This window comes from Nicotiana sylvestris, chromosome 6 (assembly GCF_000393655.2).
Source record: "Nicotiana sylvestris chromosome 6, ASM39365v2, whole genome shotgun sequence".
NCBI lineage: Eukaryota > Viridiplantae > Streptophyta > Magnoliopsida > Solanales > Solanaceae > Nicotiana > Nicotiana sylvestris.
The window spans coordinates 9,588,217-9,660,305 of NC_091062.1; the positions used below are offsets into that span (position 1 = coordinate 9,588,217).

At 37.4% G+C, this 72,089-nt stretch overlaps 3 protein-coding genes across 17 annotated transcripts; 1 reads left to right on the forward strand and 2 right to left on the reverse strand.

Moving 5' to 3' along the window:
- Window positions 1-27,365: 27,365 nt before the first annotated feature.
- Window positions 27,366-35,366, forward strand: LOC104249591 (histidine-containing phosphotransfer protein 4-like). 13 transcript variants are annotated; one of them, XM_009806040.2, is made up of 8 exons: window positions 27,443-27,476; window positions 27,861-27,920; window positions 33,110-33,376; window positions 33,825-33,952; window positions 34,029-34,097; window positions 34,583-34,654; window positions 34,733-34,805; window positions 35,079-35,366. In XM_009806040.2, exons 3-8 carry the CDS (start codon window positions 33,320-33,322, stop codon window positions 35,151-35,153), a joined length of 474 nt encoding a protein of 157 aa, XP_009804342.1. In that variant the 5' UTR covers window positions 27,443-27,476; window positions 27,861-27,920; window positions 33,110-33,319; the 3' UTR covers window positions 35,154-35,366. The 13 variants fall into 13 exon arrangements, 11 of the variants coding, with proteins under 11 accessions (XP_009804344.1, XP_070006139.1, XP_009804343.1 ...); XM_070150040.1 differs by lacking the exon at window positions 27,443-27,476 and adding an exon at window positions 27,483-27,617; XM_070150041.1 differs by lacking the exon at window positions 27,443-27,476 and adding an exon at window positions 32,737-32,921 and having other exon boundaries at window positions 27,898-27,920.
- Window positions 35,367-36,304: 938 nt separating this feature from the next.
- LOC104249590 (uncharacterized protein C3F10.06c) lies at window positions 36,305-45,565 on the reverse strand. 2 transcript variants are annotated; one of them, XM_070150132.1, is made up of 7 exons: window positions 45,184-45,565; window positions 40,089-40,246; window positions 38,877-39,567; window positions 37,937-38,037; window positions 37,687-37,795; window positions 37,179-37,238; window positions 36,305-36,985 (listed from the first exon to the last, which is right to left on the reverse strand). In XM_070150132.1, exons 1-7 carry the CDS (start codon window positions 45,464-45,466, stop codon window positions 36,816-36,818), a joined length of 1,572 nt encoding a protein of 523 aa, XP_070006233.1. In that variant the 5' UTR covers window positions 45,467-45,565; the 3' UTR covers window positions 36,305-36,815. The 2 variants fall into 2 exon arrangements, with proteins under 2 accessions (XP_070006233.1, XP_070006234.1); XM_070150133.1 differs by having other exon boundaries at window positions 40,089-40,241; window positions 45,184-45,490.
- Window positions 45,566-48,153: 2,588 nt separating this feature from the next.
- Window positions 48,154-53,336, reverse strand: LOC104223781 (senescence/dehydration-associated protein At4g35985, chloroplastic-like). Of its 2 annotated transcripts, XM_009775281.2 has the most exons (5): window positions 52,702-53,336; window positions 51,554-51,669; window positions 49,768-49,934; window positions 49,599-49,683; window positions 48,154-48,488 (listed from the first exon to the last, which is right to left on the reverse strand). In XM_009775281.2, the coding sequence occupies exons 1-5, from the start codon at window positions 53,269-53,271 to the stop codon at window positions 48,332-48,334; spliced, it is 1,095 nt and encodes a 364-aa protein (XP_009773583.1). In that variant the 5' UTR covers window positions 53,272-53,336; the 3' UTR covers window positions 48,154-48,331. The 2 variants fall into 2 exon arrangements, with proteins under 2 accessions (XP_009773583.1, XP_009773582.1); XM_009775280.2 differs by lacking the exon at window positions 49,599-49,683 and having other exon boundaries at window positions 52,702-53,335.
- Between the last annotated feature and the right edge of the window lie 18,753 nt (window positions 53,337-72,089).

The following is a 72,089-nucleotide window of genomic DNA, read 5'->3' on the forward strand; positions in this document are numbered from 1 at the left end:
GATAGAAGATAGCTAGTGTGTAATCAGTGGAATAATCGTAGAAAAGAATTGAAAACTTGACAAGAAATGTCAAGGTTAGAAGAAACCATGAAAAAAACAAGAAAGAAAAAAAGTAGCAACCATGAAAAGGTAGGGCAAGAGAACAAGTGAACATGACAATTTGGAATACCTCGTCTAAACACTCCTTAACATCTTTGATTATGGTTAAGAAAATTCTAACCACTTCGATACATCCAAAGTGAGTAATTATCTTGAAATTGGGCCATCTTTCTCGAGAGAGGCCGAGGCCGGCCGCCTTCTCTCGTTTCAGTGATCTTCTACTTTTAGTCGACTGCTCTATAAATTAGCTCAATAACCTCATAGTCAATTAGTTACCGACAAGGACGAGGTGGCGCGACGGAGACTTCGAAACGACAAAGAGGGCAAGAATTACAAATAGAGAGCCATTTGGTAATGCAATTTGCATGAAAAATATGGCCACAAGGTACTTGTTTGCCATTATCAACACCTTTTTGAAATCCTTCCATGCATACTATACAAAGGCCAACTTCATAATTTATAACCATAGGAAATTCTTGAACTTGAATCTCGTCCTCGTCGGAAGGCGTCGAATACCGCGGCGGCTCAGCCATGCTGTCCGGAATTCCCACCACCGTTAAAGCCAAATCGAGATCAAAATCTTTATCCATATTGGAAAATTTATGTGATTTCTGATTCTATAACTAGTTGAATATATATAGATGCAATAAACCAACCATCATATATACTACACTCTTTTGGGTTGGTAGGACAACCACCTTAGTGTCATGAATTTGGTTTTCTAGTTTTATAAACAATACGAATGGGGAGCATTATATTGGCATAGCTGGTAAAATTGTTATCATCTGATTAGGAGGTCACGGGTTCGAGCCGTAGAAATAGCCTCTTACAGAAATACAAGGTCAGATTGTATGCATTAGATCCTTATGGTCCGGCCCTTTCCTGGACCCCGCGCATAGCTGTGACTAGGAGGTCACTGATTCGAGCGGTGGAAATAACCTCTTGGAGAAATGCAGAGTAAGATTGCGTAAAAAAAAACTTTATGGTCTGACCCTTCCCCGAATCCCGCGCATAATGAATGCTTAGTGCACCGGATTATCTTTTTAGTTTTATAAACAATATATGTCCGCAAAAGAGAGTGTATAATTACGTAAAGAGAATAGAGACAGTGTCAGTTGACCAAGAAATTTGGTTAAACAAACAAATATAAAAAATATGTTAAGGTTAAGTTCATCTACGCACGTAAGGAAAGAAAAAGTCATTGTGTTCATATCTATAGATCTTGATATTGTAAATCTATTGCTCCCTCCGGTTTCATTTTATAGTACGTATTTGGCTGAAATACGAACTTTAAGAAAGAAAGAAAGATTTTATCATATTATCAGAGCACGTCACTAAGAGATTGTTTGTTATGTGGATAAGTTATATCGGGATTATAATTAGTGTGTTACTCCCTCTGCTTCATTTTATATTACATATTTGAATTGAGCTCTAAATTAAGAAATAAATACTTTGGTAGATATCAAAATTAACGTTAACTAAAATTTGTGATCTTAAATATTGTTAGCAAAAACGTAAAAGAAAGAACACAAGATTTAACGTAGTTCGGATCAAAATAATCATACGTCCACTAGAGAATAGTTGCCTTTTTATTATTAACAAAGGAAGGGGAGATTTTTCAATTACACTTAAGAGAACTTCTCTCTTAACTCTTTACTCACTATAATGTATTGTATTATTTTGGGATGGTTTCGACAAATGAAGGAGTGCATCTATTTATAGAGGTAAAGACCTCCTCTTGATGTCATTGGTGACATAACACTAGCTACCTCCTCTTGATGTCATGGGTGACATCAAAGGAGGAAGCTTCCTCCTAGCATCCACACCAACTATTTCCACCAACTCTTCCAATTGGCATGCCATTGTTGACTAAACATAAACCAACATTTTCAATCTCCACCTTGGTTTGCGTTTCGAGCGTGTGAACAACTCTGGCCAAAACTTCTAAGCTTACTGGGCAACCCCGTTGTAAGAAACAAGAAGAATCAAACCATTGTTGAACATACCACCTCCACCTAGCAACTGTTCTCTTCGGAGTTGCATCAGTTGATGCACACCCCCGCCAAGTCCTTGCAGTGTGCAAACTTAGCGAGCGGGACTATCTTGGTCAACATGTCTGCAGCATTATCGTCTGTGATAACCTTCACGACCTTGATAGTTCCCTCTTCAACAACATCTCGAATAAAATGAAATCTGACATCAATGTGTTTAGTGCGCTCATGAAATCTCTGATTTTTCATTAGATGAATAGCACTCTGACTATCACATCTAAGAGTTGATTCCAGCTGAACCAAACTCAATTCCGCTACTAAACTTTTCAACCAGATAGCTTCCTTTACCGCCTCCGCTGCTGCCATGTATTCTGCTTCTGTCGTAGACAAAGCGACAATCGACTGCAAAGTCGACTTCCAACTGACGGCACTGCCAACGAGGGTAAAGATGTATCCAGTTGTGGACCTTCTTCTGTCAAGATCTCCTGCATAGTCAGAATCCACATAACCGAGAATTGAAATACCTGTACCACTTTTTCGAAAGGTAAGACCAACACCAGAAGCTCCTTTGAGATATCTCAATATCCACTTGACAGCTTCCCAATGCCTCTTTCCTGGGTTGGACATGTATCTACTTACCACACTTACAGATTGAGCAATATCTGGACGTGTGCATACCATAGCATACATAATACTACCAACTGCACTGGCATAAGGAATCTTTGACATATGCTCCACCTCATCCTCGGACTGAGGCATTTGTGACTCTGAAAGTTTAAAATGAGGAGCTAATGGTGTACTTACAGGCTTGCACGTTTGCATATTGAATCTCTCGAGAACCCTTTCAATATACCTCTTCTGAGAAAGATGTACAACATCGTCTTCTCTTGAAATCTCCATACCAAGGATTTTCTTTGCAGCTCCTAAATCCTTCATGTCAAATTCCTTACTCAATAGTTTCTTCAAAGCATTTATCTCTGTAATGTTGTTAGCAGCAATAAGCATATCATCAACATACAACAGTAAATAAATCATTGAGTTACCAGACATCTTCTTGTGATACACACAACTATCAAATGCACTCCTTGAGAATTCATGTGTAGTCATGAATGCATCAAACCTCTTGTACCACTGTCTAGGGGATTGCTTCAAACCATACAAAGACTTCTTTAGTTGGCATACGTGATCTTCTTTTCCCTCAGCTAGGAAACCTTCAGGCTGATCCATATAGATTGTCTCTTCTAGATCACCGTGTAAGAAAGCAGTTTTGACATCAAGCTGTTGAAGCTCCAAGTCAAATTGGGCAACCAATGCTAGTAGCACGCGAATTGAGCTATGCTTCACGACTGGAGAGAAAATCTCATTGTAGTCAATTCCCTCCTTCTGACTGAATCCTTTTGCAACCAATCTCGCCTTGAACCTAGCATTTTCCACTTCTGGGATTTCTTCTTTCTTTCGGTAGACCCACTTGCATCCAACTGTCCTCTTCCCCTTTTGTCTTTTCACTAAGACCCATGTCTGATTCTAGTGAAGAGACTACATCTCTTCAGTCATGTCTAACCTCCATTGAACAGCATCCTTGCAAGAAGTTGCTTCAATATACGAGGAGGGCTCCAGATCCTTAATCTCTTCTCGTGCAGTTACGAACGCATATGCAATCAAGTTTTCTTCATCTATAAGGCGTTCCGGTTCTCGCGTATGCCTCTTCTCCCTCCCCTTCGCAATTGTGTATGGTTTATTGACAGCAAGTTCTTTAAGGTCTACATCTTCTGACTCATCTTTAACCTGAATCTCTTGATCCTTTTCCTTGGCAAGCTCCACCAGAAGCTCCACCTGCTCGTCGTTCTTGTTTCCTAAAAACTCCACAGAAACTTTACGGGGATCAAGTATAGAGGATTCATCGAAGGTGACATCTCTACTAACTATAAATTTGAGCAAAGACAAACACCAAAGTTTGTACCATTTTACTCCATTCACATACCCTACGAATATGGCCTTCTTAGCCCTTGGTTCAAGCTTTCCTTCATTAACGTGATAATAAGATGGACACCCAAATACTCGTAAGTATGAATAGTTAGAGGGTTCACCTAACCATACCTCATTCGAAGTCTTAAAGCTAATTGCCGATACTGGAGATCGATTGACAATATGGGCAGCGGTGTGAACTGCTTCAGCCCAAAATACTTTGGACATTTTGGCTTGTAGGAGTATGCAACGACCCTTTTAAAGAAGAGTTCTATTCATTCTCTCGGCAATTCCATTCTGTTGTGGGGTATGCCTGACAGTCCTATGTCTTGAGATCTCATGAACCTTGCAGAATTCATTAAACTCTTCATTGCAAAACTCCAAGCCATTGTTTGTGCGAAGATACTTGATTTTTCGCTCCATTTGATTTTCAACCAAAATCTTCCACTCTTTAAATGCTTCAAAAGCATCACTTTTTGCCTTCAAAAAATGCACCCAAACCTTTCATGAGAAATCATCAATAAAAGTGAGAAGATACCTCTTTCTACCCTTCGTTGGAAGTTTAGAGGGACCCCATAAATCTGAATGGATGTAGTCTAGCACTCCTCTTGTCTTGTATTTGCCAGTGCTGAAGTTGACCTTTTTCTGCTTCCCTAGAACGCAGTGCTCACAGAAGTCAAGTGTGCTGATTTTCTCACCTTCCAAAAGGTTACGATTGCTCAACATCTCCAGCCCACGTGCGCTCATATGACCCAGTCTCATGTGCCATAGTCTTGCCTTGTCATCATTAGATAACTGCACTATAGATGCATTTGCAGAGCCAACAATGGTGCTTCCGGCCAATGTGTAAAGGCCATTCTCCGGCTTGCTTTTCAGCATGACTAAAGAACCTTTAGTCACCTTCATAGTTCCTGCTTCGCTCATGTACCTGTAGCCTTGTTCATCCAGAGTACCCATAGAGATCAAATTCTTCTTCAGATTAGGAACATGACGGACTTGTGTAATAGTCCTTACGACTCCATCATGGCAGCGAACCCGAACTGAGCCAATGCCAACTATTGCACAAGTTGCATTATTGCCCATTACTACGGTTCCTCCACTTTTCTCATAGTTGCTAAACCAGTCTTTTCGGAACGTCATATGCAGAGTACAAGCAGAGTCTAACACCCATTTGTTTCCATAACTACTATTATTACACGATGTTGTTAGTACATAATCATTATCAAAATCATGTACTTGTTCAAGTGTAGATGCACTCGCCTTTTCCTTGGACTTTGACATTGGGCAATCTCGTTCAAAGTGCCCCTTCTTGCCACAACCCTAACACTATGTATTCTTCTTGTTCATACGAGACTTTGATCTGTGCTTTGATTTGCTCTTTCCCTATTGGCTAGTCCGACTCTCACAAAGAGCCCACTTGCCTGGTCATCTCGGTCTCCTTCAATGTGCCTTCGCACATCACTAGAGTTAAGTGCCTGCCACACTTACTCAAGCTTGATAGGTTCCTTGCTATACATCATTGAATTCTCAATATCACGATATCCTGAAGTCAATGAAAATAGCAAAGCACATGCAAGCGTCTCCTCCTCCTTTTTAATTCCTTCAATCTGTAACTCCATGACAAGTTTATTGAACGTATCTAAATGATCTTGTAACGAAGTACCTGACCCCTTCTTAAATGTGTCAAGACGTCATTGTAACAACATCCTTGTTGTCACTGATCGGTCTTAGTATAGCCCTTCTAGCTTTTCCCATAACTGTTTGGTCGTCTCTTCGGTACCCGTACTCACTTCACAAAGCACGTTAGGTGCAAGGGATAGATGGATTACACTCAATGCATCCCCTTCAATCTTCTCCTTGTCGGGAGCTGATATATCCTTAGGATACTTTCCGTTAATAGCATGGATTGAACCCTCCCTTCGCAGTAACGCCATCATCTGGATCTTCCAGATATTGAAGTTGTTGTGTCCACTGAATCTATCGATTTCAAACTTCATGGAACTCATCTTTGCTTGTTCTTCCTCCTTGGATCATTAAAGAATCATGTCGCTCTAATACCAATTGTTAGAGGAAACGTAAAAGAAAGAACACAAGATTTAATGTGGTTCGGATCAAAATAATCCTACGTCCACCAGAGAACAGTTGCCTTTTTATTATTAACAAAGGAAGGGGAAATTTCCCAATTACACTTAAGAGAATTTCTCTCTTAACTCTCTACTCACTATAATATATTGTATTATTTTTGGGATGGTTTCTACAAATGAAGGAGTGCATCTATTTATAGAGGTAAAGACCTTCTCTTGATATCATTGGTGACATCAAACTACCTCCTCTTGATGTCATGGGTGACATCAAAGGAGGAAGCTTCCTCCTAGCATCTACACCAACTCTTTCCACCAACTCTTCCACTTGGCATGCCATTGTTGACTAAACATAAACCAACATGTTCAAATATGACATGATATATGGTCATATATAATATGAGTATTATAATACATGGATTAAATAAAAATGAGATTATTCCGTGGATGATATACTTCTATATATATATTTGATTCATTAGATTAAAAATGGAATTTACGAGGTATAATATAATACATGCACTAGATAAACTTGGATATACTTTTATTTTCAGTGTCAAGGGACTTTGAGATAAGGGATCGCAGAAGTACACCTTTTTTATTTTGTTGTTATATTACGTAGTTAGTAATTTCGAGCAAGTTATCCAACATGGCATGTGGTATAAATACCCGAACGAAAAATTCGATCAAATGCGGAATAACATAATCTCATATTTTATCTTAGAATTATTGTCCCTTATTCTTGTAACCAAATTAAGGCGACATGTGGGCCGAACCCGGGCATAAGTGAGCCAGTCCTAAGTGGGTCGGTTCTAATTTAAATGGGCTTCGCAATCCCGGGCTTAGTGGTCCTTTTTGTAGGAATTGGCCCGAAATAGGGCCCACGAACTAATGGTGTCGGGCTAAGTGGGTCGATCCCGAGCTTAAGTGGGCCTAAGTGGTCCCAATGATTTTTTTTAAAAAAAATTTATAGAAGTTAGAGAAAAAAAAATGGTAATAAAAATATCTAAGGCAATTAATTATATTATAGAATTGTGACCTAAATTTTTCAATTCAAATTTAAAGACAAAAATATTGTAAAGAGATATATCTAATGTCTCTCTCTCTCTGACGTCCTTATCACCGGACCTCCGACGACCACCGAACTAGGTAAAACCCCCACACCACCTCACCCCCTGTCTTTTTTTCCTCTCTCTCTCTCCTGCTTTCTTCTTCTTCCCTGTTACTTCCCTTCCTTTCTTGTCTTCTTGCCCCCACCCCTTTTACTTCCCAAATCTGCCCCTACCCCCCTTATATTCTCGTTTTCTTCTTCTCCTTTTTTTGTACATTTTATATAGTCGATGCTACAATAGTGGTAGTGCTAACAGTCCCTTTTTGGTTTTTGGGTCGTGGTATTTTCTGTGTTTTCAGGGAAATTCTCGAAGTATTGGAGACAAGTTGGGCGCACGAGCACTAGCAAAGGAGAGCAACCTGGGCGAGTGTCAGCAAAGGGCGGTAGGAAGTGGTGCTTGAGTGTACAACTACATCGAGTACAGCAAATCAACCACAAGTTTTTGTTCTCGGGAGTTGGTACCTCCCATTTTACTGTTTCCCTTTTGGTGTTAGCTAAATTGATGTTACTTTAGTTCGCAATAGTTCAATCTTTCAACTAGTGTACTAGTAGTCACTTGTTTCCTTCTAGTTTGATTCGTTGTCCGTTGTGCACTAGCGAGTCTTATTTAGATTGTCGTAGGTGTAGTGGATGTAGTTTGGGATGATATAATAAGGGCATGTCCTCGGGTGGGGCAGAGTGTGGGGCCGGGGTCAGGGGGTGGGATGGGTGGCAGGGGAGGTAGAGGGGGCAAGGGAGCCTATAGGTTGAGAATCGGGTCATGGAACATAGGTTCACTAACGAGTAAGTCCATTGAGTTGGCGAAAATCCTTCAGAAGAGGAATATTAATATAGTGTGTGTCCAGGAGACTAGGTGGGTCGGATCGAGGGCGAAAAACGTGGATGGGTATAAGTTGTGGTACTCTGGAGTCCTGAGGGGTAAGAATGGAGTGGGTATCCTAGTAGATAGCCATCTTAGAGAGTCGGTGGTAGAGGTCAGGCGAGGGAATGATAGACTAATGACTATTAAGTTGGTGGTGGGTGAGGGTACTTTAAATGTCGTTAGCGCGTACGCGCCGCAAGCAGGCTTGGATGAGGAGATTAAAAGGCACTTTTGGGAGGGGTTAGATGAGATCGTTCGTAGTATTCCTCCTTCCGAGAGGTTATTCATAGGAGGAGATTTCAATGGTCATATTGGGTAATGTGAAGGTGGGTACACTGAGGTGCATGGCAGCTTTGGTTTCGGGGAGCGGAATGGAGGGGGCATTTTGCTGTTGGACTTTGCCAAGGCATTCGATCTAGTGATTGCAAACTCAAGTTTTACGAAGCGGGAGGAGCATTTGGTTACTTACCAAAGTTTGGTGGCGAAGACTCAGATTGACTATCTCCTTCTCAGGAGATGCGACAGAAGGTTGTGCGAGGACTGCAAGGTTATCCCAGGTGAGACCCTCGCAACACAGCATAGGCTTTTGGTGATGGACATTTGTATTATGATAAGGAGGAAGAAGAGGTCAGTACGAGGATGCTCGAGGATTAGGTGGGGCGCCTTATCTCAGGATAAATCTCAGGAGTTGGAAGGAAGGTTATCGGCAATGGGAGCTTGGAGAAGTAGTGGGGACGCAAACACTATGTGGTCGATGACGGCGGACTATATAAGGAAGTCGGCAAGAGAGGAGTTAGGGATATCTACGGGCCGCACCGGTAGCCACGAAGGAGACTGGTGGTGGAATGCAGTTGTCCAAGGTAAAGTGGAAGCAAAGAAAGCGGCTTACCTGCGGTTAGTAGGGAGCACTGGCGAGGAGGAGAAGAGAGCGAACAGTGAGAGGTATAAGGTAGCTAGGAAGGAGGCGAAGATGGCAGTAACGGAGGCTAATACGACAGCTTTTGCTCATCTATATGAGGAACTAAGGAACAAAGGCGGGGAGAAGAAGTTATTCTGAACCGCTAAGGTGAGAGAGAGGACAGATCGGGATCTGGACCAAGTGAGGTGCATAAAAGATGATGACGGTAAAGTTTTGATGGGAGATGACCAGATTAAGAGGAGGTGGTAGACCTACTTTCATAAACTTCTAAGTGAAGAAGGGGATCAGGATATTGTACTAGGGTAATTGAGGAATGCCGATAGTCCCCATGAATTATGTAATTGTATGGATATTAAGATCGATGAGGTCATGGAGGTAATGCAATGAGAAGGGGTAGAGCTACCGGGCTAGACGAAATTCCGGTTGAACTTTGGAGGTGTGTGGGTAGAGCAGGCTTGGAATGGCTTACTGGATTGTTTAATGCTATATTCAAGACTAATAGGATGCCTGAAGAGTGGAGGTAGAGTGGAGTACAATGGTTCCGTTGTATAAGAACAAAGGTGATGTCCAGAGCTATAACAACGATAGGGGTATCAAATTATTGAGTCATACCATGAAAGTTTGGGAGAGAGTGGTAGAAATGAGAGTGCGAAGGACGGTGTCTATTTCAGACATCCAGTTTGGGTTCATGCCGGAGCGATCTACCACAGAAGCTATCCACCTTATTAGAAGGATGGTGGAACAATACAGGGATAGGATGAAGGATCTCCACATGGTGTTTATTGATCTAGAGAAAGCGTACGACAGGGTTCCTATGGAGGTCTTATGGAGCTACTTAGAGGATAAAGGGGTCCCGGTTGCCTACATTAGGGTGATTAAAGACATGTATACTGGAGCTAAGACTCGGGTTAGGACAGTAGAAGGCGACTCCGAGCATTTTCCAGTTGTTACGGGGTTGCACCAAGGGTCTGCGCTCATCCCAATCCTATTTTCCCTGGTGATGGATGCACTAACTCATCATATTCAAAGGGAGGTGCCATGGTGCATGCTATTTGCTGATGACATTATTCTAATTGACGAGACACGAGGCGGCGTCAATGAGAGGCTAGAGGTTTGGAGACATGCTCTTTAGTCTAAAGGTTTCAAGTTGAGCAAGACGAAGACGGAATACCTCGAGTGCAAATTTGGGGTTGAGCCGACGGAAGCGGGAGTGGAAGTGAGGCTTGACTCTCAAGTCATTCCCAAGAGGGGTAGTTTCAAGTACCTTGGATCAGTTATTCAGGGGATCGAGGAGATCGACGAGGATGTCACACACCGTATAGGGGTGGGGTGGATAAAGTTGAGGTTAGCGTCGGGAGTCCTGTGTGACAAGAAAGTTCCAACATTACTAAAAGGTAAGTCTTATAGAGCAGTGGTTAGGCCTGCCATGTTGTATCAGACTGAGTGTTGGCCGGTTAAAAACTCACACATCCAGAAGATGAAAGTAGCAGAGATGAGGATGTTGAGGTGGATGCGCGGGCATACAAGGATGGATAAGATTAAGAATGGAAGATATTCGAGAGAAGGTAGGCGTGGCCCCCATAGAGGACAAGATGCAGAAAGCAAGACTCAGATGGTTCGGGCACATTCAGAGGAGGAGCATTGATGCACCGGTGAGGAGGAGTGAGCGACTGGTTGTGGTGGGCACAAGGAGAGGTAGAGGGCGACCTAATAAGTATTGGGGAGAGGTGATCAGACAGGACATGGCGCGACTTAGGATTACTGAGGACATGGCCCTTGATAGGGAATTATGGAGGTCGAGCATTAAGGTTGTAGGTTAGGGGAAATTTGTGAATATTTCTACAGAACAATAGAGTGAGACTAGCCAGTTAGGAGTTAGTCTGAGGATGCTACTGGTCGTCTACTGATGTAGGGCTTTATCTGCTGGTTTTTACTATACCATCCATCTATTTCGTATTTCGTATTCCGTATTGCGTATCTCTTATATTGCTGTTATTTTATTATGAGTCTATTGATGGTACTAATATATCATCTCTTGTTGCTTTCTTGAGCCGATGGGCTCCTGGAAACAGCCTCTCTGCACCTCGGGGTAGGGCTAAGGTCTGCGTACATATTACCTTCCCTAGACCCCACTTATGGGATTATACTGGGGCCGTTGTTGTTGTATTCAAAGCAATGTGTTATAATGTCATTATAACATTAAAAAATTATAGCAATGTCTTTCTTAGTCTTTCTCCCCCCTATAGAATGAGCACAACAAGGTGTTAATACCACCATTGAGAAGAAAAAGAAACTAATCAAGATGTGTCAAAATACAAGTTACATACTCCTTCCGTTCCAATTTATGTGAACCTGTTTGACTGGGCACGGAGTTTAAGAAAAAAATGAAGACTTTTGGAATTTGTGGTCCTAAACAAGTCAAAAAGGGGCCCAGAGTATTTGTATGGCTATAAAAGCTTCTCAATAAAGGTAAAATTGTAAGTTTAAGCTAAATTCTTTCCAAATTTAGAAAGGGGTCATTCTTTTTGGAACGGACCAAAAAGGAAATAGGTTCACATAAACTGGAATAGAGGGAGTAATACATAATAATTTTTTTTCACACAATTACATGGTATCTCTTACAAACTTCATAAATCCATTAAGGTCCGGAGGAATTTTCGTTGGTGGTGGCGGAAAAGAGCTTGGTCATCACCGCTTCCAGGCGAAGCAAAATCTTCCTCAAGTTCCGCTAGCATTTCTTCGTATGCTTCGTCTACCTCTGGTTGTGATTCAGCAAGTCCAAAATTTCTTTTTTTCCGAACGGATCCAATCTCTAAAAAGTACTGATTTTTCCAAGCTCTCCCTCATAGACGTTCTATAATCACCAAGTTGAAGTCTTGCTTGACTGAAAGTGCTCTCTGATGCCACTGTTGAAGCTTGAATAGTTAAAATATCTTGGGTCATCCTTGAAAGAATCGGAAAGTATTTTTTTTTGTCCTTCCACCATTCCACAATATTAAAGGAGCCGTCGGGATTCACTTCCTCAATTCCTTATGACAAATAAACTTCAAGCTCATTTAGTTGTGAAAAATCACTAGTAGTAGAACCTTGAGAACCCCTGAACCCGCCCAAGCACTAAGTACTCTTGCTCCTGCAGTTCTTTTAGATGATTGAGAATCAGAAAAAGAAGAAGGAGTTGGAACATTTGGTCTACTCTGATCTAATGCAACTTGATAAGCATTATAAATACTTTGAGCATTTATTTTAATTGAAGTTATCGCTTCCGGAAGTTTAGACAACTCCTCTTCTTCAAGTGTTAAACCATTATAAACAGTTTTATACCAAAATTGAGGACCTTCTAATTTCATAGTAGGATTTAACAAGGCAACAACACCATAAATAGGGGGAATAGGGAAAAAAATATTTTTTAAATTTTTTTCTCATAGAATCAATAGCACATTGATATATTTCCCCACCCTCTGAAAAATTAGCAAACAAATTTGCAAGTTCTGCAATATAAACTAAACAGTTAGAAATAGTAGGATAATATTGCCCAAAAAAATCATTTGTAGCAATATGAAATTTTTCTAAAAAATCTACAAGCATTTTAACATTAGCTAAATTTGCATTTGTAAGGTGCTTATCATCATCACTTAAATGAGTATTAAACGTTGAGTTTATGGGGTTTCTATATTCATATGCAACAACTAAGCTTTCATACATGTAATTCATCGAATCTTTTAAAATATTTTCTAAGTGTACTTCAACGGTTTGAATAAAAAAGACAGTTAAGAGCCATTTTAACCTTTTCAATTTCAATGTTTAAAATTCTCCTATCATCACCACAATTAAATGGTAAATGTTAAATTCATCTAACATGAAAAATATTACTAAATGCAGGACTTAGTATAGTGGTAAGCAAAGCTACAACATTTGTGTTACTAGTAGTATTATCCATTGAAACTGACATAATTTTATCAATAATGGAAAAATATCTACAAATATCTGTAACTATGTCAGTAATAAAGTGTCATGTGTAACATGAATTAATTATTCTATAAGCAATAATGCATTTTTGCATTATCCAATCCTCATCAATCCAATGGCTGGTAACAATAAGATAATCACAGTCATTACCATTTCTACCAATATCAGTTGTAATAGCAACACGACAATTTATATGAGTAAATAAATCGCAAATATTGTTCATATTCATGTTTATATTTATAAATATCGCTCTTTACGGTTGTGCGAGGAAAACCTTTATGTAGGATTCCAAATTTTTCTAATATAATGCACAAAGTGAGGGTTAGAAGGAAAACTGTAGGGTAAGTACATAATAGTAACAATTTGGCAATTCTTTCCGATCTATTTTTGAATCATAATATAAAATACGACCGGTAACAGTGTTAATCTCCTGTTGAAATTGATTTGGCCCGGTACTAGGGTCAGCCTGACTAGGAGTAGGTACACTTGTCCCTTCGGCCAAGGCTTTCATACGAAAATATTTGGCTTTACCTTGAGGGTGTATTAATATGTGTCTAGTCAAAGTCCCCCTTCCCCCCTTCCGACCTCCAAAATATTTAAAAGCTAACTCCTTGCCACAAGTTTTACACTTAGCCTTATTTTTTTCAATTTGTTGAGTAAAAAATGGCCAAACAATAGATGTTTTTGTCAGTGTGGTACGTTATCTAAAAAAGGGTAGGGGTAGTAACAGGAGGGTCAGACAGAGCATCATTTGGATTATCATAAGTTGGGTTAACTTCAAGAGCAGGACTAGTGGGTGTATCGTCATCTAGTTGTGTTTCATCAAAATCTATTTGCTCCTCATCATTTTCATCAATAGTTGGATTAGAATAAAGAGCATTCATTAATTCATGGTCTAATTGTTCACTAGCTCCAACATTATGGAAAAATTTACTATCAATAAATTGTAATAAACTATTATCACTATCAAGAATAGCATATGTGGGATGGGTATTGAGTTTGGGTCGGGGAGCCGAGGGAAGTGGAGGAGGAACAAATTGGCCACTAGATTAGCCAATCTTGGATTTTTTCTTATTTTTACCAAAAAGTTTTTTTAAGGAAGTCATCTTAATTAATCAAATAATAAAAAATAAATAAAAAACAAATAAAACTATAATATTAAAAATTAAGAGTTGGAATGAGTTTACCGAATTGACGAACAACTTGTTGAAAATTGATTATCGTTGAAGATTTGAAGACTTCAATTCGCCAACTTCACAATTTTTTCATAAATTGTAACAATAAAGTAAGCAATAGTAGCAATTATAGAAGAAAATTAGAGAGAGATTGATGATTTTGTGAGAAAAATGAAAGAATGATGGATATTTATAGTTGAAAATAAGGAAAAGATTAATTATAAAAAGTTTGGGGTTAAAACAATGTTGGGGGGGGGGGGGGGAGGAGTTAAATTGGCTATTTTACAAATAGCCAACGGCTATTTTGGCAGCCCAAACGGCTACTTTTTAAATGCCCAAACGGGCAAATTTTTTTTTTTTAAATCTGAACGTTGGGACCGTTTAGGCCCGCTAAGGACCAGTCCGGTCCCGGTCTTGCGGTCCCAAAGTGAAGGACCGGCCCAGAAGACCGGCCCACCTCCACGGTCACGGGCTTAATCGGTTAAGGACCGTTTAGGCCCAAAAGCCCACATGGTCGCGGTCCCGAGCCGGTCCTGGGCCTGGACCGGCCCACATGCCACCCTTAAACCAAATAAAAAAAGAAGTTTAAAATTAAAGAGCTTCAAATTATAAAAATATATTATTATTTTTTGGAAAAATTAAAAAAAAATTGCTACATATGTACAATGAAACAAAAAGAGAGAGCAATATTTTTATTTTCTTGTCGCACTTTTGACCAAGTTTTCACAAGTGCGATAGTATCACTTGGGCCTTTTTATTTGGGGGAGGGGGAAGAAACAATAAGTCAAGGACTGATTCAAAATTAGGTGAACATGTCTAAAGAATTCGACAATTTGGCCATGTCACGATACTATTTCTATAAGGTTTTAAGTTTTATACGTAGGTAGACTATGGAATTTTTATAATGTGAGGTCACCGTTAGATATAGCAAGTAATTTATTTTATTTTTGAGATTATAAATCTCATATTTTAAGAAAATTTACCCCAAAAAATTATTTATGCTTACAGTATATATTAAATAATTGCCAAATTTGATAACTCATTCTTGATTCTACTAAGTCTCAATCTAATCCACCTCATGCTTGTTGTCTCTTTGGATTTTACATACTGATATATTATTAACTTTTCAAGGTATCAAAAAAAGAAATTAAAATGAAAAACGATATAGTATATTCTTTAAAATAAGAAACCCATATATTGTACTCTGTGAAGACTTTTTCAAGTTACCACTAAATTATTAATTATTAATTTGGCTTCCAATTGCGAAGACTTTTTCAAGTTACTATTCTTTCCATTCAGTCTTACTACTTGTTCATTTATCAAAAATATATTTTCATTTTTACTTGTCCATTTTAGCAAATCAAGAGAAAGACAATCTTTTGTTTCTGTTTTACCTTTATCATTAACTGCTCATTCATAAATCATTTCTCATGACTTTTTGGAATGCCATCATTATAAGGGGAATAGGGGTTATATGGTAAAATATATACTATAATTATTATTGTAATGGTCAAAATCTGACCGCCTCGGTCAAGCTGACTAACGTCCCGCCTAGGCGGCAAGGCAGCAAAAGACGACATGGTCTACTCCACATTCGGCACTCTCGATACCCGTCGAGTCAGAAGGAACAATGTCTAGAGGACGACCAAGGCATGCTTGGTGTGAGAAAGTGTCGGACCAAGTAAATTGCAAAGGTTCCTTGACTATATATATAGTGGAAAACCCTTCGATTAAGGGGGGCTGCTCTCCATCCTCTCTCCCAAGCTCTCTCCTTGTAATCTTCACTATAAAGAATAAGAAAGAAGTAATCTCCAGAGAAAAGACATGTACAACTGCCTCTCCCATTGATTCATGGGAGCCCCAATGAAGAATTTCAATAAGATTGATTGTATCTGTTCATCTCATATATTATTCTTTCGATTAGTTCATTGATCTGGAATTTATTATGTCTAACTAAGATTTACCCCTTCACTTTCTTTGATTGATTTATTCAAAAAGATCCCAATATCTTTTGAGTCAAACAATTTGGCGCCGTCTGTGGGGATTTCTTAGTGAAATTTCCTAGTCTCTTCCAGATCAAAGACAAGAAACACGATTACCCACCGAAAAGAGCGCTAAGTCAAAACCCAACCCACGCAGGACAAAGGCGCAACATAGAAGGAGAAAGAGAGTCGAATAAAGTCACCGAATTTAGAAATCCTCGCCCCATCAACCGTCGAAATGCCAAACAAAATGAGCAACATTACAAACTTGTTCTTGTTCACCGGTCCATCTGATGGGGGTAAGGAAAGTATCATTTTAACTCACCTTCTGCTCATTGATCAAGCAGGAACACAAATACCGGGCGGGCGAGTGAGCAAAGGAACATCTCAATTAAAGAATGAGAAACTACTACAAGACAACCGAAATATTGCCCGCCGATGACATCTTCAGGCCGGAAAGCCGGAATCAGGCAAAGAAACTCCAATATGGGCACAACATGAACATAAGCAAAATAGAAGCATTTCATACTCTCCGACATTATGCCCGCTGATGCAAACAATATCAAGCAAACGGGGACTCCCCCGGAGGATGCCCAACTCTCCAAAAACTGGGACTAACGACGGGTTACTATTTTGATAAGTTCGAAATAACACCCTTTAAGGCCAAGGGCCTTCGCCAAAAAGAAGAAGTTCGACCTCGATCGAACGACGGCGGGTTACTATTTTGATAAGTATGAAATAACACCTTTTAAGGCCAAGGGCCTTCGCCAAAAAGAAGAAGTTCGACCTCGATCGAACGACGATGGGTTACTATTTGGGTAAGTTCGAAATAACACCTTTTAAGGCCAAGGGCCTTCGCCAAAAAGAAGAAGTTTGACCTCGATCGAATGACGACGGGTTACTATTTCGATAAGTTCGAAATAACACCCTTTAATGCCAAGAGCCTTCGCCAAAAAGAAGAAGTTCGACCTCGATCGAACGATGACAGGTTACTATTTCGATAAGTTTGAAATAACACATTTTAAGGCCAAGGGCCTTCGCCAAAAAGAAGAAGTTTGACCTCGATCGAACGACGACGGGTTACTATTACGATAAGTTTGAAATAATACCCTTTAAGGCTAAGGGCCTTCGCCAAAAAGAAGAAGTTTGACCTCGATCGAACGATGACAGGTTACTATTTCGATAAGTTCGAAATAACACCTTTTAAGGCCAAGGGCCTTCGCCAAAAAGAAGAAGTTTGACCTCGATCGAACAACGACTGGCTACTATTTCGATAAGTTCGAAATAACACCCTTTAAGGCCAAGGGCCTTCGCCAAAAAGAAGAAGTTCGACCTCGATCGAACGACGACGGGTTACTATTTCGATAATTTTGAAGTAACACCCTTTAATGCCAAGGGCCTTCGCCAAAATGAAGAAGTTCGACCTCTATCGAATGACAACGGGTTACTATTTCGATAAGTTCGAAATAACACCCTTTAAGGCCAAGGGCCTTCACCAAAAAGAAGAAGTTCGACCTCGATCGAATGATGGCGGGTTACTATTTTGATAAGTTTCAAATAACACCTTTTAAGGCCAAGGGCCTTCACCAAAAAGAATAAGTTTGACCTCAATCGAATGACGACGGGTTTATATTTCAATAAGTTCTAAATAACACTCTTTAAGGCCAAGGGCCTTCGCCAAAAAGAGAAGTTCGACCTCGATCAAATGATGATGGGCTACTATTTCGATAAGTTCGAAATAACACCCTTTAAGGCCAAGGGCCTTCGCCAAAAAGAAGAAGTTCAACCTCGATCGAACGACGACAGGTTACTATTTCGATAAGTTCGAAATAACAAATCTTTAATGCCAAGGGCCTTCGCCAAAAAGAAGAGTTCGACCTCGATCGAACAACGACGGGTTACTATTTTGATAAGTTCGAAATAACACCCTTTAAGGCCAAGGGCCTTCGCCAAAAAGAAGAGTTTGACCTCGATCAAACAATGACGGGTTACTATTTCGATAAGTTCGAAATAACACCCCTTAAGGCCAAGGTCCTTCGCCAAAAAGAAGAAGTTCGACCTTGATCAAACGACGACGGGTTACTATTTCGATAAGTTCGAAATTACACCCTTTAAGGCCAAGGGCCTCTGCCAAAAAGAGAAGTTTGACCTCGATCAAACGACGACGGGTTACTATTTCGATAAGGCTAAATACATAAACGACCCCTCCAAGTTGTCCACAATGGCAGTTGAACACCTCAACTGAGACTATTTCCAGTTAAACACTTCAAGTGGCTATTAAGTAAGTCAAGTAAACACCTGAGTACATCCGGCCATATGCGTGAGTTGCACTTGCCGATGACATGGAAAATGAACCAATAAAAAATGGTACGTGTAATTTTGCCATAAAAAATTGACACATGTAATTAACAAAAAAAATATATTTAAAAAAGAAAAACACTTCTTCTCCTAAACCAGCGTTCCTCCTTCCCCTAACTCTCCTTCCAAGCTTTCTCAAACCCTTCCCCTTACTCGTTGAACCAATGACCACCATTTCATCTGCAAAAAATTGGGCAAAGAAAAATTTAGATTGAACCTTGAAGGTTCTAATAACTAAAAATAAGAACACTGGATTTCATAAGAATCCAAAGTTAAGTGCATTCATCATCTTTTTCCCCCTTCCAAGTTCCAAATACTTATGCCTCCCTCCGTATTAATTTTCGACAATTCCAATCGGAAAAAAAGGTAGTAGGTCAGATCTGGAGCGAGAGTGAAGGCTGGCGGTCTTCACCATTTTTTGGCCTAGTCAACGACGAAGGTTTTCCGGCAGGTTTGTTTGTTCTATGCTTCTGGCATCTTGCTGGTCTTGGGCTAGTGGCGATTATAGTTTGAAAAGGTTGCAGAAAAAAATAGGGAGCAGGGTCACCAACTGGCCGGCCCATGGGATTTTCGGCAGCAGCATCGTCTGACCAGTGAAAAGGGCAACGGGGGCGGCTGCCATGTCTTTGTTTTATTCTTGATTTTCATCTATGGTCTGGTAATGTTTGCTAATTTTTTATCATAGAGTGACGGGGTCTGGCATTGGTGCTTTGGGTTTTCTTGTTTTTCATCTATGGTGAAAATATTTTTGAAGAAGGGGAAGTATAGATGAAGGTATGTGGGTCCACAAAAATAAAGGTTATTTTTTAAACTGAAAAGAAAAAGAAAAGAACACAATTCATGTCCTCACGCGCTCAATTTGTAGTGAGACACAATTGATTCGCCATGTCAGCGCAAAGTGTTTACTTGATATACTTTATAAGTACTTGAAGTGTTCAACTGGAAATAGTCTTAGTTGAGGTGTTCAACTGACCGTTGTGTACAACTTAGAGGGTTTTTTTTATGTATTTCGCCTTTCGATAAGTTTGAAATAACACCCTTTAAGGTCAGGGGACTTCGCCAAAAAGAAGAGTTCGACCTTGATCGAATGATGATGAATTACTATTTTGATAAGTTCGAAATAACACCCCTTAAGGCCAAAGGCCTTCGCCAAAAAGAAGAAGTTCGACCTCGATCGAACGATGACTGTTACTATTTCGATAAGTTCGAAATAACACCCTTTAAGGCCAAGGGCCTCCGCCAAAAATAGAAGTTCGACTTCGATCGAACAATGATGGGATACTATTTCGATAAGTTCAAAATAACACCCTTAAATGCTAAGCGCCTTCACCTAAAAGAAGAAGTTCGACCTTAATCAAATAACAACGGGTTGAAATTTCGACAAAAGTTCGAAATCACACCCCCGAGGCCATGAGCCATCGCCAAAGATAAAAGTTCAAAATATATGTAAGGCCAAGGGCCGTCGGTAAACAAAAAGGGAAGGAAAGACCGGGACTCACCACTCGGGAATCTACCCGCACCAAAATCACGAAAAGCGAAAACAAAGATAAAGTACAAGGCAAATAACAACGAAAAATTCTTCTTTATACAAAGTCACTGCGCTAACGGTCGCAGATTACACATGGCCCAAGCCAACATCAAAGAAAAAAAAGAAAAGAGGGGAAAAGAAGAAAAGAAGAAAGGAACAACGACAACCGGCGATGAATATAAAAAAAACACAGAAAACAGACTAAGACAGCATTCTTTCACTCGGCGTCATCACCGCCACCGTCATCGCCATCATCTCCAGGAAGCTCTCCCTCATCATCCTCTCCCTCTTCGGCCTCCGGAGTCGCAGAGTCATAACCACAGTTGACACGAGCCTCTTACGCCTTTGCTCGTGCTCCTTCATATGCGGCCTCAGTAACATTGCCCCCCTCCCACAGGCTCTTGTATATATCCCGCTAAGCTTCAGCATGAACCCAAAGCTCGTGTAAGCGGCGGGGAACAGCAACGGAGGAAGATTTAATTTGAGCCAACAGTCGCTCCTTTTCAGCCTCAAGAGCGGCGACCCGATCTCCTAAGGTCGAAACTTCCCGGTCGATCTCACCAATGTGCTCCTCAAGCCTCACCTCCATTAGCGTTGTCATCACTCTCTCCAACTCCTGCTCGACTGAAGGACGCAGATAGTGTTCTCCAAGGCCGTCGCCCTTGATGAAGCCGCAAACCAGGCACTCTCGATACTCCCCAACCCGACGACCATTCTCTCCAACTCGGCCATCTTTCCCATCCACTCTGCACTCATCGCCTCTACCTTGATAAGATTCTGGTCCATCTCGGCTTGCATTGACCTCAGTCTCCTGCAGATAGTCACATTCTGCGGCCACCCCCTTTCTTACCTCGAGCTCTTCATCCTTCGCGCGAAGCTGCTCTTTGAGCACACTGTTCCTGCTAATGGCCTCCATCAACTACTGGTCTCTCTTCTCCAATTCCTCGCCGAGGGAACGAGCACCAAGATTCTCCCTCAGTCACTCGTGAATCTCATGGCACTTGTTGCGGTAGCGTCAATACTTTTCCAACATCTTCAAGAAAAACTTGGCCCGAATGTCGGCCCTGCGCATACTCTCCACTTCCACCATGTACGTCTGAAAAATGAGAAGATGGGTTAAAGTCATATCTACAAAAAAAGCGAGAGAAGTATAAAAGAAAAAGTGCGACATACTCTCAAGCCCATAGCAGCCACCTCATTCATTAAATCGATATCAGGAACGTTCTGGAGAGCCTCGTTCTCGGCGGTGGAGCACAAAATGTCGAACTGTGGCACTAGATCCTTCGTGTCCCTCAAGAGATTAACATCCGAAGAAATCTCAAGAATACGGGTCGGGCCTCCCGCATGAACCACCGAGTGGGTAATATCTTCCTCAAACATCCTAACATCATCAGGATCGAGGTCCGACTCAGATTCATAATCGTCGACGACAATTCCCTTTCCTCTTTCAGCAACTAAGGAGGAAGCACGACCAGGAACGGAGGACGAGGGTACGTCCGAAACCACAAAGGCAGCCTCATAAAACTGTCCCCCCATCACAGCAGGTTGCTGATCAATGACAGTGGCAGGAATCTCCGTCGATGGGGCAGATACGACGGCTGTCTCCATCTCTATGGGCGGAGTGGTATCAATCCCCACCCCAGATCCTGTCGGGGAAGAGTCGTCCAGGTGTATTACAGTTGGAGGGGTTGCCTCGTCCACTCGCCGCCTCTTTGATGGCCCTTCTTCTTCCTCAGCACGAGGAGATTCACCTGTCAAACGAGCGACACGAGTCGGGACCTCAGTCTGAGAAGTGGCCTCTGCAAGAATAACCACAGCTGCCGACTCGACTGAAGCAGCCCTCGATGAAGGCCGAGTGGTAGGTACTGCAATAGGGCGAACAGATGATGTCGTCTGATGAAAATCCAATTGAGGAGCCCTTGCTCTCCACACTCCCTGGCATCGACAAAAAGCACATAAGAAACTAAGTAAAAAGAGAGGAAAAATAGCACAAAGAAACGACATCTCACCTGTAAGGGGCCTGCGTTCAAATTTTAAATATAAAAGGCCATGTGCGAACCCCCGCCGATGGGGAAGAATGGCGCTCACCCACTCGCGAATACCTTCGACAGATAGAGGAGGCAATTTCTTGGCTGTGAAGGTATAACAGGGCTTAGTACTCTAACAAAAAGTGGTCGGATATATGTACGACTAAATACATAAGAAACTTACGTGCAAAGTTCCACTTCTCAAGAAACCCCGTCAGATCCGCCACAATGTGCTCGGTCCGCACATATAAATAATTCTCGTAGAAACAACGGTTGGCTCTATCGTCCATTTTCACCACCAGACTCTTCGACCCCCGAGGACGCATGTGAAGCATCGTGTCGCGGATAAGCTGAGGGGCGAAGATATTGAGCATGTGATCCAAAGTGATCTCGCGGCTGGCGAGTTTCGCAAACTTGAGCAACATAAGGAACATCTTGTACAGGTACGACGAAAATTGGGTGGGGCATAACTCATAAAAACGGTAGAAATCTACCACTAGGAGAGGGAGAGGAAGTGTGTATACAATAAGAAAGGGGTAGGCATAAAGCACGCAGTACCCAGGACGGTCAAAATGAACTATGTCGTTCCCTATTGCCGGTCGCATGTCAGCATAACCGGGGAGCCCCCACCTAGCTTTCAACTCTGCAATGTCTTCTTCTTTCATAATAGAAGGGACAGGTTCCGGCTCCACCCCGGTGCGACCGCTGAAATCGTTCAATTCTCTCCCAGGACGAGGCAAGATCTCAACTACTAATGGAAATTCTTCATCTTCCACCACTTCCACTCCTCCCGTGGTCAGAGCAACATTCTATGGCGCCAGAATTGTGACAGGGAGATCAGTGCGAGAAGAATCACCGACCATTTCGCCAAGATGGTGTGGCAAAAAGACAATGGAAAGGAAGGATGAAAATTTTCAGTTAAATGGGGGCGAATGAAAATTCGGAGTATCAGGAAGAAAGTATATTCACAAAATTCTTTCAAACACAAAGTAGAGAAGTGTATCAGTCGAATGATCCTCCTATTTATAAGAGACATAAATCCCCCCAAGCATGAAATCCAAGAGTCACCAATCGAATTTGATAGGGCACGAACGTTTTAGTTCCCTAGTAACGTGTGGCATAATGGCAGCAACCACGAAAAGACGTTTTAATACCAAACGACGTTTCGGTTCCGAAACAGCCGCAATGATCTAAGGATATCGAAAGAATGTCGCCATCTCATTTGAAACCTAAATAGCATAACTGAGGAACGAGAAGTCAGATTTCTCTCAAATTCATAGCAATCATGATCCGTCTGTCTGGACCGACAGGGGACGACCCCGACAAACGGAGGGACTAACTATATTGGTCAAAATCTGACCGTCTCGGTCAAGCTGACTAACGTCCCGCCCAGGCGGCAAGGCAGCAAAAGATGACATGGTCTACTCCACATCCGACACTCTCGATACCCGTCGAATCAAAAGCAACAATGTCTAGAGGATGACCAAGGCATGCTTGGTGTGAGAAAGCGTCGGACCAAGTAAATTGCAAAGGTTCTTTGACTATATATATAGTGGAAAAACCTTCGATTAAGGGGGGCTACTCTCCATCCTCTCTCCTAAGCTCTCTCCTTGTAATCTTCACTATGAAGAAGAAGAAGAAAGAAGTAATCTCCAGGAGAAAAAACATGTACAACTGTCTCTCCCATTGATTCATTGGAGCCCCAATGAAGAATTTCAATAAGATTGATTGTCTCTATTCATCTCATATATTATTCTTTTGATTAGCTCATTGATCTAGAATTTATTATGTCTAACTAAGATTTACCCCTTCACTTTCTTTGATTAATTTATTCAAAAAGATTCCAATATCTTTTAGTCAAACAATTATGAGGCGTATAAAGTCAAAAGTGAACAATTGAAAGTGAACTGAGGGAGTAATTATCAATTTGTATGTCCAATTAATCACGTGGAATACAAGTAGCTATATATTTTTAAAACTAGCGAAAATTAATTTAATCCTATTTGGAACAATATATGCAAGTTGATCTATTCGGCAATAATTTGATTCGAATTTCAACAACAATTATATATAAAGAAAAAGAAATTAATTTGACTCTGTATACATGATTGTGGTATTTAGAGCTGAAGGTCATTAGTCCTCATAAAAAGGAGGAAAAAAGTGCAAAGAAACAATGTAGAAGAAACTTCATATTTGGCTCATTTGATTTAAGAAACCTAAATTAAGATGTGAATCAAATAAACATATCAATTAACAACATCAAGGTGGAGTTATGAGTTATGACTCCTCTTTTAAAAAACCAAAGAGGTTAATGCGATACTATTTGTGAGAATAATCTTAAATAGGTTATATGCCGTGTAAAATTCCTAAAAAAAATAACAAAAAAGAAGAAGAATAAAGCACAGTCAAGCCTCTTTATAACAATATCGTTAGTTTCCATATTTTTTGGCTTTTATGTGAATGGTTGTTATACACATATAACATCATTCATCATTCAAATATCTTTTGGCTGTTATAGATAAAAATTATCCAAAAATTAACCTTTTATTTCTTTTTAGTGTTACATAAAAGATAAAAAGATAATTTTAATTTAAAATCTCAAAATATAAGCATGTTCACTAATTGATTATTAAAAAAGTAACTACATTATTAATAAATTCATAAATAAATGAACAAAAATTTAAACTCTAATGCACACATTTTTAAGCTATAAGCTACTAAAAAATAAAAAATTTAAATATTGATAGAAAAAGTCTAAAAAAGATATGTTCGGATCATTAAATCTATACCTTATCAAATGGAAAAGGTTGTATGTACAGATCTTTAAATATTAGACATTATGCATGAAAGATCCTTTTGTGTAATGGAATAAAAATATACAAGCATATATTTTAATGGACTTAAATGAAAATTTTAATTATGAAAGTATATACTAATGTAATATATTTTTATTATAAGTTGTGCATTAAAGTTTAATATTTGGTCAAATTAATGTGGATATATTTTAAACGGTAATGCTAAAAAGTGGCTATCTCGTGTCATTTCCACTAATTTTCCCTCTCCAGAAGTATGGGCTTTTTCTTTTATAGAGCACGAATGTGAGGGAGAAATTTAAAAATAGCCAAATTTACAACTGATCGTTCAAAAATAGCACAGTTTCAAAAATAATAAAAATTTAGCCACTTTTCATGTAAAGATAAATCTGAACGAAAACACTGTTCAAACTCCGGAAAATACGCCAGTATATTATACTTGAGTTCCAGCATAAGTATGCTTGAACTCCAGCATATTATACTGGAGTTCCAAGATAAGTATGCTGGAACTCCAGCATAATATGATGGAGTTCCAGCATAAGTACACTAGAACTCCAGCATAATATACTGGAGTTCCAGCAAGTATAATTGTCCAGTATAATATACTGGAGTTTGGAGCACCGGTGCTCCAGTCTCCAGTATATTATACTGGAGTCAACAAAGTATACCGGTCCAGCATAATATGCTGGAGTTCATACACAGGTGCACCGAACTCCAGTATATTATGCTGGACCGGTCTCTGTTGCAGCAAAATAGTGGCTATTTTTCATTGACTTCGTAAACTCTGGCTATTTTTGAATGACCAGTCCGAAAACTGGCTATACCGTACTATTTTTACTGAATAATTGTTTAAAACCCAAACCCAAATATTCAGGAAGCAGCCCAAGGAGTTAACATTAAGGGTGGAAACGACACCAAGTTGCCATATTTAAGCATATTATTTAAAATATAATCACAATATCTAATGTATTTAAAGATTAATCAATTTCGCTCAAACTTCAGGGCACAACGTTCTAGAATTTAAACCTCAAAGCTCAAACTTTAGGATATCGTGTACCAAAGTTCGAAAATTGTGTCCAAAAGTTGAAATCTTATGTCCTGAACTTTAAAGAAGAATTAGCCCAAATAACCGTCCACCCTATCACTTAACTAAAAATAGCCAGTGAATGTATAATATATGCATAATATATGTATTAAAATTTGTATAATTAATGTATAATCTATGTATATGGCTAAGAAAAGTAAATAATTAATATGGCTGGCTATTTGTGTAAAAACCCTAATTTTAAAAGTAGTTCAGAAATTCAGGACAGTTAGTTCTGAATTTTAAATTAGCAGCTCAAAAATTAAGGATACTAAGCAGGGGCGGACCCACGTCGAAGCTAGTGGGTTCAACTGAATCCGCTTTGCGAAAAAAATACTGTTTATATGTATAAATTATATTGAAAAAAGACAAGTTTCTATTATATTATTGCACATGAACCCACTTGACAAATAGGAATGCTGTGAAGCAATGGTCTAATGTGTTCAAACAGTTCAAGAAGTTCCGAGATCGAGTTCGTGCTGGCTCGATTGTCCTCTTTTTGAAAAAAAAAAAGTTATCCTAAGGCACTCTGTGAAGTTTGATTTCTTTTTGTTTGAGCAAATACAAAAATAAGCCCACGTATTTAGATTACTAATCCGATAATATGATATATATTTCATAAGAGTTTGTTGATTTTGTCCTGTGGCAGAATTTGTTGACACACATTTGTCATGTTTAGAATATTTTGACTTCGTTTATATTTAATTAGTTTTTGCTATATTAAAATTATTTGATTACCATACAACTTTCTTCCTTCTAGTACACTTTGTTAGTTTTGTTTACATTATAGTTCTCTTTTCTTTTTGGTTACTTTATTAGTTTATAATTTATATGTGTAGAATTTGCTTTATTTTTCTAAGAAATTGTTAGATTTTGTTGAAGTATGTTAGAGTTTAACAAATTTAAAGAAAAAATAATTTAAGAGCATATGCTTGAAAGTAAAATTTATCAAAATGTACTTGTTTTGTTAAAATTTAAATTTAATAATTGATATTTCTCTTTTCTTAAACGATGACATCAACATTAATATCTCTTTTTCCAAGTGCTTAAAAAAGAAGAGAAAAAGCTTAAAAATGATGCACGGTATCGACTTTACTATGGTTGTATCATGACTTTACAATAGTTTTTGACCCTGCTTATGAAAATTTTGGGTCCGTCATTGAAACTAAGTCCTGAAGTTTAGGTAAATTAGCTAATCTTTAAATATATTATAAATATATTTTAAATAATGGGTTTAAAAGTGGATATTGCTGCACTTCGCCCCATTAAGGCCTAGACATGGGCCTTCTCTCTCTCATAGTTACGGGTGGCATTTTGAGCCCAAGCCCAACTAACCCGCCCAACTAGCCCAGCAAATAATCGATTGCGCTGAAACAATTTTATTATGGGTCATTCTGGGCTAAACCCATTTCTAGTTTTCAGTTCTAGCCTGAAGAGTTAACGTTAAGGCCGAGACTCGGAACTATTATCTCTCAAAATGGCCAAGATTCAGGTACTGCTCTCCTGCCATGTCAGGTAAAGAGCATATTGCAATTATAGTTATAATCCTATTTCCTTTATCATAGTTAGATTATTTAATGAAGTTAAGTCATTACTCATTACTACTTCTATTTCGGCAATTATGCGTTTTGCTGTCACCTTTCAAACCAAGTTAAGGTACCTAGGAGAAGAGAAGAGAAGCCTGTAATTAGAGGAGGCTGGATAGTAAACTTAATGTTGCTATAACTTTAAGTTGATTTTGGTGATTTTATAATTTTTTTACCTCTGATTTTTTCCAATTGTTGTTTGTCAAGAAATTGAGATAGTCATTTTGGTAGTTAAATGTTTGAAATCTCACTTTTGTTTAAGAAGCTAAGGGATATTGGTAATCTTTCTAACAACTATAGGCTGCCTTGACAGGGAAGTATGGAGGTCTAGTAGGTAGTCCAGAGTGTCTCTTCCTATACCAGCAGTATCAGTGTTAGTCTCATATTCTATTATTGGTAGATTTCTACTACTGCATGTTGTTCCTTTCACTTTGTTTTTTTTATTATCTTATTGTTGTTACTACTTGCTACTACTCTATCAGAAACAACCTCTCTACTTCTAGCTAGGGGTAAGGTTTAAGTACACAATACCCTTCCCAAACCCCACTTGTGGGATTACACTATTTTATTTTATTTTGTTATTGTTGTATAGGTTTCCTTATTATATGAGAAATGAATACGTGAATTGTAGCAGAATAATATGATTAAGAGAGTGTTTGGATTGACTTTTAAGCTGGTCAATTCAGCTTTTAAGCTTTTTTAGCTTTTTTTAATATTTGGCAAAGACAAAATGTGCTTAAAATAAATTAAAAATTGCTTAAAACAAGTCAAAAGTAATAAGCTGGACAACCCCAACTTATTGTTTTTCGGCTTAAAAGCTATTTCTGCTGAAAAATCACTTTTTTAAGCCAATCCAAACGGGCTCTAAGAACAGTTGATGTTCAATATTGGCAAAAAAGGTGGCATGAGGAGGTGGCATGAAGACAAAGATCCAGAGCCTTGTGGTTGAAGAAAGGGGATAAAAATACTAAGTTTTTTTTCACGGAACTGCAAATGCACACACGAGATACAACCACATTGAGGAACTGATAGTAGAAGGGATATTGGTGCAGAATCCTGAAGTTATCAAGAAAGAGATTGTCACTTTCTATCAAAATCTATATTCTGAAGAAGAGGAATGGAGACCCCAAGGTAATTTTAGAAATTGTCTAGGATTACTACTGAGGACAATCAAATGCTTCAAATTCCTTTTAGTGTTCAGGAGATATGGGAAAGTGTTAAGGCATGTGCCGGGGATAAAGCACCTGGCGCTGATGGGTATTCAATGGCCTTCTTCATACATTGCTAAGAAGTGGTGAATAAGGAAGTGGTAGTTGCTGTTCAGAACTTCTATTACCAGGGTATCTTCGAGAAAAGTTTTAATGCCACTTTTGTGGGTTTAATTCCTAAGAAGGTTGCAGCCAAGGAACTGAAAGACTTCAGACCTATTAGCTTGGTAGGCAGCATCTACAAAATCGTCTCCAAGTTGTTGACGGAGAGACTCAAGAAGGTGGTGAACAAGTTGGTGGATGTTCAGCAGATGGCATTAAAGGTAGACAGATAATGGATGTCATTCTAATTGCTAATGAATGTGTGATGCAAGGATACTAAGCAAGGAGCCTGGTATTTATGCAAGCTGGATATTGAGAAGGCCTATGATCATTTGAATTGGAACTTTTTGCTAGACTTTAAGAAAGATGGGGTTTGGTGGAAGATGGGTCAATTGGATCAAATTCTGCATTAGTACAGTGAGATTCTCAATTTTGATTAATGGTTCACCAGTTGGTTTCTTTTCTTCTTAGAGGGGCTTGAGACGGTGTGATCCCCTTTCTCCCTTTTTATTCATCATTGCCATGGAAGGTTTGAATGACATATTAAAGACAGCTCAGATAAACAATTGGATAAGAGGCTTCAGGGTAAGTTCCAGGGCAGGTAGTCAACTAGAGATCTCCCATCTACAATAAGCGGATGGCGCTCTGTATTTTGTAAAGCTGATAGAGGTCACCTTCAGATGTTGAGGGTCATTTTTATCCTGTTTGAAGCCATTTCTGGCTTACACATTAATTGGGATAAAAATTTTGTTTATCCTGAGGTAATGGAGCTCCAAAACTTGGCTGGAATTCTTGGTGGTAAAATAGGCAACCTGCGACTGTGTATTTGGGAATGCCTTTGGGGGCCAAAAGCAAGTCAAAGGGATATGGAATGGGGTCTTAGAGAAATGCGAGAAGAAGCTAGCTAATTGGAAGAGTCAATACTTGTCCATGGGAGGAAGACTGGTCCTGATAAACTCAGTTCTTGATGCTATGCCCACATATATGATGTCTCTATTCCCAGTACCAGCGAGTGTGGTAAACAGTGTTTTGGAAAGCGTTAAGCGCAAAAAAGCGATGAGGCCTCGCCTCACCGAAGCGAGAAGCAACGCGCGCGCTTTTTTCATGTGAAGCGCAATTTAACACATACATTAAAAAAAATAGGCATAGATAAATGGCTAAGAATTCATTAAAAATAACATATTAAGCAAATGTTTCAATTCTTGAATCAAGAAGCAAATAATAGATACTAAAACTAGATAGTGAATAATCCTCAAAAGTAATAACATATTAAGCAAATGCAAAACAAAAACACAAAAGAGAGCATAAACCAGAAAACAGAGCATAGTTTTAGGGCACAAAAATAGAGCAATAAACCAGAAAATAGAGCATAGTTTTAGGGCACAAAATCAGCGCTTAGAAAGTGAAAAAAATAGGAAGAAGAAGAAGTCGTTGGAGCAGCAGTCGTTGGAGCAGCAGAAGAACGTATGTTTATTTGTTAACAGATGGTTTATTAGCCAAAAATTTTAAAAAAAAAACCTAGCAGATGCCTTCACGTCGCTTAAGCACACTTTTTTGCACTTTTTCCATCGAGGCGCTTCTCGGTTAAAGCGTGCGCTTTTTAAATGTGAGTCGCTTTTGGGGCAGAAAAGCGATAGCCCAGCGCCTCGCGTTGCTTCAGCGCTTAAAGCGAGAAGCGAGCACTTTTAATAACACTGGTGGTAAATAGAATAGATGCTTTGAGAAGAAATTTCTTATAGGAAGGCAATAATGACAAGAAGAAAATTCACTTGGTTAGATGGACCTCACTCACAGTTAACAAGAAGGAAGGGGGATTGGGAATCAAGAACTTGAAGATCCAGAATCAAAGTTTGTTGATAAAGTGGTATGGAGATTTGCTTCAGAAGAACAATCTTTATGGAAGGAGGTAGTCAGAGAAAAGTATGGCATGGAAGGAAAATGGATAAGCAAGCTTGTGAGAAATCCATACGAGGTCAGTTGTGGAAGTCTATTAGAAATTTGTGGCCTAAGATCATTAACAAGTCAAACTTCAGAATTGGTAATGGTTTGAAGGTATCTTTCTGGGAGGATAATTGGTTAGGTCAAGGATCACTAAAACAACCCTTTCCTGATATTTATTTACTGAACCAACAACAGGAAGCAACAGTAGCAGAGGTTTGGACAAATCAAGGATGGACTCTGACCTTCAGAAGACTATTAAATGATTGGGAGATTAATAAATTAATAGAATTCTATAAGAATTTGGAACGATTCAAAGTGACCTCTACTGCAGAAGACAGGGTCACATGGCAAGGGAATAGCAAAGGGAAGTTCTCAGTTAAAGCAGCATATAAGGAGTTCAACATCTCAAACAATCAGATTGGCTGCTGGCCATGGAAATTGATTTGGAAGGTTAAAATTCCTTATAAAGTAGCATGCTTTACATTGTTGTTGGCAAAGGAGGCAGTACTAACTCCGGATAATTTGATCAAAAGAGGATTCCAGCTATGTTCTAGATGTTACTTACGTGGAGAGGAGGCAGAGACAATCAATCATCTCTTTTTGCACTATAGAGTGACTTTACAATTACGGAGGATATTCATCAATTTGAGGGGAATACTGTGGGTTATGCCAAGAAGAATACCTGAAGTTTTAACATGTGGGAACAGAGAAGGCAACCTATCCAGTAATAAAGAGAGGAAGATTGTCCCAGCTTGCATCTGGTGGACAATTTGGGAAGAAAGAAATCAAAGATGCTTTGAAGATAGATACAGTAACATTCAAAAGATGAAAATGAAATGTTTAGTTCTTTTTTACTTTTGGTGTAAAGGAGAATATTTAGAATATCATGAATTTATTTTTGATGTTTTAGAATCCTTATGAGAAGACAAAGGATTAGGAGCGTCTTTTCTTATTAGGCCTCCTTGTAATTATGGGTGATTTCACAACTTTTGTTTAGTCTTTTATTTATATATAAATATGTTACCTTTTCAAAAAAAAAAGGAGGGTTTTTTTTCCTAAATTAGTAGTGTGCGAGCTAGCGTGTCCTCACCTCGACTATTCTGCTGGATACTTGTTGCCTCCCACTAGCACAATTAGTTTGCAACAAAATAAGAAAAGATAGTTGATGAAAGTGCATCGAATATAGTTTACGGCATCGCTAAGGGAGAATGTACCGAACTTTGTTCCATATATGTAAGCATGCCTTTAACAAATCTCAGAGAAGATCCAATATATGACAATATTTTCAGTACCCCTATAAGACTTTCTACTGCTTAGTTCTTGGCGATAATGTAATATTCGCTGCTTGGATGTAAAAGTTGGGTTCCGATTTAGTTGATCGTTCTTATATGGTGAGCATTTTACTGGTACTTCGATTTACTTCAGCATTGGTTTTATTACATTTGAGTTGGATATTTCTTGGTTGGGTTCGATTTTTGTCTCTTTACATCTCTCACTTTTCTGGATTAAGTGGCAGTATCATAAAGTAAAGAATCATAGATAGAAAGATTTTAAAGTGAAGCCTTATAATGAGGTTATACAAGTTCTGGGCTTATCAATCTCTGCACTGTTAAAGGCAAACCACATAGAACTGCAGTGTATATGAAGTCGTTTGAGCATATCATACCTCTCAATTCACCACCTCATTTATGCTACACTTCGACTTTATTTAGTTATAAAGAGATGTTGATTCTGATTAATTTCTCTTCATTGGGTTATAGAATAATTTCTAACTTATATTTTTTGAATGCGAGTGCAAATTCTATTTAGTGAAAAATGTTTAGTTGTCATTTTGACTGAAGACTATCTATAGGTAGTATCCATAAGATGAAACTCTGCTTCTAAAGCTATCAAAATGGTCGAATTTGTGATTTCAATGCATAGTTTAATGTTGTCTAGGGATGCATTAGGAAACTTTGGATATAAGCATTCAGCAAAATATGGAACAAAAAATCCGGAGACGAAAGAAGTTCTCCAAAGGTCGAAAAGATATTTTGTAGAAAGGGAAGACTTTCACTGTTATCTTATTTAATAACCTCGAGCTTGATGGCCTTGGATTTTTCGGAAAACTTGGTGCGTGCAAGGTTCGTGCATTCAATGAATTTTACTAATTTAAAGAAAATCAATTGGAGAATCCTAAACCAATTTCATTATAAGGATTTCTGGACCTCTCTCTTATTTATTTCATGCGATTACAAGAGTAGATACGGTAAATCTACCTAGATTATATAGAAGTAATGAAGTGATAATTTCATGATGTTTTGACAAGCAGATGGCTGCAGTTTTGGTTGCAAATGTGGCAACTGCATGACTTGCTCAAACATCTGCGTCGTTTTTCATTTATTGTACAACTGTCATGTATATCATCCCATTGGATCATCAACCCTATATAAACGTACTCGTGTTCAAGGCTTTGTTGCACCGAGTTTCTTGCTCTTCACATCCTCTCTGCTAGCTTTGAAGAAACTCGATACTACCGAGGATGGCAAGTGATTTTGCTCGATACATTGCCAATTTGAGGCAGTCACTTTTCGACGAGGTCTGATTCAGATCCTATTCCCTACTTTCTCTTTTTGATCAGGTTTTTTCCTTTTTATTTCTTTTATCCATCATTCATCTTCAGGGTGGCAATGATAGCAGGGTAAACTGGTACCTTGATGGAAATCTACTACTCTTGATGCGATAAAAGAAAAATTGACTAATTTTGCGAAAAAATTTAATAGGCAAAGGACTATGATTCTTAGCTTAAAAGCGATAAATGAAGGACAAAGTGCCAGATTCTAGCGCCCAAAATTTGATTTTCTTGCAATTTTCTTGACGCCCCATCATGATGATACATTCTCGATAACAAGTTTGATGTATGCAAAGTTGGAATTGCTGAGGGATGCTTATACATGTCCTTTTTCTTGAACCGCTACTTATAGAATGAGCTTTCTACTCAAAATGAAAAGACACGTGATGGAAATGAACTGCTTGTTTGTATACAGAAACTCCTTGATCGGCAATTTCTTCAACTGGAGCGTTTGGAATCCAACAATGAGGGCTATCTTGAGGATGTTTGTGCTGACTATTTCAAGGATGCAGCTAAGTTTGTTGGCTTAATAGTGCCAGAACTGTAAGTATTTGTATTCTTCTCTAATTTTCTTTTTCAACTTCTTCCCCTCTCACAGGTCTGATATGTATGCATATAGGCAAGCACCTCCATACGATGTGCATTCTATAGAGGGCCTCCTTCATCGGTTCAAGGGAATGGCGACTGCGTGAGTGTTTTCGTTTCTTCATCTTCATGTATCGTTTCCTCCTTTTTCTCCCTGTATTTTTTTCGTTTCCTAGTTCCTTTTTGTGTGGGGTTGAGGGAGGGGGGGGGGTGAAGGGGAGCTTTGAAGCAACAGTAAAGTTGTCTCCATGTGACCTATAGGTCAGCCATGGATATTTGCATCAGGTAGTCTGCCTATGTCATTACCCCTTAGGGTACGTCCCTTTTCCGGACCCTTCGTGAATGTAGGATGCTTTATGGGGAAGTAAAAAAGAGGTACTTTTGAAGCTTGTGAAAATTATCTACAGTTGGCTATTTCCAATGGTATGTTCACATTTAAAAGCATTTTCTTATTAGCATCCACTCCATTCTTAATTTGTTGGCTTATTGTAATCCTGTTTTAGTATTGCCTAGTAAAATCTTTACCTTATCAAAAAAAAAAAAAAAAAGTATTCCCTAGTAACTGAGTCTACTCTGTTGTGTTTGCAGTATGGGAGCTATAAAAGTGACGCATCAAATCGATTGCATGAGGGAACACCTAAAGCGTGGAGATTTTGAAGCGTAAGATCTAAGGAGGAAATTTATGGCTTTATTTTTTGCAGATGATTGTGATTGTATTGACTTCAGATATGTAAACAGGTGCAAGCTTGCGTTTGAGCGAATTAAGCAGGAGAATGAGTTTTTGCAATTCAAACTGGATAATTACTTCAAGGTTCTCTTGAATATCGTATAAAAAGTTTCTCATTTTTTGCATTTTTATAGTCATTGTTTTAGAAGGGAAGTCTTGGAGCAATGGTAAAATTGTCTCATTGTGACCTATAGGTCATGAGTTCAAGCTGTGGAAGCAGTCACTAATGCTTATATTAGAGTAGATTGTCTACATCATATCCCTTGGGGTGTGGCCCTTCCCGGAACCTACGTGAACACGGGATGTTTTGTGCACCGGGCTGCCCTTTTTTTTAACTTCTCAATTTGGTCTTTTCAGCTGAGGAAGCAAGCTCCACCTGCTGAGATAGAGGACCAACCCGAGTATGGGTATATGGATACTGACAGCGAGTAGGAAGTGGCATCCCGGTCAGCCAACGCCTTCAGAAGATAAGTCAATCAAGTAAATGGATATGTGAGTAGATGTATGGAAAAAAATGGGAATAAGAGGAAGCAACTTCTATTTGCTTTCTTTGTATCCCTGATTGTAGTGTTAATAACTTGAGTCACTGATCTCAGGTCTACTTTTGGTCATTATGACTTCTATAATCTATTATCATGTTACTAATGCAAGTGTCTGGGATGGTCTCTTATCATGTTCCTTTTCTCCAATTGCTTTGTTGCCTGCCTCTCTGCCTTCATAAGGTAGGGATAAGGTCTGCGTACACATTGCCTCCCCAGACCCTACTTGTGGGATTTTATTGAGTCTGCTGTTGTTGTTGTTTCCAATTGCTTTGTTCTTTTTGAGATGGTTTTGCTTGGGAGCGGTGTTTGACATGAGAATTTGGTACATATTTGCTTTAAGGTTTGATACTTGAATGCTATAATAGGATTGAATATGCATCAAAAGTTTTGGTTCAATGACGAAATCTTTTGGGTTCAGTTCATCCAAAAACTTGGTCAGTATTAGTTGAATCAAATCTTTTGTAAATGTGAGTATTTACAACTATATATAGTCGCCTTTTTATTAGATAAACCTTAGCGATGACTTAGCAGTACGCGTTGAAGCCCGCTTTTTGCTGGACTAAAGCGTATAAAGCTATATATATGTCTAGCATTGTATGCACAAGATTGGCAAGATGGGGTGGAATGAAAATCTTGGAATTCTTCCCCTCTACTTAAGTTTTCAGGGGCCGAGTTACCCAGTGTTTGTGTTGGTGGAAAGTAGCAGAGATTAGTAAATATTGAACTTTGATCCTTCTAATCTGCTCCAAGTGTATGCCAGACTGCCAGCGTGAGGTTAGCCTGTTGCTATTCTGTTAAAAGGAAAATGGTCAAATTTGAAATGGAGCAACTTTATTCTCTGGTAGACATTTGATCTAATATTTCGTTAGAGAAGACTTGGATCTTTATTCTCAAAAAATTTGAACACATGGAATCCATCCGTTTCACACAAAAGATCTGTTATAATAAGGGAAAATACAAGATGTTGCGAATAATCCGAACGGCAATAGCATGAATTGACCAAAAGTGTAACGGATAGCAAAATTGAGCAAGTTCGAATAGTACAAGGAAAAATTGAACCTCTCCCGTTCTATTAATGGACATTGCCAAAGCTGTTCTACTACAAAAGCCGGGGCTGTGATAGCAATGTCCTGCTCTTGAGACAATTGGATAAGTCTGCTGGATGCAAAGTAACACATTACTATAAGTTCTTTTCTTACAATATGTTCAAACTTCGCATAAATACTTATTGATTAGAACCGTTCAAATATATATATCTAAGATCAACTAATTGTACATCTGCCACTGGCAAGGGCCGTTCACATACCTACTCAGCTTGCACTTGACAGAAATTAGGAAAACAAAACATCGCTTCAAGTGCGTTGGAGAGATGACAGAACTCCCAATGAAAGGAACTGCTTTATTCAAACGATAACAGAAAAAGCAAGAAAAACCAGATGAATATAGCAGCTTTACTCTTCCTCCGGAGCTCAATCACATCTGTGCTCTGAGTAGCATTTTAAATTGTATTTGGGCGATCAAGTTTTAAGGCATGGAAGCAAAGTACGTTTTCTTAACAAACTGTCTCAATATTTCCTCCACTGAGATAATTAAAGACCTGCTTAACATTCCCTCTTGATGGGCGAGCATTCACAGCAAATTGGCAGATAAATACCAATCTTCGTCGCAACTCCAACTTAGTGACTCGTCTCTCACTGAAAAATCTTCCTTCATCAAAGTGCCCTGCGGAAAGTGCAAATATTAGACTATTTTGAGACAACCAGAAGATACAGAACAATTTATAAATTTTGCAGGAGAGAGCACTAAAATTTGGTATATCAAAGTTAGATACTTAAAGGTAACAGTAGTTGAATTTTGTGTTAGTTAAGACAGTCAAAATTAGGACATAAAGTTGTAATAAGATACCCGCGCATACCTCTGTCATCAAATAATGACATCAAAATTGCTAAACAAACACAAATGCTAATATCCTCCCCTGAAAACACAAAGAAATAACTTTGTCAGAGATATTTTGTCTTTTGCCACTACAGTCAAAAACAATTAAAGCAACAGCTGAATAAATTGGCATATTAAGAAAAACTGCCAGATAACATGCAAAACAAAACAAGTCTCCCATTAAAGTATAACCAACCAAGTTGATTATTGTAACATCTTTGGTCAATGGATTTGGCAACTAATTCATGAAGTGGTGAAAATGGAGAGAGAAGTCCTCCCCCTATTTTCTGTCTCGTGCCTTATCACCTTCAAAGACAGCTCATGCTAGACTTGCCACAGTCTCGTCTTCAAAACCCTCCCCTACCCCCTACAATCCCGCACGCGAAATTTGATGTGTGAGCAAAATATATTCAGTTTTCACCTTCAGTGAGTACAAGTCAAATGGCATGTGGAAAACAAACCTGGCGACATAGTAAAGCCATACTTACCACTACTGCAGCAAACTAGGAGTTTCTGCCCTTTTTTCAAGTTGTTCTTTGCAAAATTCACTGCTGAAGGAAGATTCCTTAATAAAGAAGATCGGTCAAACTTCGAGCTCTGTATTGTCCACAACGGGCCAATCAACACAAACAAACCCCAAAAGGGGGAAAAAAGAGTTAATGCCAACAATCAGGTAATCGGACAATAGTTAAAAATTACTAACAATTTAAGCAACTAACTTAAGGAAATCATACGAACCACAATAGACAGGTTTAGATAAGCTTCAGACTCCTTGGAACAAAGAGAATTGGACTCCCGATCACAACTCAACACACAATCAACACCAGATGCATCCTTAGCTGTATGGTAAATCTTCAATCAGAGTGACCATTGCAAGAGGTTCGTGACAAAATTAAACCAATGGCACTGATAAATGACTAGCAAATCGAGAATACTAAAGAGAAAGGCAGGACATGGCTTTTTAATCATTTTACATGAATTTGCAATGGACATGTACAATACTGATGCGATCTGCTTACAGAAACATAATTTTAGGCCTTTCACGGAAAAACAAAAAGGAGATTTATGATCTGCAGTCTGCATTATCTTACTCATATCCAGAAAATGTGACAATTCTGCAGTATACTAGAAAATTAATTTACACTCTCTAAGGAACTAACCAATGGTAAAAGCCTGCATACTACTTTTGCCAATTCTTTACTTGGAAATGTCTCTGCCAAATAGAAACGGATGCTTAAAAGCAGATCTACAGGGTCAAAATGGGGGGAAAAAGAAAGTTGTCATGATGATTAGACCTCAGAAATTCAAGCATAGTACTGGGAAATGGATTAGCACTCCCCACTTAAAGAAGTAAATAACTAACAAAGCATTCAGATCTCACAGCATAGCCCATGTTTTGACTACCAAGTGGTTAACCAACCTCCACTTATAATTTAAAATTTTACAAAGTAAAATTGGTTGAAATTTTACCTGCGCCAACAAATTTAAAAGATGCATAGCCGCCAAAAGAATTCCAGTCCATAACATGACAGACCACAAGTTCAAACCACATGTAAAATACAGTAAAAAGATAGGCTAGTCACAGAGACAATCAACGGGAAGCTATACACATCAATAACCATGCAGAACTAATATAAATTCATTACTTCACAAGAATAGGGGTGCATAAGAAGCATACCAAGCTGTGTTGTGCCAACTGCTAGATTACTTTCCCCCAGCCAAAATATGGAATTATTATCAGAAGACTTCTCATCTCTGTTCATGAATTGAGGCTCCAGGTCTAATGGTTCTTCCGCTGGCAAACGGCCACTACTCATAGAAGATTTTGAAGGCTTAATAGATATTTGAGGAGCATTTTCTCCCCTCTGTGCACGGTATACCCTGTCCTTTTCAATAATATCAGCTACCTTCTTGTTACACATATCAGGACCAGAGCTTATGAGATCATATGCATGTTTCCAAAAAAGATTTGGTGACAAGCCCCTCGCCCAACTTTCCTCATCATCTCCAGCTCCAGCTATGTACCTCCAACTAAATTCAGAGGTTGTTCTTTGCTGAAAGTTGCTACTTGGGGAGGACGTAGAAACAAGTAATATTGGAGTGAAGTCCCAAGAATCACAATCAGGTACTTCATTTAACCAGATCACAGTTTTTTGTGAAATCCATAGTGGGCGTAGCGGTTTTTTCAGGGACAAAGCAATGGAAGCAATATCAGCTCCACTGACCTCCAGATCCTTGGTCCATCCGTCTAAACGCTCCTCAATAAGTGCTCTTTCAGTATTTGAGACCCACAAAGGGAGATGCAAGGAACAATCCCAGCTATAAGAGTCACTAATACTATCTCCATGCTTGGTGGAATCATTTGTCTCCTGCTCAAAAGAATTCATAAAAAATATGAATAAGTACATCAAAACATATTGGCGTTTTTGTGTGTATGGCGGGAGCATAGTTACGCCTTATATTAAATGGCAAGTCTACATTGCACATCACACATAAAAGTTTGGGCCCAATGCAGTTATTGACAAGAAAGCCAACAGTAATATCTTTTGGAAAACGAACAAGCAAAAAGTCTCACAGATCACAAGCCTAGGATTTCTTTTCAATATTTCCTCATATCTTTTTATCCTTTCAGAAAGTACATGACCTCTAATCCTAATTCTATTCTCTGAGAGAACAATAATAGTGCTGACAAAACAAGAAAACAGATATTTTATTCTCCTCTTCCTCCAACTTACAGTTAATCTTTTCAGAGGAAAAAAAACATAAGATCTTTTTGCGACTTGAACAAGGACATTCACAAAACTAAAAACTTTCTTTTGACATAAAAAGATAATAAACTATCTCTATTCCTAAGAAATAATTATGCACCAAAATAATTAGTTGTTCTTACTTTCTTTTCTGCAGTACCAGCCAAACCAAATCTCATTCTGTAATTCCAAATGGCACGATTCAATACACAGGTCCAAATCGGTATTGTCTTTGACATACTATCTGGAAACCTCTTCCCTTTCCTTGTTGAATCAACAATCATACACCCTCCCTTCTGTCCTAACCAGCAAGAGCAATTAGTTTCCAACTATATCATGTAAATATAGAATAAAGATTGCAACCATCCAGCTAGCAAATGCAATGCTACTGTAGTTGTTATATACAAATAAATATATTTTTTAACAATTACAAGCAAACTACTGAACATCGTCAGATATATACTGATTTTGATGACCTATTGAAATTCTGTGATGGCGTTAGTGTTTTTTTTAGCCTGAATACGAGCACTCTACTATTTTCAAGGAAGCAACTGGACTATAAAACCTTCTATGTACTGGTGCTTGCCACTATTGTACAAATAGTGGAAGTCTAGGGGTGTTAAACGGGCCGGGTCAACCCGGTTCCGGACCGGACCGGCCCGGTTAAAACCGGAACCGGCCCGGACCGGTTAAAGGGGGCTGGGTTGGGCTGGGTTAGGGGGGGACATGCGGGTTGGTCCGTTTACCATTAAAATACCAGTTACCCGGACCGGTCCAACCCGTTAGGTGAACAGTACCCGTAAACCGGTTAGCCGGGCCGGGCCGGTTTAACGGTAAAAAAAATTATTATTTTTTTTTTAATTTGGGCCAGATCTGACCGTTGGCAACGGTCCATTTCAGAAAATGGCCATTGCCCAACGGGTGAATTGCACAAATAGCCCAATTTTGGGTTGTTGTTTTTTAAAATTAACCCCCCTTTCAAAATCTATAAATACCCCCCCTCTTCCTCATTTTTTCACTCAATTCTCAATCTCAATTCTCATATTCTCTCATTCTTCAATCTTCATTCTTCACCTATTAAAGTGCAATCAACTATTTGGCTATTTTTTTTGAAATTTAATTTATCGTAGTACTTATTTTTTGAAGTTTGAACAATTGAACTTCAAAATTGGAAGAATTGACGTTTCTTCGTGGTAACATTTGAGTTGCGGAATCATCAAGTGCTCAATTTATTGCCGAATTCGGTGCACTCCCTCCAGCTCTTTCTCTTATTTACTATTTTACTTGCATATTTATTTGTTTTGTCGCTAGTAGTTAAATTTTTACAATATGTTTAATACTGCAAAAAGAGTTTGTAACAAGGTTACTAATCGGGGAAATAAAAAAAGAGGTAGTACTTCAGATTCAGCATCTGGTAGTAATTTAAATACCTCTCCAAATATTCCTGAAACATTACCTGATAATAATATAGACTATGAACAATTGCAGGAAGATTTTGGTATAGATGATAATGAATTAGAAATGGAAGATGAGATACCACTTACACCTAGTAGTGTTGGAGCTGCTAGCAGGGGTGGCGGTCGTGTTGCTAGTAGTAGACCACCTGTGGCCCCGACTAGTAATCGTAGAAAAAGAAGTAAGGTTTGGAAATTCTTTGAGGAAATAGAAGGTACTGATAGAGTTAAATGTAAACTTTGTAATGATACGTTTAAACATAAGACTGGGGGTCAATTAGGGGGACTGGGACACTTAGTAGACATATGAGAATTGAGCATCCTATAGAATGGGGATCTGATGGAGATGGAAATCAATCAACTCTAAACCCTACTACTGGTGGTCTTGTGAAATATGATAAAATGAAGGATCGTGAGGAGTTAGCAAAAATGATTGCTTTGGGTTGTCTACCTTTTTCTTTTGCTTCTTCATCATATCTTATAATGAATATTCAAAGGATTTACAATCCTTTATTTAAAGGTATCCCTAGAAGTACTTGTAGAGCTGATATCTTTAGACTTCATGGACAATATCAAACATACATATGTTACTTGTTTAGCCACCTTCCTTGTAGAGTTTCTCTAACTTCTGATATTGGCCATGCTGTTAATGGAAATGATTATTTGACAATTATATGTCATTGGATAGATGATAGTACTTGTATGCAAAAACGTATTATCGCTTTTAGATATGATGAAGATCAGAGTCATACTGCTACGTTTATAAGTAGTACTATTTGTGAAGTTGTTGAATTTTATAATCTCAAGCAAAAAGTATTGTGTATGTCTTTTGATAATGCTTCTAACAATAATGCCGCAATTTCAATATTAAAACTGCATTTGCAACCACCTCTTGATGAAATTTTTCATGTTAGGTGTGCATGTCATGTTTATAATTTAATTGTTAAAAGTGGCCTTGATTTATTTTCAACTGAGATTACTCATGTTAGAAGAGCAGTTGGTGTTATTCAAGGAAATAATAGACAATCTAGAATAAAGGAATTTAAGAATAAGTGTGTCCAGTATAACCTTAAACCCAGATTCATGCCAGACGAAATTGTTACTAGATGGAATTATACATATATATTTTTAAAATGTTGCTACAAATATAGATTTCCAATAACTGAAGTTGCTAATGCGCATTGTACTGATCCAAACCTTATGTTAACAACTACTACTTGGGAGGTCATTAATGATGTTGTTAAATTTTTACATAAATTTTATACAGCTACTGTTGAGTTTTCTGGAGCATATTACCCTACTGTTACTATGGCTTTAGTACATATAGCTGAAATTTCTTTTCTACTCTTTGAATTTAAGAAGAAAGAAAAATATAGGGATGTTGTTGAAAAAATGCAAGCAAAATTCAAAAAATATTTCTTTCCAATTCCTCCGATTTACTTAATTGGTTCCGTTTTAAATCCTTCTATTAAGATGTCTGATTGTCACCAATTAATGAATGTTTTATATAGTTATATGGAGATTGGACCAACTGAAACCCCAGATTTATATACTTGTATGAACAAGCTAAATGAATATTTACAACAATTATACAATTATTTTGCAAATGTAATTGATGATGATGCTCTTAATGTAGGCAATGTTAATCCCACTATGCATTGTATCACTTTTGCTACTGTGGATGATGAAGAAGGCCTTGATAGTTTTAATATTCTTTCTACATTTTCTAACACTCAAACCAGTAGCAGGAACATTGATGAACTTCAATTCTACTTGCAGAAGCAAAAAGAGCCTCGCACAAAGGAATTTTCACCGTTGGGATGGTGGCATGAGAATGGAAAGCAATTTCCTGTTCTTTTCGCTATGGCTCGGGACGTGCTGAATGTGCCAATTTCAACTGTTGCATCAGAGAGTGCATTTAGCCAAGCAAGACAACAACTTGGAGACATCCGTCACTCATTGGGAAGCAATGCTTTGGAAGTTTTAGTATGTTTCAGAGATTGGATTAGATCGGAACGAAGAAATCAAGGACGTGAAGATGTTGATAGCCCAGAAGCTGAGGAACTTGGAGATATATTAACACATGGTAACCCATCCGAATTTAACACTCCAGAAGAAGGTCACTCAGTTCATATTGATTATGAAGAACTTACTAAGGCAATGCAAAACCTTTGAATTTATTCTTTTTTGGTTAATTTACTTGTTAAATGTAAACCTTTCAATTTGTAAGTTTGAATTTTGAAATAAATGTAGCACTTGAAATTTATAAGTGCAATTTTTTTCCATCTTACTTGTATTCTTTATATTAATATAACTTACAATAGTTATACAAAATACAAAAAAAAAAAAATTAAAAAATACACTAAAACCCGGCCCGACCCGGCCCCCTCAACCCGTAACCCGTACGGTTCAATTTTTACCCGGATGAACCCGAACCCGTTAAACCCGTTAAGAATCAACCCGGAACCGGCCCGGACTGTAACCCGTACGGGTCCAAAAAAAAAAGCGACCCGGCCCACCCGTTTAACACCTATGAGTGGAACTAGTTATTAATTTGACAATAAGCTGGCTGAAATGTACAAAACTAACATCGACTTTTGATTTCTTAGTGTCAGACAAGAGGATATTGGAAGAGGATATATAGAATTTATGCAAGAAATGTATCTTCTAAAAATGTTTGGAGCAATTTTCAGTCGTTCCAGGTTCATATTTACACAATATACTTAATGTGACATACCATACTTAATGTGCTTTTAGTCAAGCTTAGATTACTGTAGCAGGTTTTTTTCATTTTATATGGTACTCTTTTCTCTTGGTTTGTTCCGAAATAATTTAACACAATACATATACATATACACATATATATATATATATATATATATATATATATATATATATATATATGAGAACTCTTTAATCTTTATCATTCTCATATTACCCTAAATGACATGCTCTTAACATGACATTTTAAGACAACAAAATACTACGCATACTTTTGCCATATATATATACAAACACACACGCAGGTGTGAAACGTCTTACACAGAAAATACTTAGAGACCAGCATATAAATTGGAACATTTTGAGTGACAATTTACAAAGTGGCAGAAATTCTTCAATTAATTAGAAGAGTCCCTAATTTTATACATGCATATATACATACATACAATACATACATATATACACACACATGTGAAACGTCTTACACAGAAAATACTCAGTAACCAGCATATAAATTGGAACATTTTGAGTACCAATTTACAAAGGGGCAGAAATGCTTCAATTAATTAGAAGAGTCTTTAATTTCACACACACACGTCAGAAATGCTTCAATTGACTAGATGAGTCTTTAATTTCTTTCTCTCTCTCACACACACACACTCTACCCAGAGGCGGATCTACGGTCTAAAAAGTGGTTCACGTGAACCCATGGTTCTCGGGTTAAAGTATAGATATGATGTACATAATTTGGCAAAAATAGATATATATATTTGATGGAACCTATGGTCAAAAGAGATGAAGTGGTGCACTTGTTTTGGTCTCTTATTTCCAATAGCCTTAAGGTCAGGGGATTGAATCCCCTATAAACATGTTTTCTTTTAAAGTAATGGTGAACCCATTCTCCAGAAATCCTATTTTTTCTTTTAAAGTAATGGTGAAACCATTCTCCGGAAATCCTAGATCCGTCTCTGACTCTACCTACCTTAATTCCCAAGAGAATCAAACAAACGAATCACTGTTAATTATACATAAAATATTAAATAGAAGACATAAGGAAGGTTACCAGCAAGAAGGGCAACATGTAGGTTAAGGCGAGAGGTATTAAAAGACCAATTATTGGTATGTCCATCGGTTGACTTGAAATAACACGCGGAGTGGAATTTTTGAGAGTACCAAAGGCCACAACGGAGATTTGCAAGTAGGGGAAGCTCCGGCCATAGCTGAGAAATCTCGCCGACGAATATGGAATCCTCGTAAATTGATCGTAAGGCGTTGTAGAGAGTGTTTTCGCTTCGTTTTATTGTTCTTGAAGCTTTGTATATGTTCAAATTTGCTGGATTCTCCATTGAAACTGGCGTTCGAGCTCTGCAAATTTGCAACCTAAACGACTATTAATGTCTTTTAGACTGCGATTTGTGTCCTTAGTAATGACACCTGGTAGCCATGTGATGTTATTTAGTAATTAGTCAATTTATTATGTTATTTTTCAAAATAAAATTAATATTGACTAATCGCTAAATAGTAGTCCTAAGAATGGCTATTTGTATACTTCCTCCGGAAGGAAGTGCAAGTTGGGCTTCTATTGGATTTGTTTCGCATTTGGGCCACTTCCAAAAAGGAGAAATTAACTTGAGAAGAATTAAGGAATTGAACAAAGACGACGGAGTTTGGGGCTGAGCAACTTGATTTTATGTTAATATATTTCAATGTATTTTCAACGTATTACGCTGTATTTTTCATGTATTTCATTGTATTCATTGTCTTTTTCTTCATTGTAATTTAATGTATCTCTGTAGTACATGTATTTCATTGTATTCACTATCTTTTTTTCATTGTATTTCAATATATCCCGTTGTATTCTATGTATTTCATTGTATTCACTGTCTCGCTATATGCCATGAATGTATTCATATGTTTTTTTTAATTAATATAATTTATGTATTCAGATGTATTATATAATTTTTTTGAAGATTGCTATGTTTTTGGGGTATTTTTCGGTTGAGAATCTTTTTTATAACTGGAAATACAAAATTTGTTTGTTAAAATTGAGTTTGTTGAGTTATATTAGAAGTCTATTATGTTAATTGATTCACTTTTCATTTAAAAACAGAGCCATCCTCTATTTCATGTTGTGAATACAGTCGAATACAATAATCTGTCCAGCTGTAATCCTATGTTTCACGCCATGAATACAGTCGAATACACTCGAATACAACAACTGATTAGTTGGACTTCCCTGATTCACACCTATTTTTGTTACTGTATTCATGAATACAGTAGCTTAAATATATCAAATACATCTTATAACAACAGAAAAGGCATCTACAATCCGTAATATAGCAAATGGTATCTATAGATAGCTAATTATCATTAAAAGATAGTGCTTTATGAAAATTTCTCAAGAATTAACCTCCGAAAAAATTTCACATTAGAACAACTGGGCTCCCTATTTTTTAATTTTATAGCCCATATTTCAATTTACAACCAACTAGCCCAAAAATAATAGGCTAAGATTCAACATCCAACTCTAATAGGTTCTCAAAATTATTATTTAATTTTTAAAAAAAAATCCCTAAGCTTTTAAATTAATTTTCAAATCAGTAACTGTGACTCAAATATTAGTTCAACAAACCAAATTCATTTGGGTGGTAAAAATTAGATTTTTAACAAGCTTAAATATGTGGGTTTAAATTTCGAATTTGATTTTGTGAGAAATTTAGAGTGGGTGTTATTTAGACTTGTTAGAAATAATATAAGGAGGTTGTATATAAATTTTGAAGTTATTTAATGGAAATTTGAACTGGTTTTGAACAAGAATTGCAACTGAAAATCGTGGAAGAACTTCGTCTACAGATGCTTGTGTAAAGGTGTATAATAATGTATAAGATGTGTTCCGACACTTATATACACTATTATACATAATTATACAAAAAAAACGACTTCGTATTCCTTGCGTCTTTTATGAAATTTAGCTCAAATCTACTCCAAATCACTTCAAATTTAAATTTTGAACTCCTTTTGATATTTTCAATCAATTGGAACAACACCCAATCCAAACAACTAAAAAATACAAAAAATACAAAAAAAAAACCCATTTTCGAAAGCAAAGCTTTGAATGGTCTTCAATGGTGGACTTCTACTCTTCAATTTTCTTACATTGCAAGTAGGTGACACAAGAGGAGAAGCAAAAAATACATGACCCCTTGAAGAATATGTAAGAAGAACAGAGGAGACTAAAAGCAATGACTATGAGAACACATATTTAACTCCATAGCTTTTAGAAGCGATGGTTGTAAGAACACATATTTTGAATTTGCTAGTGCTTTAAAAATATGTACAATGTGGGCTAAGTCGGGTAAAACTTAAAAACATGAGCCTTTTTTTGTTATGGTGTGAAGTCACGTGTATTTTCTTGTAATTCTTTCTTAACCTTCGCTTAAACTAAAAATAGCTAGTGTAGGTATATTATATGCATAATATGTATATTATATTGTGTATAATCAATGCATATAGCTAGAAAAAGTAAACAATAAATATGGCTAGCTATTATGTAAAGATATCTTAACTTAAATAGTCGTTCGTCCAAAAAAATAACCGATAAATATATAATATTTGTATTATTAGTATATACTATATGTATATTGGCTAGCAGCTATAAATATTTTTGGCTGAGCAGCCAAAATATGTAACTTTCCCAAAACTTTGGGTGTTCAAACTTTTTGTTGGGCCCTTGAGTCCAAATTCATACAAATTTTTGCCGGTTGTCCTTTCTCGGGATAGCTGTTTAGTAAATGACCCTCATTTTATTTATCTTGCAACTTATGAACCTTTTATAGACCACATCAAATATTATTTTTTGAATAACTTAAAATTTTTATGAGAAACATTAGACCATGATTTAAAATTTCGTAAATTATTGCTAACAATCTAATGTTTTACGTTAGTTGAGTGTGTCAATAAATTTCTGCATTAGAAGTTGATTAAAAAAAAAGTTACATAGATGATGTAGAAATAGTCGCAATGGTGTGAGCTCTTTCACGAAAAATTTTGCGATTTCTTACCAAGTGAACAATATTAAGCCTTGTTGAAAATATCTTTAGGCTGACTAGTCCGACAATGTCAGAAGATGTTTCAATCAACTTGAGAAACAATGTCATCTTCATTCAGACATGTCTTACAACAACTTTCTTTTTTTCCTTAAAATCTTAGTATTATTTCCTTGTTTTTGCTGCATTTAGTGCTCCAGAGGAGACAGAAGAAGCAGGATTAAGGGCCTTCCTTATTTTGAATACATTCCAAGCAGTTCCTGCACAGTGCCCTGCTGTTGCTAATGCATCTTCTGTTGCTTCCCCTGCATTCTCTCCAAACCTATTCCACATTCAAAGCTAAAAATTAGACATCATAAATCATCACTGTGAATTCACGCGAGAACACAGGAGCAGAACCAGAGACTAAGTTAACTTTGTATTTGTCTTAAAAAATTCATTTAATATGTAAAATATTATTAGTTTAGAATCCAATAACTCAAAAAGACTAGAATACTGAACCCCTTAACTTCAAATCTTGGTTTCGCTTCTGCGAGAACAAAATAAAAATAGCGTGATCATTTGTGGTTACATTAATGGTGATCTTAAGGGAATGCTAGCAAAACTATTAAAAAGGTGAGAATATAATACATATAAACTTGCGACCTAAAGTAATTTTTGAACCACATTGTGCCCTTAATCCCTTATATTAGAAGCTTTACTTGTGTCCAAGGGATTCAAAAAGAATGTCAAAGGGGATTCAACAATGTCTGTATGTGTATATACGTATAAAACGGCAGTCCGGTTCACTAAACTCCCGCTATATGCGGGTCGGAGAAGGGCCATATCACAAGGGTTTTGTTGTGCGCAGCCTTACACTACATTTCAGCAAGAGATTATTCCACGACTCGAACCCGTGACCTTCTTGTCATATGGCAACAGAATTGTTGTATATGCAAGAAAGATTGTTGTTACCCTATTTACAGAATTTTTCCCGATGAAGGGGATTCAAAGGAACCCTTTAGACCACGTAGTTCCATCCCTACTTTAATCTTAATAGCTTACTCTGTCTGTTCCACATTATGTAACACTCATATCTTATTAGTTTTTAAAATAATTATATTTTATATTTAAAAATAATTTAACTTAATCTTGTCATCTTACTCTTAATGACATACTTTTAAAGCCGTAAAAATTATCATAACATATTCAAGACCACAGTGTGACATATAGGTCACGGGTTTGAGTCGTGGACGCAGCAACTAATGTTTGCATTAGGATAGGTTGTCTACACCACGCCCCTTAGGGTGCGGCTCTTCACGGACCCTGCGTGAACACGAGATGCTTTGTGCACCGGACTGTCCTCATGTTCAAAACTGCAAGTTCCAAACATCTTTTTTTTTCTTAAATTTCATGCCGAGTCAAAAGACGATCATATGAACAAAGGGAGTACCTATTAGTTACCATCCTAGTCACAGCACCAGAAGTTGCAGATAATGTTTGTTTTTCAGCAGCTTCAGCAGCATCTAAAATCTTGTCTACAGTTTCAACAAGAAAATGATTCTAAACATATTTGAAAAAAGAAAGATAAAACAACAAAAATAAAATTGCTGGCCACTTACTGATAGCATCAAGTGAAGCTAAGAGAACTTCTCCAGGAACCATGGCTAAGAATTTCTTGCCGGCTTGAGACCTAACCATTGGCCCCATAACTGAACCAGTTGCAATTCCAACCCCATTTAGCATAGATTTGCTCATCTTTCCTGTCATTTTTGACAGCTTCCTCACACTACAATATATTGAATGATAGGTTTTAGTTCAAGCTTTTTTGGACATTTTAGAAACAAGAAGAAAAAAAACATACATTTTTCTATCTTTTGGGGAATGTTCCATATTTACTATTTTACTATCCAAAATATCTTCTTCTTTTTTTATTTGCACCGAATGTCTGAGTCTCTTCGAGCCCCGAATAATTTCGGAGGTGCACAGGCCCTCGACAAGGAGTTTCTCGCAAGTGCACCAAGGTTAATTCAGGATTTACCCACCCTCAGAAATTGTTTGCACCCAGTGGGTTTCGAACTTGAGACCTTGAAAGGGAGCAAACCCCAAAGCTCAAGTCAATTGCCACCATGTCAACCCGTGAGGGTTTTACTATCCAAAATATCTTAGGCGGCGTTTGGACATAAAAATTATAAAATTCCGGAAAAAAATGATTTTTTTTTTAAAATTAAAAATGGTATTTGAAAATGAGAGGTGTGTTTGGACATGAATATAATTTGGAGCTATTTTTGAATATTTGTGAGTGATGTGAAGAGAAAAATCACTTTTTGAGTTTTTTAAATTCCAAAAAAAATCGAAATTCAACTTCAAGTGAAATTTAAAATTTTTATGGCCAAATACTGATCCGGAAAAAAGTGAAATTTTTCCAAAAAAAGTAAAAAAAAATTATGGCCAAACGGACCCTTAGTTGGCTTTATATGATACTTTTAAGCTATTCACAACCTTGCCAAATTACAAGTTGTTTCGTATTTATCCTTGACTTTAATTAATAGAGCTCTAAGTGTGAATTCAGTAAATTCCACGTGACAAAGTGATGCAGAAAAATGTCTAATTTATTCATCTACTTTTGTATATGGTTTAAAAATTACTCTATGTTATACTTCAGGTTGAAGTTTCAATAGAGCCAATGGCAAATGCAAGGCGATTTGATAACGGTAAGAATATGGATGACCCTAAGTACGACGAATACAACCACAACAACAATCAAGTGAAATTTTACTAGTAGGGTCTGGGGAAGGTAATGTGTACGCAGACCTTACCCTCACTCTGAAGGGGTAGAGAGGTTATTTCCGAAAGACCCTCGGTTCAAGAGAACAAAAAAAAATAAAAATTAAATTAGACAATATTAGTATCACCACATAAATCACAAAAAAAAAAAAAAACAGGAACAACATGAAATCCAGAAGAAAGATACAAAGCAAAACCGATAGCTAGTAAATAGATCTTGTACTGAAAAATAATAAGACACACCACCACTAGCTATATCAGACAAAAACCCTATCAGATAGCTAGTTAATAGGTCATGTACGACGAACAGTGACGAAACCACATATTGATAAGGGTGGTCAACTGACTACCATTTGTCGAAAAATTACACTGTTTACATAAGTAAAATATTACGTTTTCAAAGTATATAACACATATTGAACACCCTTTGTTAAAAAAAAATTCATTTCTTTTAAATTTGAACATCTTTAAAGAAATTTCTAGCTTCGCCATTTTAACACGAAAGATAATGTTAAAGATATTTCGTATGGTATACGAATATTTTTCTTTAGTGGTAGACATGCTGTGTGTTTTTCTTTAGCTTTTTGACTAATGAGAAAGGAATAAATAGCTGTTTCATACCGTTTTAGGCTTTCGTTGACTGCATTGTTCTTTGTAGCATTGCCTTTCCTTTTTGTAGCAGTAGAACCAGAGTTCTCTACAGCTGGAATTAAGATGTTTTCCCCTCCCTTTTGCACCTGCATTTCCCTTTCTAATTATTTTTCCCTCCGGTCCGTAATAAGTGATTAATTTGCTTTGGGCATATAAATACTAAATTCTAGATAAAAGTAGTTAATATGACTAAATTACCGTCACTTAAATGTTGTAGCATAGTTAATGTGAGGAGTAAAAACTTTCTAGGGATAAGTACATGAGGGTAATTTTGGATAAATAAATTGAATTGTTTTTTGGTTATATAAATGGACACTTATTTTGGACATAAATAAAAAAGCAAATTGATCACTTATTGTGGACCAGAGAGAGTAAGTTTTTGCTCAAAATCAGCTTAAGATGTTAATCTACTAATCCTATACGCTCAGAATTCACCTTATACATAAAATCCCTAATTTTCTAATCAAATTGAACAATTTCCAAGTAAACATCAACATAACGGAAACGGATCTTGGGTCTAACTCAATCTTAACGTTAGGATTAAGATAGCCACATCAGTTTTCCAGCCAAAAATTGGCATTTTTCCTTCACTTTTATATTTTTGTTAATTTTTTGTTACCAAAAAGAAAAAATATGTAACTTTTATAAAAGCTTAACTTGAATGACCATTAATGAAATTTACCCTAAGAAAATAACAGTCCATTCCCTCAATTTAAGGTGGAAAATTCTACTACTTTCAGCATGCTTAGGTTTGGACATCTGGAACGCGAATAATATAATTAGAAAAAAGTAGGAACGATTAGTCCAACTCTAATAAGAAAAAAAGGTATCGAGATAATTTAAAAGTTAACTCATAAGATTAGAACTGTCCAACATCACTATAGACATGCAACATCTCATTTCCTTGACCAGTGGTATAGCCACGTAGAGTAACTGAATATTGGTCAAAAATTACTTTTTATAAACAAATTTAATTTTAAACATCTTTTCCAAAAATTCTGGCTCCGCCACTGTCTCGACCGTGGAGACATGTTTTAACAGACAAAAGAGAAGAAAGGAAATTCAAAAATTCCATTAGCCACAGTTTCACATCATAATAAGGTAACAATATGACAAACCTGATTAGTATAAGCATTGCTACATTTGAATATTCCTTTAACAATTTGACCTGTACCTCCAGCAATTGCCTTAGCCAAAACATTGTTATAATCTTCAATTCTAGGAGCAAAGTCTTTCCATTCAATATCATTTCTCTTATTTGATGATATTGAACTAGTAAACAATGAATTTTCCTTAAGAAATGTATCCAAAAATCCAAGATTTCCACTACCATTTTCTGAAAATGTCACGCCATAACTCAAAGGATGACCCTCTTTAACAGGCAAAGTAAACAAATAATGCAAAGCATCAAGTTTCACTACAGGTTCATCTTTAGTTAATGGCCATTGAAGTTCATCACCAACTTTTACAATAGTAGCCACACAAACATCTTCTTCTGATATAGAAAATATTGTGAAGAAACCATTTGAAAGTTCTAAAGTTTCTCCTTCATCCATTAAATGAACTTTGCATCCTGGAATACTTAAAAGAACTTCATGTCTGATATTTTTGGTTTCTGGGGTTTCTTTATGTGATGGGGTTTTGGCTATGGGGAAACTTTTGGATCTTTTTGGCTTAAAGCAGCTCATTTTTGGGATTGTTGTTTCTTTCTTTGCTGCAGAAAGAACTTTGAGCAATATAAGGAAGAGTGAGTACAGTAGAAAGAATTAACCTAAATAGTCGTTCAAGCCGTAGTGTAATTGGTAAAGTTATTACCATGACAATTGGAGGTTACAGGTTCAAGCCGTGGAAATAACCTATTGCAGAATGCAGAGTAAAGTTGCGTACAATAGACTCTTGCGATCTGGCCCTTCCTCGGACCATGCGCATAGCGGGAGCTTAGTGCACCAGACTGCCCTTTATTTTAGCCTAAATAGTCATTCACCCAACCACTTAAATTAAAAACGACGCATGTGTCATATATATATATATATATATATATATATATAATATGTGTAAAACCGTGTATAATTAATGTATAATATCGGAAAAAGTAAATAGTGTATCCTTGAATAAAGATTGCTAAAAAGTATCCCTAAACTATACCAAACATTTTGCTTTTTACCTCCTGTGGGGGCATTCATACCTTAGCTATTAGCAAATTGTCTTATTTGTCCTTTTTCTAATAGAGCTTCAACCTTAAGTATAACGGATGATACTTTTATTATAGTAAGAAATAAAGGGGTAAATTTAAAAGATTTATTAAAGTATTTGACACATGGAACCCATCAATTTATCATGGAGCTCTGTTGTAAAATTAAGAATAAATACAAGACAATTTGCTAATGACTAAGGGGTCATTTGGTTGGAAAATATGTTATTCCATAATTAATTATTCCGAGATTGTTATCCTATCCTCCCATATGATAAAAATAATACTATAATCTCGGACAATTAATTTCGGAATCAGTTATACTGTAATTTTATCTCAACCAAATATGAGATAAACTCATATAAAATTTAATTCCAAAATTACTTATCCTGTATCAACCGGACCAAACGTGCCCTAAGAGTGTGAATGATCCCTTTGCATAATAGATGGATAAACTTTTCATTAAAGGAAAGGATAATGGGAAAAAAGGGAATATAAATATGTAAAGGAGATGGTTAATATATAAAGTTTTGTACTTTAGTTGATTCTATTGTTATTGGTATTTATTCTATTCTTCAAATAGAAGTTGCTGTTAAAGGATCTTTACTTTCGGTGGCCAAAAATTAAATTCTTATTAACAGGCTGTAATGCAGTGCAAATGAGCACTGTAGATTTTCATTTCAGGAGTTACCTAGCAATTGTAACTAAGAATAATGGAACAAGCTTTTTTCATATATATATATATATATTGTTAGGATCAGGAATCCGTGTAGTGCGGAATTTAGCCAAACAATATTATAATGACAATAACAAAGACAATGCAAGTTGATAATAACGATAAATTAAAGCATATAAAAGAGGCACAAAATTTAATGTGGTTCGGTCAAGGTGACCTACGTCCACCAGCGGAGAGGAGCAATTTCACTGTAACAACCGGCATACAAAAGAGAGTACAAAATTAGAGATGAAACTCTAATTATCCCAAAATATATCCCAAGATAACCTCGCTACAATCACTCACAAAGAAGAGGTTCACTCAAAGTGTTTCTCAACACTAACTCTATGGAATATAATAAAACTCTCTATTACAAGAATACTCAAAATGAGTTTCTAATCAAAATATGAGATGATTCAAATGAAGTAAGATGGCCTATATTTATAGGGCAAAGTTCTTGGTCCCCAAGTAAAGAAAAAAGAATAAAAGAAAATACTTTTATTCTTTGGCTCCAAGATTGAATACTTTGGCTCCAAGATTAGCCATGAACAAATTTAGGTCATATCTTACAAATCTCCACCTTGATCTAAATTGGATGAAATAGTTATTTTACTCCACCTCCAAAAAGGCCATGATGGGCTTATGTAAAAAATTTAATGCCATAAAAATCAGACACATCGTCTAATACCAAAACTGTAGTAGTGCCTATAACAGTATATCCCAATAAAGAATACGATGAACTAGATCTGTGTGCTTTCATGATCACAAGAGCACCTTGAAAAAATTTCAGAACTCCACCTTCACTAGTGAATTTGCACCCAAGAGATTCTAAAGTGCCCAAAGAGATGAGATTTTTCTTTAATTCAGGAACATATCTAACATCGGTGAGAGTTCTCACCACACCATTGTGCATTTTGATATGAGTCGTACCTTTGCCAATTATGTTACAAGTAGCATTGTTACCCAATTGGACAATTCCACCTTCAACCGAATCATATGTAGAAAACAAGTCCCTATGGAGACACATGTGATACGAACAACCGGAATCTAAAATCCAGTCATTGTCAGATTTAAAACTAGTTTCAGTTGCTAAAAATATAGTTCCTTCAATCTCATCAGTTGCTAAACTAGCTTCGGCGGTGTCAGTATCTTTGTGCTCATTTTTCTTTCCTTATGCTTTTCTTTATTTTTTAACTTATAGCATTTGGAGATAATGTGACATTTCTTATGACAATAGCGACACTCTAATATTGTATTTGGATGTTGAGTCGGATTTACCCCTAACGAACAAGCCAACTTCCGCTTGAGTTCCACTAGTTTCCCCAGTAATATGACTATCTATATGTTCTTTTGATTTTAAGATAGATTTAATATTCTTATAAGAGATATTATCTTTTGCATAAAGCATAGTATCTCTTATATACTTAAAAGATGGGGGTAGAGAACCAAACAGTAATACGGCTTGATCATCATCTTTAATTTCAGTATTTAATTACTCAAATCCATAAGAATGGAATCGAAGATGTCAAGATGAGAGAGAATAGAGGTACCTTCACCCATACAAATTGTATAAAGCTTCTGCTTCAGGTAAAGTCTATTTTCCATCGTTCTCTTCATATACAAGGTTTTCAATTTTTTTCACATGCCTTGGTTGAGGTTTCTACAGAAACTTCGCGTAAAACCTCATTTGAGAGATTTAAGATAATACCTGATTTTGCCTTTTTGTCTATGACGGCAAACTCCTCTCTATCATTTTATCTGGCTTTTTCTCCTTTCCTTGTAACGCCAAGTCTAAGTCATCCTGAATTAGGATAACTTTCATCTTTAATTGTCATATCCCGAAGTTTGCACTTCGATCAAATTTCTCAACATAAGTCTTTGTTAAAGTCATATTGGCTACTGAAACTAACCTGGTTAACTAGATTCGGCTCTGATACCAATTTGTTAGGATCGGAAATCTGGGTAGTGCGGAATTTAGCCAAAACAACGTTATAATAACAATGACAAAGACAATGCAAGTTGATAATAACGACAAATTAAAGCATATAAAAGAGGCATAAAATTTAACGTGGTTCGATCAAGGTGACCTACGTCCACAAGCGGAGAGGAGCCATTTCACTAATAACAACTGGCACACAAAAGAGAGTGCAAAATTAGAGATAAAACTCTAATTATCTCAAAATATATCCCAAGATAACCTCGCTACAATCACTCATAAAGAAGAGGTTCAATCAAAGTGTTTCCCAACACTATTTATGGAATATAATAAAACTCTCTATTATAAGAATACTCAAAATGAGTTTCTAATCAAAATAATGAAGTAAGATAGCCCATATTTATAGGGCAAAGTTCTTGGTCCCCAAGTGAATAAAAAAGAATAAAAAAAATATTTTTATTCTTTGACTCCAAGCTAGAATTCTTTGGCTCCAAGATTGAAACTTTGGCTCCAAGATTAGCCATGAACAAATTTAAGCCTTGTCTTTTTTATATGTATCATCAAATTCGGTGTTCAGTATCGACTAGTTTGACTAATCTGAATTCGTGACGTTTAGGACCGATTAAAGAGTGAAACTGCTCCTGTCACACCTCCTTTTTCCGCCCCGCGAGGGTACAAGGAATTTTTTCCAATTAAAGGACAATCGAAACAGGATTTATTTATTTATTTCAGAGTCGCAACTTGGGAGATTTAGGGTGTCCCAAGTCACCAATTTAATCCCGAATCGAGGAAAAGAATGACTCTGTATTACAGTCCGCGAACCAGAAATCAGGATAAGGAATTCTGTTAACCCGGGAGAAGGTGTTAGGCATTCCCGAGTTCCGTGGTTCTAGCACGGTCGCTCAACTGTCATATTTGGCTTAAATATCTGATTTTATACAATTATGAGCTCATGTGCAAATTTTTAACTCTTTACCGCTTTTATTATTATATTTTTAAAAGAATGTGAACATCGTTTAAAAACATGTCTTTGGATTGCGTCACATAAAATGCACCCGCGATCCGGAACGTATTTTTATTCAATGTTTTGGGATTTGGATTTGGGTCGCATAAATGCGCACCCGTGTTTAAGAATGTATTATTATTAAAATCGTGCCTAAAGCGATTAGCGTATTATTATTTCTGGGTAAGACCGTGGAATTCACTAAACAGTCCATCCCGAATTCTAAATATTCAATTAAACATTTATTGAGGGCCCCGCAATTGGTGCATTTTATTGGGCGAGGCTCATCTCATTTTATTTTTAAAGGACAGTCCTAAAATGCCTACATTTTTCTCTTATTAAATTTGTCTCTACAAAATAAAAGAGAAAATATCTTAATTTATTTACATGCTTGAGTTGTTATAGATGGGTTTCGAATATGATTCATAAAATCTGAAAATGATGTAAACAGGACAGTCCGTTGCCACTGCGGGCCCAGGCCCAACGTGTATGACATAAAACTAGACCTGGGTCGTCTTATTCACATGTTACTACTTAGTTACATTATACTAGGCATGTTCTCAGTTTGTCAAATTAAAAAAAACTTAGCAATCTAATTTTAATCCTAGACCATTTACATGCTGAAATTAACCAATATTATTTAACTAAACAATATTCCTACCAAGTTCCTAAATGGCCTATTCGTTTGATTTTTTGACTAGACGGAGTTACTACACCATTTATTTATTTTTAGGCAATATATAGATAGTTCGTCCGTTAAGCTATCGTCGGATGTTCCACTATATATATTAAATAGCTACATGATTCTGATTTTTGCAAGCTAAATAATTTATATATACAAATAAAATTCAGAATATAATTAAATTAAATTTAGAACTTCAACTCTTCATTTTCGTATTCATGCTTCATATTTCGGTTTACAATAACCAGCGTGTCAGTTGTGTACCTGATATTGGAAGCAAAAGAAAAGGGAGATCAGCAGAAATTCAGTAGCATAAAACAACAGCAACCCCAGCAACCAGTAACAACCAACAGCGAGAAACTTAGTGACAGATTTTAAAATCAAGACAAAATCCAGAAACACCAACAACAATCAACGGACAGAAGCAAAGGGAATCTTTTCAGATTTTGAAAGACTAGTTAGTGTTTAACCCTTAATTTCTGAATCCGTATATCAGAATATTTGGATTGTATATCATGTGTATACTATTCTTCTTTTGAATTTCCAGAATGTTTTTATTTTTATTTTCTGAAGTCTTAGTATTTTTCGGAATTTCCTCTCTCTTCAGATTTTCTTCTGTATTCTGTCCCTCTCTTGTATTCTTATTCTGTCCGCCCTCTTCTCTTATTTTCTGTCTCTCCTCCCTTCTTCTTTTTTAGTCCCCAGCTCTCAAATGTAAAAGTCTGTCTAAAAAACTCTCCTGTCTAAAAATCTGATCAAGTTTCTCCATTTATTTCCCATCCCAAACCCTTTAATCAATTAATAAAACCACCACTTCCTCATACCAAACCCACTATCTTCTCACTCATCCCCACTACATTAAACAAATATATCAACTTCACCTCATTACATCTTGTCCCCCATGCCTAACATAAACAATTACCATATTCCCCTTCACTACATTATGTCTTGTCCCTCATTTATATTAAATAATTATATCACCCACATCCCATTACATTTTGTCCCCCATGCTTAACAAAAAGAATTATTCAAAATGTTAAATTACCAAACTACCCCTCCGACCTTACTAAAATTACCAATTTAACCATGAATGTACTGCAATTTACCAAACTACCCCATCATCTATAACCAATCAATTAATCAAACTCAACCAAAATATAGCCAATATGACCAATTTCTACATAAATTCAAACAACAAATCACATGAACACGATTTCTGAACCAATTCAACAACAAATCACATGAACACAAATTGAACAACATCAAATTAATGTGCATAAATTAACTATATTGGGAACCAATCCTGGTTAACTTAGACCAAAAATTGATGAGCAAGGAAACAACAATATTAACAACACAATACATGATTCAAACTAAATCAACAAATCAAAAAACCAAAACATAAACTCACATTAAATTACTGGATGAACTTCAAACAAAGAATAAACATGCATTAGATCCATATTAAATAACAAACATGACGGATTCAAATGATTTAAACTAAATCTAACAATATTAAAATTAAACTAACAATTTCTTCTACAAAAATACAAAATAAAAGCACATGAAATAAACTGAAAAACTAATTAATCAAAGTTCCATTTGAATCTGAAAATTAAATCAACAAAACATATGAACAAACTAAAAAAATTATTTCAACGATGAACAAACAAAACAAGAATTGAATCATTTATCAATTTTGGATCCGAAAAATATCAAACAAAAATATGGACAAAATGAAACTTAAAAACAATCCACTAACCGGATCGAAATGACGAACAATGACTGACCAACGACGAACTTGTATGGACTGTTTTGATGACCCCAACCAAAACTCGCACAAAGGACGACGAAGACGATCCTAAGAAGCAACTGAAGGAGGTGAAGCAAATGTGAAGCAACAACGATGGGGTATGTAGTGAATAAGAAGCAGTAGCAGTTGGTCATTTGGATGGAGACAAGTGAAGCAAAGCCTCACGTCCATGGTTAGAGCTCGGGAGCTCGACCACTCAACTCGAGCTCGACGAAACGAAGAAGATGAAGGAGAAAGCAAAAGCAGCGGGGAGCAGAAGCAGAAACGTGAGCAGCAGCAGCAGCCCGGAGGAGTTGGAGAAGATAACGAAGCAGTGGCAGCATCAAAAATGGAGGAAAAGAAGCAGCAGCAACGGTTAAGAGGAAAGTACGCAGCAGCAGCTAGCAGGCAGCAGCAGGTGGTGACGGGGTGGGGCAGCCATGGCGAAGCTGTAGCAGCAGCATGAAGAAGAAGACGAAGCAGTTCTGAGGGGTCGTTTGAGCGTGAAGGTGGAGGAAGAAGAAAGCAGAAGCAGCTGCAGCAGCACGGAGGAACTGGAGGATGCAGCAGCGGCGCGTCGAGCTCAAGCTCGATGAAGCAGGCAGCGATGGGGTTTGGCTTCGATGAAACAGTGGCGATAGTGGTCGTTCACGTCGCTGCTGGAACTTGACGAAGAAGAGGGCAGCCATGGATGAGCTTTTTGAGCTCGACATGGAGAAGATGAAGACGCAGCAGAAGGCAGAAGCGGCATGGCCATGGCTGTGTGTGTTTTAGAGTTTGGAGAAGAAGAAGAAGAAAAGGTGGGGGGCGGATAGTTTCTTTAGGGTTTTTCTTTTGTTTTGTTTTTTGAAATGCAAGATAGGGGGGGTGTTGGGTATTTGGGTATGGATTGGGTCGACCCGGTTTGAAATGGACCGGGTCGTGGGGAAGGTTGAACAATTTTTTGGGCCTGTGGCTTACAATTGAAGAAGTGGCCCAATCCGATTTTTCTTTGTATTTTTGCTCTCTTTTCTTCTTTTATTTTTCTAAAACTAAATTATAAAAAATACTTGAATTATTATTAAGAACTAAATTAAGTTATAAAAGCGCAAATTAACTCCCAATAACAATTAACGCACAATTAAGTAATAATTAAGCATAAAATTGTATATTTGGACATTAAATGCTAAAAATGCAAAAGATGCCTATTTTTGTAATTTTTATTTTTTTGTAAAACAAACTTAATTACTAACAATTGTAGGATTAATTCCTAAATGTAAAATGTGACATATTTTTGTATTTTTTATTAATTTAACAAATAAACATGCACAGACAAATTATTCAAAAATATCACAAATATCACAAAATTGCACACCAAGAAAAATCATTTTATTTTTTTGAATTTTTTGGGAGTAATTCTCATATAGGGTGTCACACCTCCTTTTTCTACCTACACCCTCAAGGGCGCAAAGGAGTTTTTCCAATTAAAGGACAATCGGAACGGGATTTAATTATTAATTATTCAGAGTCGCCACTTGAGAGATTAATGGTGTCCCAAGTCACCGGTTGAATCCCGAACCGAGGAAATTTATGACTCTGTTAACAGTCCGCGTACCAGAAATCCGAGTAAGGAATTCTGTTAACCCGGGAGAAGGTGTTAGGCATTCCCGGGTTCCGTGGTTTTAGCACGGTCGCTTAACTGTTGTATTTGATTTTATCTGATTTTAATACATGCTAGCTTATATGCCTTTTATTTAATTTTGAACCGCTTTTATTATAATTATTATTTTTAAAAAAAAAGAAAAGAAATTGCAACGTCGTGAAAATGTGTCTCAAACCATGTCGCAATCAATGCACCCATGGTTGTCAACACACTTCGACTCCATTGAGATTTGGATTTGGGTCGCATCAATGCGCACCCTAGTTTAGGAAGGTGAATTATTAAAATAGCGCCTAGAGATTCTAATGTAATATTATTTTGGGGGAGGACCGTGAAGTTCGCTAAATGGCCCGCCTCGAATTCTAAGGATTTGAAAGAAATAAATAAATGAGGGACATGAGTGTTGGGATTTTATTCGGCACGGCACACCCCGAACTATTAAATCGAATCAACTAGCAGCCTAAGCAAACCCATTTTTGGTTATTAATCCAACCACAGGAAGCTAACGTCAAAGTGGTCATTTACAATATCTCAATAGATGCATAGTAGTTACAAGTAAACGAGACAAAGAACAATATGATATGCTACAATAGATTCCACCATATACAGTTGAGGAACTGAGTACATAACTTCAAGAATGAAAATAAGGTAAGGTTATGCAACAATTCAACTAGCTGATGTGAAAGAAGTGGTAATTTGTTTCATCACACGACGCTAATCTAAATGCAGTTGGCTCAAGACCGTCAGGTTAATAGACAATTGCAAAACAGGCTGCACTATATCTACACAGGTAAACTAGACTTCAATTAGCTCTTTCGGTGCCATGGTTAAAGACATCATCAGTGTGTGTTGAGCACCTCAATAAAATGTAAGCTAATGTAAACAATCTGTTCATTATGTTACTCCTACACCACAGCAAATAGCTCGCACAGTTACGATACACTTGATGCTTATTTTAGTTGAGCATAAAATTCCTTAAAGCAGTAGAATGAGAGCAGCGATTAAAGAAGGGGAACTGCAACTAATGTCCACAAAGCAGGAAAGACACCTGAAACCTTCAAGTTCGCCACTGCCTTATCATGGAGGTGGTCAGATTTCAACAACAAATGTGTGGGGAAAGCTAATCCAAGCAGGTCAGAGAAGCAACATAGGAAAAACTATTTCAGACTCGAACTTGACGGAACCAAACCAACATAGTCATGAAAAGCACAAGTGAGCAGATTATCGACTCGCTATTCATTTAACGGTCATGTAACTAGTTAAATTCCAGCTGGGAATTATAAAAAACCACATAGGTCTCACTTTCAAGAACAGACCTGGTTAACCAATTGATAGACACACGAATGGTCTCAAATCTCATAAATAAAGACACTAATTCGACTTCTATCAAACATATCGGAGCAGAGGTGAAACACTAAGCGTGATCTTAATATAGCAGCCATTTCAACCTCCCTAGGATCATGTGATTTAAACTTTGATCACGGCAAAATCCAAGCACAGCATGCTCTGCTCGTTTCGAAGACAAGAACAGAACGATTTAGACATCGATGAGTAGGCATACGACCCTGAACAGATAACCGGAAACACTCGTACCAGAGAGTCGGATAACCAAGCGAAAGACCATGTGAGTATACATGAGGCAGAGCAGAACAGAACAATGAGTGTAAGATTCGAACAACAAACGATATGTCAAACAACACTACCAAACGCGAACTGAAACTGAAAGCCAACTTCAAAATTTAACCTCTAATGGAATTAGTCAAAAAATTACTTCTATAAATGGATTTCCATGGCTTTTATCGTATTTTCAATCAACATCCAAACCGACATAAGAAAAGAGAAGGAGATTGAACCTGATTGCGCGAAGTTTTGATTAATTTCGTTTGGACTTCAATACAAACGAATCCAGCCTTTGAATTGGAAGTGACAACAGCTGAAATTTTAAACTCCTTTTAATAACTATATACTCGACAATACACCCTTTGATTCCAAATTCCGTCGAGGTTCAATGGCGAAGCAGCAGAGCAACCATAGAAACAGAGTCGACGAAATCGAAGCTCATGAACAGTTAGTAGACCTCAGTTCATTTTCCTTCGAGTTCAAAACCAAGCTCATCAGTGAAGAATCAGAAATTGTTGAATTTTTTTTTTAAAATATAGAGAACGAAGAAACGAATCAGATTAAACACAAAACCACAACAGTTTTTTTTTGTATTTTCTTTACAGACTAGAACCAAACTAAAATTCAATCGAGAAGAAGAAGAAAGACCATTGTTTCTTAACCCTCCGTTTTCTGCTCCAAAAATTCCCCCCAGCAAAAAATCCGATTGAGTCCTTTTATGAAACGAACCCTGGATGAATGTAGGGCTCGGATTGTACGAAATCAATCCAATGCCTCACATTCATCCAACGAATCGTCTCTAGGACCTTCCAATCACGTGCCTCCTCTCAAAATCGAGCGAGTGAACAGAAACGAATCTTGGCATCAGAAAATCCGTTAGCAACAGCAAGAGGATAGGTAGAGGGACGCGTGGGTTAGGCCTTGATGCTCACTCGCGTGAATTTGACGATTTATTGGGACGGATTTGAGGCCTGGCTTGCGTGTTCTTCAAAGACGAAGAACAGTCGCGGAGGGGTGATTTGGGATTAGGGGTATGTGGGTTTGACTGAGGGATTTCCTGTGGGTATATGGGCGGGTCGGGTCATGGGCAAGAAGGGGTGATTTGGGTTGGGGTTGGAATGGGTGTTGATTTTGGGCTGGGATCCGTTTGGGCTGGGGTTTTTAAGAACGAATTTGGCCCAGATTTTGGGTCTTTTTAAGACCACCTATTTTACTCTTATTTTCTTTTCTCTTTTATTTCCTTTTTCTCATTTTTAAATTTTTTATAATTTTTCTAATTTTTATAAAGATGTAAAACTAACATGAAATCCTAATTATTTCAAAACAAAGACTAATTAATTCCTAAAATTGTTTAAAAAAATTATTTCATGACAAATGCAAAAGTGAACTAATTTTGTGATTTTTCATGTTTTGTTCGAAACAAATTAACCCTTAATTGATACTAAAATATAAAACTAAAGCCTAATATGCAAAATGCATATTTTTTATTTTTATATAAATTAAAATGCGACAATTATCAAGGAAGTGACACCGAAATGCACAAAAATTGTAAAAATAAAGAAAAGTTATTTCGTTGGAATTTTTGGGAATTATTCATATATAGGGCAAAAATCACGTGCTCACAAATGTCCCTCTTTGCTCGGAAACACGAAAGGTTTTCTGGCAAAGATAAGTGAGCAAATACGAGCGATTTTTGCCCGTTCAAATATTCCGTTGTGAAGCATTTTTTTTTTGAAAAGTTTGACCGCATCCTGCTTCAGAGGTTGCCTACATATCCTGGGCTAAACAGGAATCAGGTCAGTGTAGTTCGGGAATGACCGGTAGCTGGGACTACCAGGAGCTGTGATTTCACTGCGATTGCTGTTGCTGCTGCTTGTTGACTTCCCTTATTACACCGTGTAAAAATAAGAGAAGTTAGACTAAGCTATGAACTATGAATTACAAAAGTCCTATCTAGATTCTTCAAACTTGCTCTTGTACTTCCTTGTTGCCTTGTTGTCTTGCGTTGCCTTGTTGCCTCATTGTCTTGTGTTTTCTCGCTAAAAATTCCCTGTTGCTATTTCAACTGGTTAACTGAGATGTTATTCCCTCTCTCCAAACTGCTGAACTTGAGTAATCTTGAACTCTAATGTATTCCTCTGTTATCCAGGCGAGCTCCTGACTTTGACTACTTAAAAATTTAACACCTCTATTCTTCAGGTGGGCACCTGAATTTGAACTTTGAAATTGAATGTATCACCTCTGTTATTCAGGCGGGCTCCTGACTACTGAACTTGAACTGAATGTATTCCTCTGTTATCCAGGCGGGCTCCTGACTTCATAAAAATAAACGAACCAAGAAAAACTTTCTGCCCCAGTTTGGAAACTGGGTACAGGTTACTTGATATTAATAAGAATTTGATTAAAACTTGACTTGAAATACCTCTATTATACAGGCGGGCTCCTGACTTCCGAAACTTGAATTGTATGCCTTTGTTCTTCAGGCGGGCTCCTGACTTCAAAAAGACAAAAGGTCTATTGAAAACTAAAATTTGAATTATATCACCTCTGTTCTTCAGGCGGGCTCCTGATTTCTGAATTTGAAATTGAATGTATTCCTCTATTATCCAGGCGGGTTCCTGACTTCACAAAAATAGACAAAACAAAGAAAACTTTCTGCCTCAGTTTGGAAAACTGGTTGTTTGTTACCACATACTAATAAGAACTAAAACATGAATTGTGATAAGACTGAAATGCAACTTTTAAAAATTTAGAGACCGCAATGTATCTTAAAATTTAAACTTTATCTTTGGTGAAAAATTCATCAGACTAAGATTTTCATCTTAGGAGAAAGATTCAACAGACTAAGATTTTTATCTTTATCTTAGGTGAAAAATTTATCAGACTAAGATTTTTATCTTAGGAGAAAGATTCAACAGACTAGGATTTTTATCTTTATCTTAGGTAAAAAATTCATCAGACTAAGATTTTTATCTTAGGTGAAAAATTCAACAGACTAAGATTTCTTTATCTTAGGTGAAAGATTCAACAGACTAAGATCTCTTTATCTTAGGTGAAAAATTCATCAGACTAAGATTTCTTTTAACCATTTTCCTTCAAAATTTGTATTATCTACCCACTAACTTGAATTATCTTCTTTCAGAACTGCTTCCGTAAAAACTGGTGTTGTCCTCCTTCAAAAAAAACACTTCCCTAAAAACTAGTGTTTCATTCCTCCAAAAATTACTTTTCTTAGAACTGGTGTTTCTTTCCTGAAAACTACTTCCCTCTCTTTTTCTCTCTTTTTTTTAACACTTGTATTGACCTTCATGTTCTTCAGATGGGTACCAAAAAAAAAAAATTCAACACGACAGAAAATTTTCTGCCCCAGTTTGATAATCCTCCTGTAGCATATCTTTCTGCCATCAATAACATTTCCATGCCCCTGTTTCAAATCAAAGAAAATTCTGTCAGTTTAAAAGTGCGGTGGTTGGTTGTGGTACTCCCGCTGGGATGGCTTTCCTTTTCTCCTTTCCATGCTTTGCGTTCTCTGACCATCTTTGAAACTTGGCTGATAACTTCCACCCTTCTTGACGACTATCTCTTAATTATTAGTTATAGTCTTCTTATCTGACCCCATATGTTTTCTGACAACTGATTCTTCTTGAAGGTCTTGCATGTTTACTGATTTACCGCTTTCCCCGTCATCTGTGTCACTGAAATACCCTTTTTCCCCGTTCAATCCCAATACCCTCTATCTGTTGCATTATTCCTGAACCGACATCTACCAAACTTTGTGTTTCATAAGGATCCCAAAGTATGTGGATTATTACCAGCTCAGTGCTCTTGTTATTTTTCCTGAATTGTGACCCCATTTTGTGCAATTGGAAAGCTGGTGGCCAATTTTGAAGTCATTCCACACTTGTTACGACCAAAAGACTCAGAAAGGGACATAAACAAAACAAAAGGAACAGAGTAAAGGACAAATAGAAAGAGATGATTCCTAACAAGAAAACTACACCGTAGAAACCTATCGGATGTGGATACCGACTCTAATGACCTTGACATGCACCTGCGACCTATTCTGTTAAGCAAATCTGATGTTCATCTCTTGTTGTTCCTTTTTGCCGTGAAACTGGGCTTCATTGCTCCGCTTATCCAATTTGATTCGCATTCCTTATTCGGCTTGTAGTGCCCCAGAAGGTTTTCACCATCAAACCTCTCTCATTTCGTTCTTTATCTCAACTTACTGTCGCCTCAAGGTGCCCGTGAAGGTTTTCACCAATAAGACTCTCTCATTTTTTATTTCTCTCAGCTTTCATCACCTTGCGATACCCATGAGGACTTTCATCAATAAGATTCTCTCATTTTCATTTTCCTTGTTTGGACCGGAGTGCTGCCCCTGACATGAATTACCTTACCTGCTTGACTTGGCATTTCTCAAAGACTGATCAGAAGGTCTTTCTTTGGACCGTAATGTAGGCTTTTGGATGGGTTAGAAAGAAAGGGTATAAAAGGCTCAAAACAATTTCAAAATGGGTTAAAATTACAACTTTCGGAATCCAACTTCTCACAACAACCACAATTTCTGCCTTAGTTTCTTGCTTGGGGACTTTTGGATTTTTTGTTTTGGTATGACTGAACCTCAGAGAGGCTGCCTACGTACCCTTTCGAGATCAAGTCAGACGTAGTTCACGTCATAGAAACTACATTGTTGCGATTTTCTTCCTCTCTCTTTCTTTTCTTTTTATTTTTTTTATTTTTTTTTCTTTTTCCTTTCTTTTCTTCATTTTCTTTTTCTTTCTTCTCTTTCTTTCTTTTCTTTTCTTCCCCTTTTTCTTCTTCTTTTCCTTTCTTCCTTTCTTTCTTTCTTTCTCCTTTTCCTTTCTTCCTTTTTCTTTTTTTCTTTTTCCTTCTTTTTCCACTTGCGTATCTCCGGCACTTGCATTTCTTTAATTGTGCCGTTGATTCCGAAAGAGGGGTATGAAAGAAAACAAATAAGGCTCAAAGAGGTTGACAAAAGGGTAAAGTGTTTAGATAGCAGAACAAAACGCCTTCGTCATTTCAAACTTCAAAATATGCCAAATACAAAACAAGTACAATCAGAATAAAGAAACCATACACATTATCTCTTGACCGCATCGGAATTGACGGCCATTTCCGACCGGCCCCCTGTCAATTTGGCCAACTTGCTTTTACGGGGATTTTTATGTTTTACTTGCCCCAGTTTCACATGGTTCGGGCGTCAAACAATCTCAAAATGTCCCAATCTGTTCTCATTTCCTCAAGTGTCCTTATCGTTTTCAAAATGGTCTCATTGCTTCGCAACTTTTGAAGATCAGACTGAGAATTATGCGTGCATGTCATGTCACTAGAACCGGCAAAAGGCAAAACAAAAAGTTAGAAAAGAACTACACAAAGAAAATGATTGGGAGTAACAACAGATCGGAATTTGCATTAGACAAACGATGAAACAGTTCGAATAACAAAACCAAAAACAAAACAAACTGGATTGCAACCCTAGAATGAACTTAAACAAACCTAGACAACCCTAGACAAACCACTACGACTAAACAAGCTAGACAAAAATGAAAGGATAGGAGGGTTTGAACACAAGACAATATTCGGATTACAACCCTGCAAATAATCCGGACAACAGAAATGACAGCCAAATGGACCACCAAAGCTCCTCCCCAACTGACTTAGGAATGGAGCGTTTTTCCAATTATAAGCATGACATCTTAGCCACTAAGCTTCGCATCCATATTGCCATGACCACTATCTGCTTCAGTATCTTCAACTTCAGTCAACAAGTTCCCAAGAGTATTCTCATACCCCATGTCACCGGGCATCATCCCCACCAAGTGTGCCTCCTCATGTAAGGGATGCAGCGTGATATTCTGGGTGTCACTGTCTTGAATCAAATTTTCCTGGATCATCCTTTCTATCTCTCTTTTCAAATACCGACAATTTTCTACATTGTGCCCCAGAGCATTGGAGTGGTATTCACACCTTTTAGATGAGTCAAAGCTTCTCGCACGTCGGTCCACCTGATTTGGAGGAATGGGTGCAATCATGTCATGTTGTTTTAACTTCTCAAATAAGCTTGCATAGGACTCTCCTATTGGTGTAAAACTATCTTTCAACTTTTGTTCCCTTCTATACCCCTGGCTTGGATGTGGGTTACAAGGTAATTGAAAATTTTGCGGAGGCTGTTGGAGATTTTGTGATACTCGTGCTCGCTTTCTTGGGTGATTTGGTGGCGAGTATGGGGGGTTCGGAGGTGGATAGTAATGCTTAGGGGGTCATGGAAAACCTGATGAGGCTGCATATACCTTCGAGATGTTCTCCTAGGACCTCTTCTCGACCCTGATATCACCATGATTTCTTCATCCCTCTCATTTGTGTTACCAGATTCAATTTGGACAGCTTGAGTTGCAGCTTTGAGAGCTGTTTGAATTATAATTCTACCTGTCTTAAGACCGTTCTCCACCATTTCTCCCATTTTGATTGCTTCCGGGAAGGATTTACCCACTGCGGACGTCATGTATTGAAAATAATCTGACTCTTGAGCCTGTAGAAAGACAGTGATTAACTTGTGGTCATCCATGGGTGGCTTAGCTCTAGCTGCCTGCTCTCTCCATTTGATGGCATATTCCCTGAAACTTTCAGTTGGTTTCTTTTTTAGGTTAGAAAGGGAAATGCGGTCTGGGGCGATGTCGATGTTGTATTGAAACTGTTTGACAAAGGCCCGTGCCATGTCATCCCAGACGTACCAGCAAGATGTGTCTTGATCCAAAAACCATTCAGATTCTACTCCCGTGAGGCTTTCCCCAAAATAAGCTATAAGCAATTCCTCATTTCTTCCCACACCTCTCAATTGGTTGCAATACCTTTTCAGGTGGGCTATGGGGTTTCCATGTCCATTGTACTTTTCAAATTTGGGGATCTTGAAGCCAGGTGGCAAGTGGACATCGGGGAACATGCATAGATCTCTGAAGGCAACACTCTTTTGACCTGCCATTGCTTGCGTGTTTTTCAACCGTTGTTCTAATCTTTTCACTCTTTAAGTTATTGCTTCCTGTGCTCTCTTTCGGGCAGGCTTCTCGATGTTTACAGGAAGCTCAAATGAGTACGAGTGGTACTCGGGAGAGTGGTATTGTTCTTGCTGTGTAGCAAATCGTGACTCGTGACAAGGCTGTCCTTGGCCATTGGCCCAGACTTGACGCATTTTGGTCATTTGTTGTTTCAGTGTTCTATTTTCCTCAACCATAGTAGACCCTTGTTGAACCCTCTGACCCTGAGTCTCTTGAGCACTCGTAACAGCTTCGATGTCAGTTATCATTTTTCCTCAGATCTTGTGTTTCCAGCTTACCACAAACCAACCACCTCAACTTTCTTCACAATTCAAAACAAAACATGTTAGAATGGATTGAGTCGGTCCTCATTATTAACAACATCTTTTCCATTTTTTTATTTAATTCTTCTTTTCCATTTTTCATTCATTTTTTTTTGTTGCGGTCGAATCCTATGTGGATTGCCTACGTATCGTGACCCCGCACGAATCAGACCAGGCGTAGTTTGTGCAAATAAAAGGTAAACGACAATAAAAAATATTTTTTGGAATTTTCCATTTTAATAATAACTACAAAACTGACCAACTTAACGATGCAATACAGACTCGAAAATCAAACGACTCATATACTCTAATCAAAAGAAATACAAACCCAAAAACAAGATGACAAATTCCTTCCCCTATATGCCAACTTTGACCCAAAAATCCGAACGGTATCCACTTGACCACTGACTTTTTCTTATTTTTTCAAAATTAAAATAAATGACCCGGTATTGCAAATACGGCCTTCCTGCGCCTCGGGGGCGGAGATTTTAAGGTTGTGAGGGTCAAAAATCAAAATACGACCAAAGGTGGCTGTTTATGCAAAGTCAGTCTTCTGACTAAAAATAACAGACTCTTTTTTCTTTTTTCTTTTCAATAAATAATAAAACAACCTATTTTCCAAACTAAAAATAACAGACTCTTTTTCTTTTTCTTTTTCCACAGACAATAAAACAACCTATTTTTCCAAACTAAAAATAAAAGACTCTTTTTTCCTTTCCTTTTTCAACAAACAATGAAACGACTTATGTTTTTCAAACTAAAACAAAGACTCTTTTTATCCTTTTCTTTTTCAACAACCAACTTTCCAAAATTAAAAGACTCTTTTTTCTTATATTTTTCTTTGCTTTTTTTTTAGTAAAACAAAATAATTTTTTTTTTTTTATTTTCTCAAAATTTCGGCAGAGTTTCGCCAGTAATTGGTCATTGATTTTTATTTCTAAAATAATCAATTAACTTCCTAACTGATATTTCTTCTCTCTTTTTTTTCCTCTTTTCTCTTTTTTTCTCAATTTTCCAACATTCCCGAGATTCATAAACCGGTCAACATGCAGGTTCGGAACAAATAAATGCACAGCACAAGGGAATGCATCAAGATGGTTTTTTCATTTCAGGTTGCTAGTCCTAGACGGACCCAACCCCTGTGTTGAGTCCCCTAAGTCAAATGCAACGTGATGCAAATAAGCATTCCTACTAGGGATCCGGCATAAAGTTATGTTATTCTATGTTCAAAACCTGAGTCAGTGTTCTAAACTGTGTACCCGAGCGGACAACTCGAGTCGAGGAGGGGGCAACTTACCGGGAACCAAAAGGTCATCCGGCTTCGTAACTTGTCCGACCTCTTTCTTATTTCAAGGTATGACACTAACAGAATAGGGAGTCTCAACCAGTAAGCACATCCCCGGAGGTGAAGAGAGAAGGGTGTCGGCACAGTTTATATACAGTTCAGATAATATCAAAGCGGTAACATTTAGCACACTCAGCAAAAACATGTAAGAAAATCAGATATAATTAAATACAACAATTTTTCTAAGCTCGAATTCTGAACCCTG

Excerpts from the sequence above, each read along its gene's own strand:
- LOC104249591 (XM_070150038.1), top strand. The coding sequence starts at position 30,724 with ATGGAGATTTGCTTCAGAAGAACAATCTTTATGGAAGGAGGTAGTCAG.
- LOC104249590 (XM_070150132.1), bottom strand. The coding sequence starts at position 45,466 with ATGGAGAATCCAGCAAATTTGAACATATACAAAGCTTCAAGAACAATA. Across the intron at positions 39,568-40,088 it reads CTGGTACTGCAGAAAAGAAA|GAGACAAATGATTCCACCAA; the intron begins GTAAGAACAACT and ends TCTTTTGAGCAG. Across the intron at positions 37,239-37,686 it reads CCTAGTTTGCTGCAGTAGTG|GGGAGGATATTAGCATTTGT; the intron begins GTAAGTATGGCT and ends TTGTGTTTTCAG.
- LOC104223781 (XM_009775281.2), bottom strand. The coding sequence starts at position 53,271 with ATGAGCTGCTTTAAGCCAAAAAGATCCAAAAGTTTCCCCATAGCCAAA. Across the intron at positions 51,670-52,701 it reads GCAATGCTTATACTAATCAG|GTGCAAAAGGGAGGGGAAAA; the intron begins GTTTGTCATATT and ends AGGGAAATGCAG. Across the intron at positions 49,935-51,553 it reads GTCAACGAAAGCCTAAAACG|TGTGAGGAAGCTGTCAAAAA; the intron begins GTATGAAACAGC and ends AATATATTGTAG.